We start from the raw sequence: 72,089 nt of genomic DNA on the forward strand, positions 1-72,089 counted from the left end.
AGAAATTTTATTACTCTCCACATAAGCAAAATTCTTCTCATTCGGAATAGTGGGAGTATCATAAGAGACTCGAATACTATAAATTGTTTCCACATTGAAAGAATAAAGTTCTGAGAAAGGGTAATCATAATCACGACAAGTTTTATAAATATAATCATCACTACTTTTTATAGCATATGTATCATCACAATAATTATCATAAGTAGCAACTTTGTTCTCATCATAATCAATTGAAACCTCTTCCAAGATAGTGGAATCATTACTAAATAAAGTCATGACCTCTCTAAATCCACTTTCATAATTATCACAATAAGATTCAACACCCTCCAAAATAGTGGGATCATTACTTCCTAAAGTTGACACTCTTCCAAACCCACTTTCATCAATATAATCATCATAAGTAGGAGGCATGCTATCATCATAATAAATTTGCATATCAAAACTTGGGAGACTAAAAATATCATCTTCATTAAACATAGCATCCCCAAGCTTGGGACAAACATTAATTTCAGCAAATATATTCTCAAACATGTCATTCTCATCAAACATAGCATCCCCAAGCTTGGGCCTTTTCATATCATAAGCATAATCACTCTCATCATTAATAGTATGGATAGCACCAATAGTATAGCAATTATCATCATCATAATAAGTAATAGGAGCAACATCATTAGGAAGGGATACCTTTTCACCTTTGCTTCTCCGTCTTTTCTTTTTCTTCTTCACATCATGTGTGGGTTTAACCCTCTTTTTTGAGCTCCTTATTGATGAGATTAGTTGAATAGAAGGCTCCTCCTCGTTACCTGATTCATCATAAGAAATAATAGGAGGATATTGGGAAGTCTCTTCCCTTTCATTAGTATTATCTTCATCTTCTATTTGTTTTCTTGTCTCTATGTAATTGGCAATATAAGGATTTTCAATGCAATTCACCGCACAATACATAAAAATTTCTTCTAGATCAAAATCAAGAACTTTATCAAGGACAAATTCTGGAAGATCCTTAGTTATACGTTTCATTCTTCATAACCCAAAAGCAAACTAAGTTCATTATGATGTGTAAGGGAAATCAAGTCATCACAATTTTTGGACACGATACGATCATGAAACAATTTGCATTGGGTATTGAAATGATCACGTTCATTGCAAAGTTCACAAGGACGGCAAAGAAAGTTTAAATTTTCAGCACAAACATCTAGCCTTTCTTGCAACCATTTAGTTTCCAAATACTTATGCCTCTTGCAAAATCTATTTTCCCTAATTGGTGTGTACTTGCAAGCTCTATGCACTCCACAAAAATTGACATGCTTATAAGAGACATTTTCATCATGACTAGTACAATCATCATTAGTACTATGGATATTCAAAGAGTTCATACTAACAACATTGCAATCATGCTCATCATTCAGAGATTTAGTGCCAAACATTCTAATGCATTCTTCCTCTAGCAATTGAGCACAATTATCGGAATCCTTATTCTCATGAAAGATATTAAAAAGATGAAGCATATGAGGCACCCTCAATTCCATTTTTTAGTTTTCTTTTATAAACTTAAGTAGTGATAAACCAAGAAACTAAGTGTCAAAAAAAACTAAAAGATTCGATTGCAGGATCTAAAGATATACCTTCAAGCACTCACCTCCCCGGCAACGGCGCCAGAAACTGCTTGATGTCTACTGCACAACCTTCTTCTTTTAGACGTTGTTGGGCCTCCAAGTGCAGAGGTTTGTAGGACAGTAGCAAATTTCCCTCAAGTGGATGACCTAAGGTTTATCAATCCGTGGGAGGCATAGGATGAAGATGGTCCCTCTCAAGCAACCCTACAACCAAATAACAAAGAGTCTCTTGTGTCCCCAACACACCCAATACAATGGTAAATTGTATAGGTGCACTAGTTCGGCGAAGAGATGGTGAACAAGTGCAATATGGATGGTAGATATAGGTTTTTGTAATCTGAAAATATAAAAACAGCAAGGTAGCAAGCGATAAAAGTGAGCGTAAACGGTATTGCAATGCTAGGAAACAAGGCCTAGGGTTCATACTTTCACTAGTGCAAGTTCTCTCAACAATAATAACATAACTGGATCATATAACTATCCCTCAACATGCAACAAAGAGTCACTCCAAAGTCACTAATAGCAGAGAACAAACGAAGAGATTATTGTAGGGTACGAAACCACCTCAAAGTTATCCTTTCTGATCGATCTATTCAAGAGTCCGTAGTAAAATAACACGAAGCTCTTCTTTCTGTTCGATCTATCATAGAGTTCGTACTAGAATAACACCTTAAGATACAAATCAACCAAGACCCTAATGTCAGCTAGATACTCCAATGTCACCTCAAGTATCCGTGGGTATGATTATACGATATGCATCACACAATCTCAGATTCATCTATTCAAACCAACACAAAGTACTTCAAAGAGTGCCCCACTGATTCTACCGGAGAGTCAAGACGAAAACGTGTGCCAACCCCTATGCATAAGTTCACGAGGTCACCTAACCCGCAAGTTGATCACCAAAACATACATCAAGTGAATCACGTGATATCCCATTATCACCACAGATAAGCACATGCAAGACATACATCAAGTGTTCTCAAATCCTTAAAGACTCAATCCGATAAGATAACTTCAAAGGGAAAACTCAATCCATTACAAGAGAGTAGAGGGGGAGAAACATCATAAGATCCAACTATAATAGTAAAGCTTACGATACATCAAGATCGTACCACCTCAAGAACACGAGAGAGAGAGAGATCAAACACATAGCTACTGGTACATACCCTCAGCCCGGAGGGTGAACTACTCCCTCCTCGTCATGGAGAGCGCCGGGATGATGAAGATGGCGACCGGCGAGGGATTCCCCCTCCGGCAGGGTGCCGGAACAGGGTCCCGATTGGTTATTGGTGGCTACAGAGGCTTGCGGCGGCGGAACTCCCGATCTATTCTGTTCTCCGATGTTTTTAGGGTATATGGACATATATAGGCGAAAGAAGTCGGTCAGGGGAGCCACAAGGGGCCCACGAGGGTGGGGGGCGCGCCCAGGGGGTAGGGAGCGCCTCCCTGCCTCGTGGCTTCCTCGAAGCTTCCCTGACGTCTACTCCAAGTCTCCCGGATTGCTTCCGTTCCAAAAATAACTCTCCCAAAGGTTTCGTTCCGTTTGGACTCCGTTTGATATTCCTTTTCTTCAAAACACTGAAATAGGCAAGAAAACAACAATTTGGGTTGGGCCTCCGGTTAATAGGTTAGTCCCAAAAATAATATAAAAGTGTTTAGTAAAGCCCATAAACATCCAAAACGGGTAATATAATAGCATGGAGCAATCAAAAATTATAGATATGTTGGAGACGTATCAGATCCCGCCGAGGGTCGCCGTCTTCTGGTCCTCATCTGATCTCACATGTTTATGATCTTCACGAAGATCTGCATGCCAGAACAGAGGCACCTCCTGAGCCTTGGTCCTAACGTGGATAGTTGGTGGTGTTGGAACATGTGGGCTCGAGGGTGGCTTGCTCTGCTGGCGTCGGGCAAGTTGCCCCGGCAAGGCTCTTGCCGGGGCTGCGGAGGCTGCGGAGGCAAGGATCTTGCCGAGGGAGTCCACCTCGCCCTCTTGCTCTCCTGCATTTCTGGTCTTGGTGTTGCCTTGGTTGTCTTGTGCTTCGACTTTTCTCCGGCTTCCCTCCTCTGCCCTGCTAAGTGTGGCCGCGGCGCGCGGCTCTAACTGCCCGTGCACAAGTAAAGGGGTCAAAAGGAGAGCCCCTCTTTTGTACACCGACAACGGCGGCACGGATCGTTGATCCACCACCACATCATCCAGATCCTCCTCAGAGAGGCCCAACTCCTTCATCATAGCCGCCAGATTGTCCGGATCACCTGATCCCGAAGCTTTTGTCGCCATCTGCTTGTTCCCTTGCCCGAAAGTGGAGATCTACCGGGCTTTGTGACCTAACCCTAACCAAAAACCCACCGCCGCTAGTTCGTCGCCCGAAGTGGGGGAGCGAGACTAGAGCGTCACACCCGTCGGAAGACAGAGAGGACTCGGCGAGCAGGGGTAGGGGAAGAGTTCTCTACGCACGGCGAAGATCGCCGTCGAGAGGATAGGAAACCCTAACGAGAGGGAACTTCTCGCCACTCACCAATTTCTCTACATACGCGGTTTGACAGGTGATATATATGGAACATATTAGTTGTGTCTTGTGTGTATCTACACGAATAAAACTGTTCATGCTAAGAACCAACCGGTGTGTGGATAGGGTAGTCGTACCCCAAGCACAGCCCACCAGGGATCAAGTCCTTGGCTTGGCGCTTTGGTGTTTCGTTTGCGGATTATTTTTTCATTAAAAGGCAATGTTACCTTTAATAGTGAGGCGTACATGATGACTGCTTTAGTTTTAAAGCTCCGCAACTCCGTCCCAGCCATTGGTAGGTGGTGTGAGTGTGTACATATGTGTTGTAATCTGTTTTTCTAAAATATGAAAATAAAAATGTTCAAAAAACCATTGTGAGACAAAGGGCGCGACACAATGGCACTGAGGGTTAAGTCTATATTCACATACATTTCTTCTGCATGGTTTGGAAAAGAAAAATGTTCGGGCTCCATCAATGATGAGTCTTCTTCACTAATTCATCACGTTGCCTCCCATAAAATTGCAAGTGGACAAATTGTCTAATTTCAACCAAAGTAAGACATGTTCAATGGCTTCTTTGTTTTCCTCCGGGCACTTCTTTTTCTTTTTAAATAAGTTTAAAAATATATCTTTTTTCCATATCTCAGTCACATATATTGCTCAAATAGATATAATTAAGGAACAATAATCTTGCACAAAAGCTCTGCATCCAAGAAATACATATACCGCCATTGTATTTCCTTCTACTCGATGAAGAGGCAGAGCTTTGCATATATTTCATCCATGAAGAATGAAGGGGCTATACATATATGGTGCAGATGCTGGACCTCTGAGTCTGTTGCGTGTGCAATTTATTGTGTGATGCTCATGCACGTTTTCCATGACTTGATCATTAAGTTTCCCGATGCAAAAATATACTCCTCTGTCCCATAATATAAGAACGTTTTTAACACTACACTAATGTCAAAAATGTTTTTATATTATGAGACGGAGGGAGTAAATGTTATAAATGTCGTTTGTGCCGCACGGTCTTTGCATGTAAATGTTGTTTTTGCAAAAATGGGCAAGCAGCAGCCAGCGTAAATCTGCTCACTGAGGCCGAAAGGAGCACCGCTGGCAAGTATGCATGGTGTACCAGATACCAAGATGACAGGAATTTCAGCAGGTCTATTGATTTTCTGCCTATTGACTAGTGAGCGCATACGGGCGTTGAAAGTCCACCAGAGGTGTGGTTTGTTCACTGGCATAGCTTTTTTTTAGGGCAAAGCATAGCTTTATTACTTAACGATGCCGGGGTAAATCACCCGAGGCACATACAGCCACATGGGTTGGAACATCAGACTCAAACTCCACATAGTGGTTCGCTGGGTACATACGGCCAACAATGGCCAGTTCATGTGCAACTGAGTTTGCACTCCGGCGACACACCGCAACGACAAATCTAGAGGACCACATCTTCAGTTGAAACTTGGTGTCCTCAATGATGGCTGCATACGGCGATGAGTCAACCCTCCGGAGATCCAGTGCCTCGGCCAACAGCTGTGAGTCTGTTTCAAATTCAGGTTGAACTACTCCCAGGTCCGCGGCGAGTGCAACAGCATTTGACATAGCAATCACTTCAGCTACAAAAGGATCCCCAGCATTCTCCTGTCTGCCCGCTCGAGCAGCGACTAGAACACCTTCAGAGGTGCGAGCGACAACACCCCAACTCACATAGTTTTCACCGGGGATGAACGACCCATCCAGGTTGAATTTAAGTACTCCTTCGGCTGGTGGTTTCCACTTCTCAGCAGAAACAGTTTTAGTCTTCGGAAGGTAGGCTTGCATATATTCCAGGACGGAGCTACGTGCTCGGCGAGCCACAACAGCAGGTGCTAGCGGATTCTCTCCCTTCCTAAGCTTATTTCTGTTGCTCCACCACATCCACCAGAAGGTGAACACATGCATACGTTTTCCTTCCTCCAGACCCCAAAGATACTCTAGCATAGCATGCTCGTTCGTGATGCGTTCTAGGTCCATTCTCTGTTGCTCCAGAGCTAACTCTCTCCAAACCTCCTTTACCTTTATACATTTGACAAACAGATGAGCACCATCTTCATCAGATTTGCCACAGAAGAAGCATTTTGTACTTCCCACCTTGAGTCCCCTCCATTGCATATTAGTCAATAGCGCAAGTGAGTTGTGCTTAATTCTCCAGACAAACATCTGAACATTCCTGGGACACGGCAACTTCCAAATCCTCTTCCATGAATTGTCATCACCGCTGTTTAGATTGCCTACCGCATGAGAACTTGTGCCCACACCGCCAGTCGTGCTTACTTTCTGCAGCTCAACATGCAGTTTATACGCACTTTTCACCGTGTGTTCTCCTTTGGGCTCGAACTGCCAAGCGATAAAATCCTGAATTCCATCCCTTAGAGGCATCTGCAGGATATGACGCACATCATCTGGCCAAAAGGTATCCCTCACTAGCCTTTCATCCCACTGTCCGGTTGCCGGATCAATAAGCTCATGCACGTATTGGAGAATATTATTCCCGCGAGGGGTTATCACTGTCCGCGACCAAGGCCTTGGAATCCAAGGGTCCGTCCAGATTTTGACAGAAGCTCCATCTCCAATGCGCCAAATATAGCCCTCCCTAACAAGATCCAGCCCCTTCAACATGCTCCGCCAGGCATAGGAAACACCATCCTTAGCTTCTGCTTCCAGCAAGTGGCAGTGAGGAAAGTATCGAGCCTTGAGAACTCGACCACACAGGGTGTTTGGGTTTTGTATTAGCCTCCAAGCTTGCCGCGACGACATGGCCATATTGAAGTTGTACATGTCTCGGAAGCCAAGTCCCCCTTTGGCTTTTGGTTTGATTAATTTCTCCCAGCTAAGCCAGTGAACTGTATTCTCCTTATCTTGTTGACTCCACCAGTAGGTTCCGATAAGTGAACTTAGTTCCTGACAGAAAGTTTTGGTAAGATCAAAACAAGACATGGCAAAGGTGGGTATCGCTTGGGCTACTGTCGTCACTAATGTTTCCTTGCCAACTTTAGCAATGAGTTTCTCTTTCCATCCATACACACGCCCAGCCATAGCTCCTTTGAGATATCCAAAGGCTTTCTTTCTGGATTTACCCACGTGCACCGGAAGGCCCAGGTACTTATCATTCCATGATTCGCTATGGATCTGGAGAGCAGCTTTCACTCCATTTCTTGCATCCACCGAAGTGTTTGGACTAAACATGACCGCAGATTTTTCCAAGTTGATGCACTGACCCGAGCAATTCTCATATAGGTCCAAGATCTCTCTTAACGCTGTGGCCTCCTCTTGGTTTGCTTTCAGCAGCATAACTGAGTCGTCTGCAAACAGCAGATGTGAGATAGCCGGTGCATTCTGACAGATCTTCACCCCACTGATAATTCCATTCCTCTCCGCATCATGCAACAATGCTGACAAACCTTCCGCGCAGATAACAAAGAGATACGGGGACAGAGGGTCACCCTGCCGCAAGCCTCGTGAAGGGGTAAATTGGTCGGTTAGTTCCCCGTTAACCCTGACTTGATATCTAACTGAAGTAACACACTTCATGATGAGTGCGATCCATGCTGTACCAAACCCAAGCCTCTCAAGCATGGCCTGCAAGAAACTCCATTCGACGCGGTCATAGGCTTTACTCATGTCGGCCTTGACGGCCGCAACTCCCTCTTTTCCTTTCCTCTTATTCAACAAGAAGTGTGACAACTCATAAGCGATCAGAACATTATCAGTGATTAGCCTTCCAGGTACAAATGCACTTTGGTTTTCGGAAATAAGCTCCGGAATGATGAGTTTGAGACGGTTCGCTACTACCTTTGATACGAGCTTGTACAAAACATTGCACAGAGAGATTGGACGAAGATCCTTTATTCTGGTTGGGCTCTTAACTTTGGGTATCAACACAACCTGAGTGTCATTCCACCCTGCAGGTATATCACCCCCATTCAACACAGCCAAAACCTCCTCCACGATATGATCACCCATAAAATGCCAATTCTTCTTGTAGACGATGGACGACATCCCGTCCGGCCCTGGTGCCTTCAAATCTCCTATGTGGTCGAGAGCGGCTTTGATCTCTTCTCTTGTGAATTCTGCATTCAGAACCGCTAGCATGGGACTAGTGACCCGCGGCTCCACTTTGTTTAACAGCTCGGGCACGCGATCGCCTGCACTTGTGGTAAAGAGTTCCTGGAAAAAAGAACGCACATAGTTAGTTAGCTCCGGCCCCTCCTTCACCTTCGATCCGTCCTCCTTCTTCAGCATTTTCACCCTATTACGTTTCTTCTTGGCCGCCACCATAGCCATAAAGTAACGAGTACTCCTATTGCCTTCTTCAACCACGTAATGTGGGATCTCTGCTTTGCCTTTGTATTCTTCTTCTCATCTAGGTCACGCACTACCCCTCTGAGCTTCGTCTCTTCTCTCACCTTCTGCTCTGAAATTGGTGCTCGCATACACCTTTCGAGCTCTGTGCGTGCTTTCCTCAACCTCCCTTCTAACTCCCCAACAACATCCTTATGCAATTTACGAATCCTTCCTGCCACCCTCTTCATAGCTTCTGCTACTCCTCCCTCCCATTCCAACCAGCTTTCCTCCCACGCACCTTGTATCTCCTCACTGCAACCCTCTTCTTGCAACCACCACGCTTCAAACCGAAACCCCCTGTCGCCCCTTCCGATCGCCGTACTGTCACCTGAAGTATTAACAATTATTGGTCTGTGATCTGAGTGTCGAGGGTTTCCGTTGACCACCTCAAAGTCCGGGAATGTTTCGCACCACTTGGCATTGGCAGTTGCACGATCAAGTCTCTCACAAATATATGTATCCATCTCCTGACTGTGATTCCTCCAGGTGAACTTATCCCCCGTAAAGCCGATATCACACAGCCCACAACTTTCCAAACTCGCTCTAAAGCTGTCCAAGCAAGCTTGGGGCCGAGGAACACCTCCCAACTTCTCATCGTTAGATAGAATTTCGTTGAAATCACCTAAGCATATCCATGGCCTCCCATGCTGATGCTGCTGCCCTAGCAGTTTTATTGTACGCCATGTCTCCTTCTTCCGATCTGCAGCCGACTCTCCATACACCCCTGTCATCCTCCAGATCATCCCATTCTCCTCCTTCACATCAACGTCTATATGCCTCCTACCATACGAGCGTAGGGACAGGTCCAAACCTCTTCTCCAGAATAATGCAATCCCCCTACTCCTCCCAACTGAGTCCCAAGCAAGCATCTGGGTCAGACCCAGCGACCACCTGAATCTGTCTAACTCTTGATGTGTCATTCTCGTTTCAGAAATAAAAAGTACATCGGGCTCCTCCACTCTCCCCATGTCGAGGAGGCTTTGAACTGCCGGGCCATTCCCAAGCCCCCGGCAGTTCCAGCTGACTAGTTTCATTGCTCCTGGCGGGGCTGCTCCTGCAGCCCGGCCGATGTAGTTGCATTGTTGGTCTGCACACCCTTCAACACCTCCTGAACTTCTCCTACGTCCTCAATTACCCCAGTCCTACCCTTCTTAGCTTCCTTCTCTTCATCAGTGGTTAGCTCGCTTCTCTTCTGACCCAGGATCTTCTCACGCTGTATAACTGGGTGTGGATCCCCATGTGTCCTCTCCACCCTCTTATACTTCTTGCCATTAGGGTTTTTGCCATTGATCCTACTCACTGATCCACCCTCCTTGGTATGTTTATCCTTATGCACCTGGGCAACCAAAACTTCCCCCGCCACTGCAGTACCTAGCTTCTCTCCTCTTTCCCCGTCCATTCTCCCTTCTGAACCACTAGCGTCTATACCCTTTTCTTCACCCCCCTTCTCAGGCTCTAAACCAGTGCCGAGCAACAGCCTCCTAGGATTACCTGAGCGATCCTGCGGTTGTTTGTTTTTAGCTGGGCTTGTAACTTCTTCTCCCTTTTCCGTACCTCCTGAACTTGCACCACTTAAACGAGCGCCCTCCTTCCTCCATGACAATCCGTCGCTACCACTTCCCGTCCTCCCGCTTGATCGACTATACCCGTAGTTCCTCCTACCCTCATAGTCCCTGCTTCCTCTCCTCCACACACCATCATCTCCCGCCCCTCTTCGACTTCCCATATCCGCCTTAAGCCATCTCCCAAACTGTTGGGCCTCCCCTTTCTTAAGCTTGATCTCACAGTCCTTCGCAGTGTGTCCGAGTCTTCCACACGTATAACAAAAGTCCAGAAGGAATTCATACTCGAACCTGCACCACCCATTCTCCTCTTCTTCCTCTGTCATCCTCATCTCCTTTCTTTGTTTCTGCTCGTCCTCGTACTCAAGTGTAAAACCCCTCATGATAGGTTTATCGATCCTCATCCTTATTTTAATCCTCATGAACTTCCCGATCGCATTGCCATCCACCCCCGTACCAGCTTCTACAAACTGGCCAATGATGTTGCCAATGTCCTCCGCTGAATCCACGTTCATCATACCTAACGGAAGGTTATACACCCTGACCCAAACTGGTATGTTGTTGAATTCATAGTCATCCAGCCTCTTGCAAGGGGTCAAACTCCTCCACCACCACAAGGTCATTATCAAACATCCATGGCCCGTTCTCAATAGCCTTCCGCTTCCCTGATTCTTGTAAGAACGTGAAGACAAAACGGTTTTCCCCCACCTCCTTACAATCTATTCCCTTGATCGGACACCAAACTTTCCCAAGAGACAGCGAGATGGCATCTGGGTGCGCCAATCTCTCCGAGAAGATCTTGCCAACCGCCTGTGCACCTACACCCTTCCCCTTCTCCTTTGCCGCGCCCCTGATCTTGACTCCTTTCTTCTCCTCCTCCGACAGCTTCAACCCCCTCATCATCCCAGCCACTCCCTCCATGACTCCTTCCCCCCACACACACCCCCTGCCCTCCTCTTAGATTCAGGTGTTTTACGACCACGCACCCTAGGGAAGCGCGCAGAAGGACTACGGTGGAAGGGACTCGGATGTGGATGAAGGAACGCGACCACGATGGAGACAGAAAGAACTAGGCGGCGGCTGATCACGGCGAACCCTAGGCGGAGAGGACCCGATCGCGATCGCCTTGGCAATCGCCTCCGGAAATCTCGGACAGGACCCCAACCGTCACCCTACGGGACGGACCTTCACTGGCATAGCTTTACTAAACATGTCCGTGGAAAATCGACTTGTGTTTATAGAATTATAGTGCACAAAGGTGCCGAAGAGTGGAACTTTCCCACAACTAAACATCGATCCACATTTAAAATATATGAACAGGTAAAATAGCTTTGTACCATATTGTGCTACCAAACAGAGGTTTCTATCCCTTGCACCTATCCTAGTCCAAGAAAGTTGGGCGCAACTAGTTATTCACGATCCATGACAACGCAATCTAGTGGAGTTATAGAGAAAACTAGCTTAAAATGCTCATTGATGACTACATTAATCCTTATTAGCCCCTTGGCCTCCCTGCAAGGAATCACAAGGCCTTCAAATCTGAAACCCTGTAGAGGTCTTAGCGTGAACATCGACAGTAGGCAATGGGCTCAAGGGGACTGTGTGAACTAGACATGTCTGTATGGGAGGCAGCAGGCTCTAGAGGACTGTGTGAACTACACATATTTGTATGGGAGACAACGTGGTCAAGAGGAGCAGTGTGACCGCCGGTGAGAACCGGTGCAGCAAAATGGCGATGCAGTGCCATTGGAGAAGAGTGAAGAGCTCATCTTCATCCTTTCCCGATGGACGCCAACACCCATCACCGCAAGGTTCCTCCACCCTGAGATCACCTGATTAGATCCTCCCATGATGGAATGTCTAGCTGAGTTAACAGGTGTAACTCTGTTTTTGTAGCTTCTCCCAATGCATAAAATACATGGATGCTCTACCTAGATCTTTGTTTCCCTCTAATATTCCAGCTACTAAATATGAGTCTGCATCTAACACATCTCTCAAAATGAAACGATAATATGAAGCTACTTGCATACATGGAACAGTGGTAATAGGACTCTACAAACATATAGCACTGTTTTCACCTTCCTGTTAGCTTCATGCATGTGATGTATCCATGCAAAAACTATGTGGTGGCCATTCAGGAGTTGTGAGTGACATGCTTTTGCTATGCCCGTAGTATTTGCTCAACAATCAAGCATGATGTAGCCATGATGCATGTACATTATGTAATGTAATCCTCGTTGCACTGCTGTCATGCTATTTTTTTCGAAAAGGGGGGACTCCCCGGCCTCAGCATCAGAACGATGCATACGGCCAACTTATTAAATAAATAAATAGGTTCAACAAGGTCTTAAAGTCTCAAAACGAAAATAAAGAAGAGCTCACAAAGAGCCGAAAAGGCGAAAAACAAACTAGCCACAAAAAGCCACAACCGGCTGGCATAAGAGAGATAGGTAAACTAATTGCCTATCCTATTACATGAGCGCCATCCAAACCGGTTGAAGATATCCCGTGCTACCATCTCCCAGCGGATAGATCCAGTAACCAAACGCTCCCTGGCCTCTGTCGGAGTGAGTAGCGACCACATACGGATCAACGCAGTGGCTCGGAAAATAACCTGCAAAAAATGAATATTTGTTGTTCTGTTAAAAACCAAATCATTTCTGTAGTTCCAGACTGCCCACAATAAAGCACAAACTCCTACGCGAATATGTGTCGCTGTTTCGGGCTCTATCCCGTTAAGCCACGTTCTAAATAACGTGTTGACAGAACTCGATGGAGTAATATTAAATGCAATATGGATTGTCCGTCATAGAACTTTGGCTAACGGGCAGTCAAGAAAAAGGTGTTTGATAGTTTCGTCCCGATCACAGAAGCTAACACCTAGTAGGTCCTGTCCAAGTACGCTTTACCAAATTGTCCTTAGTTAAAATTACTTGTTTATGGACAAACCACATAAACACTTTGATTTTCAAAGGAATTTTGACAGCCCAAACATGTTTGGAACTAGGAATTGAGCTTGAATTGATAACATCAACATACATTGATTTAACTGTAAACTCTTCAGACCTAGTAAGTTTCCAGCGTAATTTATCGGGCTGTTGAGATAGCTGAACCTCCATCAGTCTACCTACTAGATGGAGCCATTCTTCCCAACGATTGCCAACTAGCGTCCTTCTGAATTGAATATTAAGGGGAGTGGATTGAAGTACCGTTGCAACGAACGCCTCACGTCGTTGAACAATACGATACAGAGACGAGTATTGAATGGCAAGGGGGGTCTCTCCGAGCCAAGTATCCTCCCAGAATCGCGTGCTAGCGCCGTTGCCAATAATAAACTTTGTCCTATTAAACAAGGTTAATTTGACTTTCATAAGACCTTTCCAAAAGGGTGAGTCAGTCGGCCTTGCTGCCACCTGGGACAAAGTTTTGGAGTGAAGATACTTGCTACGAAGGATCTGCGCCCAAGTGGCATCAGTCTCTACCGATAACTTCCACAGCCACTTGCTGAGAAGACATCTGTTCTTGACCTCAAGATTCTCAACACCAAGGCCCCCTTGGTCTTTCGGTCGACAGATGATATCCCATTTGGCGAGTCGGTATTTTCTTTTTAGATCATCGCTCTGCCAGAAGAAACGTGATCGATAGAAGTCCAGTCTTTTCCTAACTCCAACTGGGACTTCGAAGAACGATAAAAGAAACATAGGCATACTCGTGAGAACCGAGTTTATCAGAATCAATCGGCCTCCGTATGACATGAGCTTGCCCTTCCAGCAACTCAGTTTCTTTTCAAAACGGTCCTCGATGCACTTCCATTCTCTGTTTGTCAGCTTACGATGGTGAATTGGTATACCTAAGTACGTGAAAGGTAAAGTCCCCAATTCGCACCCAAACAATTGCCTATATGCCTCTTGTTCGTTATTGGCTCTACCAAAGCAGAACAATTCGCTTTTGTGAAAGTTAATCTTTAACCCGGTCAATTGTTCAAATAAGCATAACACCAGCTTCATATTTCTCGCTTTGGCCAAGTCATGCTCCATAAAGATGATCGTATCATCGGCGTACTGTAGGATAGACACACCTCCATCAACTAGATGAGGTACCAAGCCACCCACCTGACCAGCCTCCTTAGTCATTCCTATCAGAATTGCCAACACATCAACTACAATGTTGAACAAGATAGGAGACATCGGATCCCCTTGTCTCAAGCCCTTATGTGTCTGGAAATAATGACCTACGTCGTCATTCACTTTAATTCCAACACTCCCTTTTTGCGTGAACGATTCTACCTGGCGTCGCCAGGCTTCATCAAAACCTTTCATACGCAAGGCTTGTTGAAGGAATGACCATTTGACTTTATCGTACGCTTTCTCGAAATCCACCTTAAAAACAACTCCATCTAATTTTTTCGTGTGGATTTCGTAGAGCGTTTCATGAAGGACCACCACCCCTTCTAGGATGTTTCTGTCCGGCATGAAAGCAGTTTGGGAATGCTGCACCACAGAATGCGCAATCTGTGTGAGCCTATTAGTCCCAACCTTGGTGAAAATTTTGAAACTACTACTGTCATGCTATGCAGGACCAGAATCCACAAAGAGAACAAACCCCATGATTGTATAACATCAAGAATCAGCTATAATATTTGTTATTAACTGAATTTAGACTAGGCATAAATTCTTTTTTGAAATAAAAGGGAATCTCCTAAAATAGAAGATTTTTACTTCTTGACTCTCATAAATTGCAAGTACTACTGCAAGTACGCATGCACAAGCAACTGACCTCTCATACAGTTTCCATGTTACAAATATATTGTATTGCCACAAAGTCATTACAAGCCAAAGTATAAAAAAGAACAATGTAATGGACACCAGTAGCATTGTATTGCCACGGGCCGCACTGGTTTAATTCTTACTGCTTACCTAGTTTGAACAGTGCCACCAGCCATAATCTTCACACGAGTCTCCTAGGCAATAGGTGTGCCGACCTCAAAGAAGAATGTTGACAATCTGAGAGGCTCTTCTGAATCAAATTCAAACCATATTGCTGCAGCATCAATTCTGTGCTAATAATCATTTTCATTTACCATCCCCAGGAGCACCCTTCATCTTGAGAGGGTCAGATGCTATTCTCCACAAACTAATTAACAGTGTATCATTGTGGATAACTGCAATCCCCAGCAGTAAACAGAAAATACATTCAGGGAGACCAAGAGGAGACAAGAAACTGGCCAAGCAGATTAGTCACCTGAAAAGGCAAACAAAATGCAGTGTTGTTGCATAGCTTCCCTCTGATAAGAAAACTTTGGATAAATGTAAATCGGAAATAGCTTTTTTTTTTCATCTCATATTTTCAGTCAGAAAAGAAAAAACTGACAGCAGCAAGTTTCAACGAGCAACACTATGTTCATCTCAAGAAGTTTAAAATATGGTCCAGCCTGTTCTGAATCATTTCAATTAGGAATTACATAGCATTTAGTAATTGACATAAAGCCATAAAAGTACTCCAGGACTCATTCTGATCAACCAAGCAAAAACAATAACCGCTAGTACCAACTACCAACTTTGCTCTCATAATTAACTGCTTTAAGAATATGATTCTCATGAAAATTTTATAATATTTAACATTAGGCATACCTTCCGTCTGGAATCAGGCAAAGACTGATCAGTCATGCTATCGTCAACCATGACATCCTCATTGATGTTTATAGCATCCCTTTGTGATACCCTCGCTGGATTTCTTTCATAAACAATAATCTCTTCATATGCCTTCTGTAAGATATCTTTTGCTGCTTTGTACACTCTCTCTGATCCAGATCCTTTCTCAGCACATCCGATGACATCAGCACATAGAACATCGTAACGGCTTGTAATGGACTGACAAGCATCATCTTGATGGTTATCACAGTTGTATTCTAATAAACCACCGTCTCTGGCCTTCCTTGTCCAACGCTTCAAAAGGTAATCAGGTGGAAGTAAATGTGGATCAACTATTATGAATACTCCTAGAATATGACGGCATAAAATACCTGAGAACTCAAAGTATTTGCAACTACATTTTGCCATCTTATTGGAAGCATTGTAGGTCACACAGAATGTATCTGATGAATTTTCATCTTTCATGATGTTATACTCACTTATGCAGCCATCTTTAGTTTTCTGAATAATATATGCCAAAGACTCTGTAAATTCTTCCTGAAATCTACTAAAGACTGCTTTGGTGTAGGTACGTGCTGCCTGTTTTTCCATGGGTGATGCAGTCTTTGTTGTCACCAAATTTAAAGAAGTGTCCATATCTGCTTTTGCTTCTTCCTCATAATGGTTTTCTATGCTCAAATCAAATTGGGTTAGAAAAACTTCCAGTGTCACCTTCGTACTGAAATACTTCTTGTAGAAATCATTCATGGTTTCTAACTTCTGCGCTTTAGATATTTCGGCACAGAATGTATCCATCAGGTACAAAGGAACCCATTTTTGGCGGATATTGTACATTGCTTGAAGCCATGTATTATTTCTTAAATCATAAGTATCAATGATTGACATCCACGCTGTTTCAAATGTGTTGATTGTTTCAGACTCAATAACACAGCTTTCTAACTCATCTATTAAAGTAGGATGTTCTGAGTATGTATGAGCTAACTTCTGTTTGGTTCTACTCAAAATGTGCCACTTGCAGAAGCGGTGACAGGTATGCGGAAAAACCCTTCCAATTGCAGCTTTCATGGCCCGATTTTGGTCGGTAACTAGTGAACATGGTGCCTTCCCACTCATTGCTGCCAGCCATGTTTCAAATAGCCAAACAAATGAGCATTCAGTATCTTCCATAAGCAATGCACATCCAAATATAACACGCTGAAGATGATGATTGACTCCTGAAAAGGTAACAAAGGGCATCATATACTTGTTCTTCTTGTATGTTGTGTCAAATGTAACAGCATCCCCAAAATGCTGATAAGCAAGTTTAGCTCTAGCATCGGCCCAGAAAACATTCATTAGACAGCTATTCTTGTCGACCTGTATGGCATGGAAGAAAGCAGGGTCATTGGCTTGCATGTTCTTCAAATAATCAAGAAGACCTTGAGCGTCTCCGCCTTCCCCAAGAATATTCTGCCTCAGAAAGGGCACTTCGTCTGAGCCCATCATAGTGATCTTATTGGAGACATCAAGCAAACCTCTGTCACGAAGATACCCAACTCTGCTACAGGTGCCAAGGTTATGATTATGAGCTGTTTCAAGCTTGGAAACAACCCAATGGTTTGATTCTCTGACCACCTCCATCATAGCATTGCAACCTTCCCGCATAGACATCCTCTCACGCTTCTTTGTAGCCTCATCTGATGATGGATTCTTCTTTCTGTACATGCCTTCCCTTGAGCAAACAAACCTCCTCATGACGACAACCTCCTCTGTACCTTTCGAACGGCGAGACCTACCAACACGGAAGGGAAATCCAAGGTGCCTGGCATACTCATTGTAGAAAGTCTTTGCTGCTTCATCAGATTCAAATGTCATGCCTAGCAATGGCTCTTTAGGATCCTCTGGAGGTACAAAATCTTTCATGGCATCCTGCTCAGCAATACCACCAACCGAAGCAGCTACTCCTGCTTCTATGACTGGATCTCCGAGAATCAGATTGTCATTCTGGACAGACCGAGCATTGGTGTCCAAGGACATGAGGCAATCAACATAATCCGCAATCAGCTCATCCCCTTCACCCCTTGCAGCTTCCATCAGTGCATATCAAGTTCTGCACACATCAATCACAGAATGATATGTATCATCACTTGCACATGGGGGCAGAGCTAGGATTTTAAGCCAAGGTATGCCGATTAACAAAAAAGAATCCACTGCAGTTTAAAATATAGTAGTTCAAAATAACAGCAACTGAAGTACAGATTGTTCTTTATAACGATAGTATCTTGAATAGTTTAGTTCAATTACAAAAATTAAGAACAAAATTACATTTCACTCTATGATGATGTCGGACATTTTCCACACCAAAAATTTGCACATTAGCCACAAATCAATTCATTACTAGACGGAACAGAGCGCTCTGCTGCGCCCAGCTATAGCCACGTCCTCCACATGCGATTTTAGGGAGGCTGGCGTGTGCGTATTTCTGTATCCTATCTTTTTTTGTTGGGGGATGGTCAATGTGAGTCGCACACCGGTATGGAATGGAGGACTATTCATATATCAACAAGCATCCTCCCACAAACCCACTGTTCAGCCCGAAGACCCACCCAGCAGCCACAGCGAGGCTCTAAGCTTACAAAATCTCAGTGGCATTGGCTCACTATAAAGGGAAGAAAAGGTGTCGAAAAATTAACTCTCTTGCCCACATAATGTACCAACAGTAATGACATCAATGATAGTGGATTGCACAATTTGAGTGCAGTACCACCAACACAATGCTCTAACAAATATATTCAAGTACATTCACAATAGTGAGGCAAATGAAGTTGATCTTGTAAGCACAAAATGGTGTCTGCTGGGAGGAGGCAAACTTGCATTAACAAATCTGAAATTCAAACAGGCTATAACTGATTTGCTCAAATCTTACCATAACAAATCTGAACACCATACAGGTTATAACTGATTTGCTCAAATCTTAACCTATTCAGACAACATGTTTGCTCTGTGTAGCAGTCAGACTGCCAATCACACCTATTGTCATGCCCACGGCCTGCAGTCAAGAAAGCTCTTAAACTCATAGTAGTTGCTCGAAGCAAAGTCGCGATCCTTATCTCTTAGGTAGTTCACTGCCAAAACAAAGTAGTATATACAGGAAAGCAAAAGGCTAAGAGGGACATGCAAAAGCTTGTAACAGCAGAAGAAACCATACTGAAATATTGTAGTGCACAACCATTTTATAAGAAACAATCGAGCCTAGTAACCAAACCACCATCATAAATTGTTTAAGTGAATAAAAGGCATAAGTTTTATGTGGATAAAGATTAACTCTTTTGTTGGAACAACCACCAGTCGAAAGATTCACAGGGGAACCGAAAAACTAATAACAGAAGCTGGGAAACAAAATGTATACCTGAGCAGAATTGGATGTGTATCATTCTTCACTAATGCCTCATACCTCATTAAGCTTCTCACAATTACCAAGACTACCTGCACAGGTGGACAGAAACAAACAGTAAAAGCTAGCACCACACTAAAAATCAGTCATAGCAAAGCATTCTGAAGCACAACAATTGGCAGCTCATATGCATCTGCTAAATAGCTTACTAACATGAATTCTTCACTGTATGCGCCACTTACATCTATACAACCTATCATTCATTATTCAGCCTATGCACCACTTCATTGCATAGAGGCAAAGGAATGCCTGTGCAGGTGATAATGTGTACGGTAAAGCATGCCACATCGAGTACTGAAGGTAAAAGGTATTTTTGGTTGCCATAACTGAAAATGTGAGAGTAAAGTGTATTATGGAAAAGCCTACACAAATTAACCAGGCGAACTCTAAAACTGGAAGCAAATTAAAATCGTGAAATTAGGCATCAACTATTTATCAAATGTACAACATTGTAGGAAATCAAGAAAGGAAAATCAGGAATTATTATCTCTGTTGGCCATGACAAGAGAAGAGTTGCAGTATGGGGAATTACATTAGTCAAAGGGATGAACAAACCTAGGAAAAGAGGCCGTCAAGGTCACGGGGGCTGAGCCAGGGCAGCAGAAAGGGCTGTCGAGGTCGCGTTCGCGGCGCCTTCGTCGTCCTTGTAGCAGAGGGAGGGGGACGTGCAGCGGTGCAGGCAGGCGGTGCGGGGGCGAGCAGAGCAGAGGAGGGCGAGCGGGGATTACTGTGCTGGGGAGCAGGCGGAGGTCGACAGCAAGCAGCGGCGGCGGGGAGTGGCGGAGCGGCGCACCTACGGAACAGGCAGCAGGCAAAATAACCGTTTTTTAGGGGTTTTAGAACAAAAATCAGTGCTCCAATAACTACGCTATATAAATTCGGAAAAACTAACGCCCACACGTATGGGCGTTTGCACATCGCCCACACGTCTCCATCACCACTCATTTTGCCATGTATGAACAGATGACATCAACAGAAATCTTTTTGGTTTTTGGCTTAAAAATGTTTTATCTCTTAATTAAAAAATTGAATTAAAAATCCATTTTCACCATTAAATCCGTCTCGACGCGATCTTTAAAACTAGACCCCATGTTGATATGTTTCGACGATTTTTTTTAAAGTTGCCATGATGTTTACACTATAGTTGTCATAGTGCTTAAACTAAAGTTGCCATGTAGCAGTTTTAGTTTGTAGAGCATGGCAATTTTAGTTTTTTTATGATGGCAATTCCAGTACTTTGACCATAAAAATATATTTTTTTTGAACCATAGCAATTTTAAGTGCATGTATCATGGCAATTTTACTTTATGGTGCATAGCACGTCTAGTTTCTTAATTCTCCGTTTTATAATATGTCAAAATTACTTTTAAATGTAGAAGAAAATAGTTGAAACATATCATGGCAATTTCAGTGTAAATATCATGGCAATTCATGTGCAATAGACATGACAACTTTTAAAAAAAATCATCGAAATATATTGATATGAGATCTAGTTTCGAAGATCTCGTCGCGAGGGATTTAATAGTGAAAACGGATTTTCAATCGGATTTTTCATTTAAAAGATAAAACATTTTGTAAACTGAAAACCCAAAAAGATTCCCACATGCATGCATGCGGTGACATGTCGTAGTCTGTGTGTTATAGAGCGTGTGGGCAGGTTTGGCTCCCACCACACGTGTGGGCGTTAGCGTTGTCCTATAACAGAGGGAGTACGTACATAAAAGGGAATGTATCTAGTGCGTGTGGGCAGGTTTAGCTCCCACCACCATACTTGTTATCAAAATGGATAAAAAGGAATGTATCTAGATTATTTTCAGATAGAGGGAGTACGTACATAACGTGATTGCCCAATGCTAAATGTTCCCGCATGTGACCACCGCCAACCAGTGAACCGTCATGGACGACACGTCCTACACGATCACCAACCCCGTTGTCGTCACGCTGCAGAACCTCCTCCGATGGTTCCCACTGTCGTCGTCGTGGCCGCCTCCAAGCCCCTTCTCTTCCAAATTATCATGGGAAATATACGGGAAGAGAAGGGTATATTTTCCATGATAATTTGAAAGAAATGAGATCTTACTGCACGTAAGAGCATCTTCAGCGAACCCTCTTCCCCAGTTTCTCAAGTGAACAGTCTGAATAAAAAATGCCATACAGCTGGACCCATTTTCAGCTCATATGTCCGGGTTGTCCAACACCATCATTTCCAGCACATACGTGTGACGTATTTGGGTCCATGTAGATGCACTCGACATGTTGTGCCGGCCCGGGACTAGCCCACCCTGACCACACAAAACCCCACCATGGACCAAATCCTAGCCACTTCACTCTATCCGCTCCACCCCACTCATCTTCTCCCCTTTTTCGATCATCTCTGCCATGGTGAGCACCAGATCGGAGTCCGTTCGTCTCGCATTCCACCGCTCTCGGGTCGAGACCCAAGCTCGATTGTCGGACCCGTTGATTACCTTGATCTGGTTTCGGATAGAGATAGTACCTACTTTTTCCTTCAAAGGCTCCCTTTGGTATCGAACCCACGGGGGGAATTGCTAATTGAGCGATGGTTCTGGAAAGCTTTTGCCTTTGCTAAAAGTTCTAGTTTCCCGAACCGAAATCACACAGTTTTAGAGAAAAACAATAAATGGAAATAGGTCACGGCTCAAAGCCTTAACTTGCAGCCATATACTTGCACGTGGGATTTCAACTAAATATTCAACATGGTCAACACCGCTATTGTGTGTTGTCAACATGTATATGTAGGGGATGCGTCCTAATAACGTCATGATCCATCAGCAACCTGCATCGTGATTCTATTGTCCAACCAATGTCCTTATCGTCATGCAAGGTTACCTCGATTACGAAGGATTTCTTCGGACCAACGCATTGGGGCATTTAATGACTGCACTTCACGTTTCCCCGGGGAATTTCTTTCAGCCATGGTACTTATCCTTATTATCACCGGCTTTCAGCATAGCCTTACATTCATCCTTGCACTTTACCTCCTCCTTGATTGATCCTTGGGATCCTGGGTACCCGCGGGGCCTTAGAAAGATAAAGAGACAAGAGACAAATATGTTGTGATACACACAAATATGTTTGGTCTTAAAGCCAATACCAACAATCCTGCACAAATACATGGGGTTGCAAGGCTACTGTAGGGGATATCTAGCGACATATGTCAGGGGGTGGCTTATCATGGATGGGGACAAAAGTACGTCGCCGGGCTCTAGAAGCAGGAGTGAGCGAGACCGCATACGCCTGCGAATCTTACCCAGGTTCGGGGCTCTCCATGGAGATAACACCTCTAGTCCTGCTCTGCGGGGTCTCCGCATGATGACTATGGTCAATAGAGTAGCTACAAGATTGCTCCTTGAGCTGTTCGGCTAGAGGAGGAAGAAGGCAAGGCTAGCTCTGCTCCTCTCTCCATATGTGTGTGTATGATCTCTAGGGTTCTGAACCCCTTGAATGGGGAAGCCTGGGGGGTTTATATAGGCCTACCCCCCAGGGGTACAATGGTAATCCGGCCGGGTGTAGGACCCGACCGTCAGTGTCTCTAGGCTACGGCTTCTCCGCCGGCTGCTGGGGCCCGCCGCTTGGTGGGTCCCGCCGGCTGCCGTGATCTCGGCTGACAGGTAGGGCCCGCCGCTTGCGGGTCCTGTTGACTGCTTTATATTGTTGTCTCGCCTCTGATGACGGAGGCTTTGTCGGGGGAAGCGTGGCTACTGTCCCGCCGCCTGGTGGGCGCTCACTGTAGCCACACCCCATCTCATCTGATTAATGGCGCGCAGACTCCGAGGGGGAGAAGGGTCGCCTGCTAGGAGTCGGCCTGCCCTTGTTGCCGTCTGCTTGGGGTTCGCCGCCTTCTGGTGGCTCGCGGACAGGTAGGGCCCGCCGCCTGCGGGCCATACCGACCGCCCGTCATGGGAACGTGGCTCCCTCTGACGTAAGTGATGTCACGAGCTGCGTGGCAACAGTGCCGCGCCGGGTGAGGGGTGTCCGCTTGGTACACCGCACTGTGGCCACGATCCGCCCTGGATTCGGGGGTGGCAGGTCGCACTGTAGCCACGCCCCGTCCTGTCGTGGTTATGTGGGTGCAAACTTTGAGGGGACGAGGGGCCGCCTGCTAGGAGTCGGTCCCCTCGTGGCCGCCTTCTATGGTCTCGCCGTCTTCCAGCAGCCGGCCTCTTAGACCAGCCGGCCCAAGAAGCCAGTCGTTCTTCCGGGAGGTGTGAGGGGCGCAGGTAGCCCCGATGTCTTGAAATACCATGGGGGGCTGATGAGGCTACCCGTGGTCGTTTACTCTGACAGTAGTCCCCGAAGCTGGTGGGGCGCCGTGGCTGAAAATCGAGGTGCCTTGGCAGCTTCCTACTCTGAGTGATCTGGTAATCTTGCTTCATCCGTCTTCTGAAGATGCCGACTGTTAGGAGCCGGCCATGGCCAGGCCGGCCGCCTAGTGAATTCGAATCGTCGTGGTGGAGGCCGGGTGGCGCGCCAGTCGGGTGACGGGCTTGTCGCCCGTTGCTCGTTCGCCACGCGGCGCCAGCAGACCAGGCCGGCCTGGCAGCCCATGCGCGCGACGGGATGTCGCCGCAGGCCTGAGCCCACCACTAAAGGGCCTCGGCACGCGCGCGGATCCGCTGCGGCTGAGGCGGGCGGTTGCGCTTCCCAAGCACGTTAACTTCACGCCGTTATGGCGCGGAAGGTGCGGGGTCGTGGGGGAAGTGGGCGCAGTTAATCCCGCCCCCCATGTCTCGCCCCCTCGGCTCCGCCGCCGGGGGTCTATAAGTAGGGGAGGAAGGGGCGGCAGAACGCACGCGCGCCCTCCTCGCCCTTCCTCTTCTTCTTCCTTTGCTCCTCGCTGCTCCACGCGACCCCGCCGCTCGCTACCGAACGTCAAGGCAGCCCGTCGCCGCTCATCCTCGCCGTCCCGCCGCGCCCTCGACCTCACCGCGCCGCCGCGCCATAGAGCCATCACGACCATGGTGAGGGACGGTCGTTCCGGCGATTGGGACGCCTCCAATGTCCAAGACGAGGACGTCGCCTTTCTCTGTGTGACGCGGAGGCTGCCCGGCGAGGAGTGCATGGGGGTGCGGATTCCGCTGGAGCGGGAGATCTCACCGGCGCCGGAGCCAGACGAGTACGTGGTCTCCCATAGCCACTTTCTTCGCGGCTTCGGCTTGCCGGCTAGTGGCTTCTTCCGCGCCTTCCTCAACAACTACGACTTGCAGCCGCATCGCCTGACGCCCAACACTGTGGTACTTCTCTCCGCCTTCCTTACTTTCTGCGAAGGCTATCTCGGAATTTTGCCCTTGCTCGAGCTATGGGGGCGCTTCTTCTACCTCAAGCTTAGCACCGCGGCCAAGGGCGAGGCAGCTCAGTGTGGCGCTTGCGTCGTCGTGCGGCACACTGGCGGCGGACCCTGGTTTCCGGCCATGGTGGTGCTGGAGTCTGCCAAGTTATGGCAGAAAATGTATTTCTACGTCCGCAACTTGGATCCGACTCGCAACTTCGTCAACCTACCGGGTTTCGTGACCGGCCCGCCTGCTGAGCCACGGAGCAACTGGGGCCAGCAGCCGGCAAGGCCGCTGCCGGCTGGTGTCACATGCGTCCTCAGCCGTCTGGAGGTGATGACGGAGGTGGAGGGCCTTCGACCGGCAGACCTGGTGGCCGTCTTCATCCAGCGCCGGGTGCTGCCGCTCCAATTTCGGCCCCACCTGATATGCGACATGGGCGGCCGCCGGGATCTTAGCCAGACATCGACCAAGGAGATGTCGGCGGACGAGGTCGCCCACCGTGTCAACTTCATCTCCGGCAGCCAGCTCGAAGTGCAAAGCTGGAGCTTCGGCAAGGAGCCCTACAGCCGGGCCAACCCACCGCCTGGGGTTAGCACTCGGCCTTCTTCTTGTTCTTTTTGTTTTTGCGACGACCTTCATCAAGTCTAATCGTCCGGGTGTTGCGTAGCGCGCCATCAGGCCCGATCACCGATGGGTGCCGGACCGGGAGGTCAGCGACATAGGCGACCCCGAGTTAGGGGCGGCCGCGTTAGAGGAGGACGACGCTACTGGAGGAGGCGGCGGCCGTGCAGGCGGAGCTGCAGGAGGCAGCATGGCAGGGGATGTCCGGGGGTGGCCGGACGACGACGAAAGCGGCGGCGAGCCACACCGTGCCGTGGGTGCCGCGGCGCCGACATCTGGAGCAGCCGGCTCCTCAAAGCGTCGAGCTGACGCAGGGGCGTCCGGCACCTGGCTGAGCAAGAAGGCCAAGCAGTCGGCTGCCGCGACCAAGCGGCAAGAGGCCCTGAAGGCAGCCGCCTTCAAGAAGATCCCGAAGCCGCTCCCGACAGTGTCTGCGTAAGCAACTCGGTTTTCCCTGCGTTTTGATCTGGTGTCTGCTTCTTCTTTTCTTGCAAATTTCTTCTTACTTCCTTTTTCTTCGGCGCGTAGAGCTTCGCTTTCCTTGTCGCAAGCCCAGTCCGGCTCGGTGATTGGGGCGGCAAACGGCTCCGCAGACCCCCACCACGTGGACCCGCTCGCCGCCCTTCAGGAGGCAACGGAGAGGAACATGCGGCAGGCGCGAGAGGAGCGGGAGGCCGCGGCCCGGGAGAAGGCGTAGGCGGCCGAGGCGGCACGAGCGGAGGCCGACGCAGCGGCCAAGCCGCAAGCCGATGCGGCGGCCAATGAGCAGGCGGACGCGGTGAAAGTGCAACTATCCCTGGGTGATTTTGGTAATGATTAACAACATATAGCTCATTGAGCTAATACTATTTCAAGATAAATATTTCAGGAAAGCTCAATGATTGGCATGGATTAGAAAGTGGACCCCTCAAAATGCTAAGGACAAAAGATTGGCTCAAGTTCAAAGTCCAAGACTCTACATTTTATTTTTAGTGACCCAAAATCACATTGAGTCCATAGGAAAGCCAATACTATCAAAAGGGGGTGAGGTGTTGCTTAATGAGTTACTTGCTCAAAATGCTTAGTGATATGCTCCAAAAACCCTCAACTACTTTCTCATATCCACATATGTCCCAAAACCAAAAGTCAAACTTGGCCCCACCGAAACTTTCTATCCGGCGCCACCGAGTTCTCTTGACATAGCCACTGCCACAAACCCTAGTCACTTCGGTCTCACCGATAGGGATCTCGGTCTCACCGAGATGGGATTGCAAACTCTCGGTTTCCCTTCGTAACGTTTCGGTCTAACCGAGATGAGAGATCGGTCCCACCGAGTCTGCAATGCAAACTCTCTGTTTCCCTTTCGTAACGCTTCGGTCCCACCGAGTTTGCCTGACCAACTCTCTGTTTGCTTATTACCAAAATCGGTCCCACCGAGTTTGAGTAATCGGTCCAACCGAGATTACGTTATGCCCTAACCCTAATGAAATCGGTCCCACCGAGTTGACATGTCAGTCCCACCAAAATACCTAACGGTCACATTATGAACCAAATCGGTCCGACCGAGTTTTCTAATTCGGTCCCACCGAGTTTGGTGACTTGTGTGTAATGGTTAGATTTTGTGTGGAGGCTATATATACCCCTCCACCCACTCTTCATTCGTGGAGAGAGCCATCAGAACATGCCTACACTTCCAACATACATTTTCTGAGAGAGAACCACCTACACTTGTGTTGAGGTCAAGATATTCCATTCCAACCACATAAATCTTGATCTCTAGCCTTCCCAAGTTGCTTTCCACTCAAATCTTCTTTCTACCAAATCCAATCCTATGAGAGAGAGCTGAGTGTTGGGGAGACTATCATTTGAAGCACAAGAGCAAGGAGTTCATCATCAACACACCATCTATTACCTTTTGGAGAGTGGTGTCTCCTAGATTGGCTTGGTGTCACTTGGGAGCCTCCGTCAAGATTGTGGAGTTGAACCAAGGAGTTTGTACGGGCAAGGAGATCGCCTACTTCGTGAAGATCTACCCTAGTGAGGCAAGTCCTTCGTGGGCGATGGCCATGGTGGGATAGACAAGGTTGCTTCTTCGTGGACCCTTCGTGGGTGGAGCCCTCCGTGGACTCGCGCAACCGTTACCCTTCGTGGGTTGAAGTCTCCATCAACGTGGATGTACGATAGCACCACCTATCGGAACCACGGATAAAAAATCTCTATGTCTACATTGCGTTTGCTCCCTCCAAACTCCTCCCTTTACCTTCATATGCAATTGTTTCACATTCCGCTGCTATACTCTTGGAATTGCATGTGTAGGTTGATTACTTGATTTGTGCTAAGTTACTAAAATCTGCCAAGACTTAAAATTGGGAAAAGGCTAGATTTTTATTTGGTCAAGTAGTCTAATCACCCCCCTCTAGACATACTTTCGATCCTACAATTGGTATCAGAGCTTTGGTCTCCATTTGCTTTGATTTCCATAGCTTTTGGTGATCATAGCCTTGGTTTCACAACCTAGGAGAGTATGGCGTCTAGCGAGGGAAATTACCACCGTAGAGGTCCTTACTTTGATGGTACTAATTTTGCTAGTTGGAAGCATAAGATGAAAATGCATATTCTTGGACATAACCCCGCCGTTTGGGCTATTATGTGTATTGTCTTGCAAGGTGAATTCTTTGATGGGAGAGAACCGAACCGTGAAGCTACCGCAGAAGAGTTGAAGATGCTACAATACAACGCTCAAGCTTGTGATATTCTCTTCAACGGATTGTGCCCCAAAGAATTCAAAAAAACCAGCCGTCTTGAGAATGCAAAGGAAATTTGGGATACTTTGATTGATATGCACGAAGATACCGACTCCGTTAAGGAATACAAATTGGATGTGCTTCAAAGTCAACTTGACAAGTTCAAAATGAAGGATGGTGAAGGTGTCGCTGAAATGTACTCTAGGCTTGCTCTCATCACAAATGAGATTGCCGGCTTAGGAAGTGAAGAGATGGCCGATAGATTCATCATCAAGAAGATCCTAAGAGCCTTGGATGGAAAATATGATACCGTGTGCACATTGATCCAAATGATGCCCAACTACAAAGATCTCAAGCCAACGGAAGTCATTGGAAGAATTGTTGCTCATGAGATGTCACGTAAGGATAAGGAAGAGCTTCACAATAAGTCAAGTGGTGCTTACAAAGCCTCATGTGATGCTCCCACATCATCAAGTGAGAAACAAACCTTCAATGAAGAATTGAGCCTAATGGTGAAGAACTTCAACAAGTTCTACAAGAGTAGAAGCAAGGAAAGAAGTTCCAAGTCAAGGTCCTACAATGACAAAAGATCTTCTAGTCGTGAACGAAATTGCTATAACTGTGGAAGACCCGGACACTACTCCAATGAGTGTACTGCTCCCTACAAAAGAAGAGAAGATTCTCCCAAGAGAAGAAGTAGAAGAGAAGAATAACCACCAAGAGAGAGAAGGAGTAGAGATGATCGATATGAACGAAGACCCTCTCGGAGAAGCAAGGATTCGGAGAGGAAGGATAAATCATCAAGGAGCTACACAAAAAGAAGACATCAAGCTCATGTTGGTTAATGGGTATCCGGCTCCGACTTCGACCATCACTCCGAAAGAAGTTATCGCTCCGACTCCAAATATACTCAAGATGAAGGTGTTGTCGGTCTAGCACTTGTGTCAACCAACTCCTATGACATATTTGACTCACCAAATGAAGGAATTGGAAGATGCTTCATGGCTAAGGGTCCAAAGGTAACACACCCCGAGTATGTCGATTTTAATAGTGATGAAGATGATTTGCTAGGAGATGATGATTTACTTGTTGACAAGTCTAGTTATGAGAACTATGATGAACTTGCTATTAATCATGATGATCAAGATAAAACGAATGAAGATGATAAGAAGAAGATTGAGCATCTAACTAAAGAACTAAACACTCTTAAGTTAGCTCATGAAACTACCTTGGAAGATCACCGAGAACTTTTAAAGACTCATGAGAAGCTACGCTTTGAAAAGCTCAACCTTGAGCAAGAGCATGAGTTCTTAAAGGCAATCAATGATGATCTTCGCAAGAAAAGTTCTTCTTACATTGCCAAGCGTTTACTATTGTCTATTTACATGCCACAAGTTAAATCTAGCAATAAGAACAAGAAAGATTCTTCTTCTAGTAGTAACAACAATCATACTAAATTCAATGTTGTTGCTTCTAGTAGTTCTCTTGATTCCACTAACGACTCTCTTAGCCAAGTTACACTTGAGCAAGAAAATAGCTTATTGAAGGAAATTATAGAGAAAGGTGTTTACAAGAGCCTTGCCGGGAGTAAGCAATTTGAGGAAATTGTACGCAAGCAAGGAAGACATCGGAAGAATCAAGGTGTTGGTTTTGAACGAAAGTTCAATGCCAATGGAGTTGAGTGGGAAGAAGATCAATATCCCAAGACGAAGTTCGTTCCTCAACAAGAGAAGTATGATCCTACTTCTTTCCAAGGAACACAAGCTCAAGATGATCTTCCACCACAAGACCACAAGCTAAAAGGCAAGGACAAGCTTCAAGAGGAAATTGATGCATTTGAAGAACTCCTAAAGCCTTGGTCAAGTGGGTTCCCAAGACTACATCAAGTTCCACTTCATCAAGTACGACTACAACTCCAAGGATTCCCATCAAGATGGTGTGGATCCCTAAGAAGAAGAACTAGAGAGTTCTTGAGGGTGACTCCGCCGACATACTTCACTCTTATCATTTTGGCAAGGACAAGTGCAAACAAATTTCACATCTTGCACTAGTTCAAGGAGTCACAAACCCTCTTGTTGGAAAGACAAGGGACAAGGTAACCTAATACATTCATGGACATCATCTCATGTGAATATCACTCTATGTCTATGGATATCCTTGTTTGTTCCTTGTGGGACTAACCCGTTTAGGTACTGAAAGTGCAACTCACTCCAAAGGATTGCTCCGAATGATCTACAGCAACATTGAGCATCTACATCTTCAACACCTACATGAAGTCATCATCGACAAAACCCATGGTTAGTTCATCCCTCTTAGGGGGATATCACATCTAGGGGGAGCTTTACTCTAATCAATTGAGCTAAAGCAACTCTAATGATGTGAACACAACAATGCTTTATGTAAAAGTGGCAACCCCACTTGTGCTTAAACGATGAGTATGACCTATGGTCAAATGTTCTCATTTGACTCCTAAGTCAATATACTCATATATATAGATGACCTAGTCATCGCCAAATTGCTTGATAGATGCTAGAGTGATTGTGCATGCTTTGTCACATATTTCATTTTTCATTTTATTGTGTGAGCATGTTGGATGCATATTTTACTCATTCGAGGACATCCATTTGTTGTTTTGTTTGTTTGGTTTTTCTTTTGCCAAATGGATGGACAAGAATGCCTAAGAACTCCCTCTAGCTATCTATGCTTTTCTCGTCTCAAACTCTATTCATGCTACATCACAAAGTTTGATCAAGTCAGATTCGAACCACTCTGTGTGAGGAGCACTCGGAGTCCCCGATTCGTCATAGACTTAAACTTCCAAAACCTCTTTATGCATTTTGGTCTGACCGAGAAATCCATTTCAGTCAAACCGAGTTCACTAAGTTGATCTAGGTTTTCATCTCGGTGCAACCGATTTGAACACTTCGGTCACACCGAGTTGCAGCAACCGCTTGCGATTCTGCAATCTTGGTGCCACCGAGTTGTTCCGCTCGGTCACACCGACAGGGTCGGGATATAAATACCCACGGGTGAGACTTTGGAAATTTCTTCAAATTCTCTCAGCCTGCGCGTATCCTGCTCTGCCTCCTCGGGTCTCCGGATCGTCTCCTCGCCGCCAACGACCTCCCGCCGTTGGATTCTGCCGCCGTCGACGGAATCTGCTCCGCCGTCGCCGCCGTAGCGAACACTCGCCGTTCTAGGGTAAGTGTTCGACCCCTTGTGCTGTCTTTTTCACTCCGATTCCTAGCACAAGGACAATGCCATGTTTCTTGCCACGAATGAGATTAATCTATCCAGCTAAAACTTCCTTAGGTCTAGATTGATTCGAAAATTTTAGGGTTAGCTCTCTACAGAACTCATCTCGGACCGACCGAAATGTAGAAATCGGTCTCACCGATTCGGCTTAGGCCATTGCACATGCGCTTTTCGGTCTGACTGAAACGTGCAAATCGGTGTGACCGAGTTTAGGATTCTGTGAAACCCTAGCAATCTCGGTGCCACCAAACTGTGACTCGGCCCAACCGAGTTCACTAGTTTAGGTTCCAAGTGTTGCTTCGGTATCACCAAGTTTGTCAATTCGGTAGCTCCGAGATCACTTCTGTAGAGAACTAAAACTAAGATTTTTGACTCAATTTGTTTTGCAAAACCTCTGTACTTTGTGATGCTCATCTACTCTACCTCTGTTTCCAGAGTAGGATCCGCGGCTCAAATTAAAGCCATGAAACAAGTAGCTGGCAAATCAAAATTGGAACTAGCGCAATTCACAGAGTTACAAGCCTTTGCACAATTCGCCTCTGCTCTCGATAAAACAAGTCAGAATCAATTGGCAAGGGGTCGACGATTAAAGGAATTGCTTAAACAATCCCAGGCAAATCCTCTCCCAGTGGAAGAGCAGATAGATCTACAACCTATTCACAGGGTCTACTGACAGTTTGCCTGCAAGATGTCTGATCAAAGTGACAGTCAGAACAGGTCAGAGGAACATGTGCAGATGAGTGAAGGCTCAGATCCCTCCAGCACTTCTGATGATGGCAGCAGGAGCACTCCAAGCAACTTGCCAAAGGCAGCCACCAGATCTAGGAAGAAGAGAACCTCAGAATCAGAGGATGAGGACTATGTGGGCACTGAGGAGGAAGTAAGCTCCAAGAAGAAGGTGCTAAAGAAGGAGTATGGCACAGTTGCTGCAACAAAGCCAGGTCTAAACAAGAAGGCACCTGCCAGGAGGCAATGGAGTTCACTCTTGAACCTAAAGAAGGAGGTGAAGGCAAGAAGAGGAAAGAAAGGGTCAAGAAGACCATTGCCAGAGTTATTGGGAAGTCCTCAATGGTAAGATCAGATGATGAAGAGGAAGAGGATGCTGCACCAGCACCCAAAGCTCAGAAGCTTATGGGAGATGCTATAAAGGCAGGGGCTGCTCCATCAAAGCCCAAGTCTGCTCCCAAAGCTCAAGCTCAGAAGCCCCCAAAACCCAAGAGGAACACCAGAAGTATTCCAGCTGAGGAAAAGAACAAGGCCCTGATAACCCACAAGTATAGGGGATCAATTGTAGCCTCTTTCGATAAGTAAGAGTGTCGAACCCAACGAGGAGCTAAAGGTAGAACAAATATTCCCTCAAGTTCTATCGACCACCGATACAACTCTACACACGCTTAACGTTCGCTTTACCTAGAACAAGTATGAAACTAGAAGTACTTTGTAGGTGTTTTTGGATAGGTTGCAAAAATATAAAGAGAGCGTAAATAAAAGCTAGGGGCTGTTTAGATGAAGACACAACTAAGTTAATTTTAGGAGAGAGCTTTTTGTCACGAGAAAGTTATTTGTCCCTAGGCAATCGATAACTAGACCGATAATCATTATTGCAAATTTATTTGAGGGAGAGGCATAAGCTAACATACTTTCTCTACTTGGATCATATGCACTTATGATTGGAACTCTAGCAAGCATCGCAACTACTAAAGATCATTAAGGTAAAACCCAACCATAGCATTAAAGCATCAAGTCCCCTTTATCCCATACGCAAACAACCTACTTACTCGGGTCTGTGCTTCTGTCACTCACGCCACCCACCATAAGCAAATCATGAACATATTGCAAACCCTACAGCGGGAATCCCTCACGCTTGCGCGGCATGCAGAGCACCATAGGACAGCACTAGTAATAAAACATGCAACTCAAACCAATCTTGACTATCAAATAGCCCATAGGACAAAATGGATCTACTCAAACATCATAGGATAGCCATACATCATTGGGAAATAATATATAGCATTGAGCACCATGTTTAAGTAGAGATTACAACGGGTAAGAGAGAGGTTACACCGCTGCATAGAGGGGGGAAGAGTTGGTGATGATGGCGGTGAAGTTGTTGGTGAAGATTGCGGTGATGATGATGGCCACGACAGCGTTCCGGCGCCACCGGAAGAGAAGGGGAGAGGGGGCCCCTTCGTCTTCTTCTTCCTTGACCTCCTCCCTAGATGGGAGAAGGGTTTCCCCTCTGGTCCTTGGCCTCCATGGCGTGGGAGGGGCGAAAGCCCCTCCGATATTGGATCTGTCTCTCTGTTTCTCTCTATTACTGCGTTCTGGTATTCTGCCCTTTCACCGTTTCGTATATATATGGAGATCCGTAACTCCGATTCGACGGAAATCTTCGCCGTGATTTTTTCCTAAAAATTAGCTTTCTTGCAGCCGAAGAAGGGCATCAACCGCCTTACGGGGGGGCCACGAGGGGGGCATGCGTGACCCCCTGCCTCGTGCCCCCCGGGCACCATCTCGCGTGGATTTTTCTTCCCATATTCTCCGAATGTTCCAAAAATAATCTCCGTCCATTTTTATCCCGTTTGGACTCTGTTTGATATGGATATTCCGCGAAACAAAAACATGCAACAAACAGGAACTGGCACTGGGCACTAGATCAATATGTTAGTCCCAAAAATAGTATAAAAAGTTGCCAAAAAGTATATGAATGTTGCATAATATTGGCATGGGACAATCAAAAATTATAGATACGACGGAGACGTATCAGCATCCCCAAGCTTAGTTCCTGCTCGTCCTCGAGTAGGTAAATAATAAAAAAGATAATTTTTGATGTGGAATGTTACCTAGCATAATCTTCATCATGTATCTAATCATGGCATGAATATTAAGATACGAGTGATTCAAAGCAATAGTCTATCATTTGACATAAAATTAATACTTCAAGCCTACTAATAAAGCAATCATGTCTTTTCAAAATAACATGGCCAAAGAAAGTTATCCCTACAAAATCATATAGTCTGGCTATGCTCCATCTTCACCACACAAAATATTTGAAATCATGCACAACCCCGATGACAAGCCAAGCAATTGTTTCATACTTTTGACGTTCTCAAACCTTTTCAACTTTCACGCAATACATGAGCGTGTGCCATGGACATAGCACTATAGGTGGAATATAATGGTGGTTGTGGAGAAGACAAAAAGGAGACAATAGTCTCACATCAACTAGGCGTATCAACGGGCTACAGAGATGCCCATCAATAGATATCAATGTGAGTGAGTAGGGATTGCCATGCAACGGATACACTAAGAGCTATAAGTGTATGAAAGCTCAGACTGAAAACTAAGTGGGTGTGCATCCAACTTGCTTACTCATGAAGACCTCGGGCGTTTGAGGAAGCCCATCATCGGAATATACAAGCCAAGTTCTATAATGAAAATTCCCACTAGTATATGAAAGTGATAACTCAAGAGACTCTCTATATGAAGAACATGGTGCTACTCTGAAGCACAAGTGTGGTAAAAGGATAGTAACATTGCCCCTTCTCTCTTTTTCTCTCTTTTTTCATTTTTTTGGGCCTTCTCTTTTTTTTTGCCTTTCTCTTTTTTTTTGTCCGGAGTCTCATCCCGACTTATGGGGGAATCATAGTCTCCATCATCCTTTCCTCACTGGGGCAATGCTCTAATAATGATGATCATCACACTTTTATTTACTTACAACTCAATATTACAACTCGATGTCTAGAACAAAGATATGACTCTATATGAATGCCTCTGGCAGTGTACCAAGATGTGCAATGATCTAGCATAGCAAAGATATAAAAAAACGTACAAGCCATGAAAATATCATGCTAGCTGTCTTACGATCATGCTAAGCAATATGACAATGAATGCTCGAGTCATGTATATGATGATGATGGAAGTTGTATGGCAATATATCTCGGAATGGCTATGGAAATGCCATGATAGGTAGGTATGGTGGCTGTTTTGAGGAAGATATAAGGAGGCTTATGTGTGATAGAGTGTATCGTATCACGGGGTTTGGATGCACCGGCGAAGTTTGCACCAACTCTCGAGGTGAGAAAGGGCAATGCACGGTACCGAAGAGGCTAGCAATGATGGAAGGGTGAGAGTGCGTATAATCCATGGACTCAACATTAGTCATAAAGAACTCACATACTTATTGCAAAAATCTATTAGTCATCAAAACAAAGTACTACGCGCATGCTCCTAGGGGGATAGATTGGTAGGAAAATACCATCGCTCGTCCCCGACCGCCACTCATAAGGAAGACAATAAATAAATAAATCATGCTCCGACTTCATCACATAACGGTTCACCATACGTGCATGCTACGGAAATCACAAACTTCAACACAAGTATTTCTACAATCCACAACTACCCACTAGCATGACTCTAATATCACCATCTTTATATCGCAAAACTATTGCAAGGAATCAAACATATCATATTCAGTGATCTAGAAGTTTTATGTAGGATTTTATGACTAACCATGTGAATGACCAATTCCTGTCAACTCTCTAAATAGATATAAGTGAAGCAAAAAAGTTTAATTCTTTCTACAAAAGATATGCCCAGGCTCTAACAAATATAAGTGAAGCAAAAGAGCATTCTACAAATGGCGGTTTTCTATGTAAAGAGAAACAGGCAATCCAAACTTCAAATGATATAAGTGAAGCACATGAAGCATTCTATAAAGCCATACTCAAAAGATATAAGTGAAGTGCAAAGAGCATTCTATAAATAAACCAAGGACTATCTCATACCAGCATGGTGCATAAAAGAAAAATGAAAACTAAATGCAAAAGACGCTCCAAGATTGCACATATCGCATGAACGAAACGAATCCGAAAACATACCGATACTTGTTGAAGAAAGATGGGATGCCTTCCGGGGCATCCCCAAGCTTAGACGCTTGAGTCTCCTTGAATATTTACTTGGGGTGCCTTGGGCATCCCCAAGCTTGAGCTCTTGCCTCTCCTTCTTCTCCTCACATCGAGACCTTCTCGATCATCGAAAACTTCATCCACACAAAACTTCAACAGAAAACTCGGTAAGATCCGTTAGTATATTAAAGGAAATCACTACTCTAAGTAATGTTGCAAACCAATTCATATTTTGTTTTTGCATTACATCTACTTTAATATAACTTTTCCATGGCTTAATCCACTGATATAAATCGATAGTTTCATCAAAACAGGCAAACTATGCATCAAAAACAGAATCTGTCTAAAACAGAACAGTCTGTAATAATCTGAACATTCACCATACTTCTGATACTTGAAAAATTCTGCAAAAATAAAAAATTTGTATAGAAATACAGTGCAAAAAGAATCAGAACCATTTGACATTCTAGTAAAAAATGTAAAATCGCGCACTACAGCCAAAGTTTCTGTCCTGCACCGTACAAACCAACAAGCATTGTAAACATCCTAAAGGCAAACCTTGGCACATTATTTTTATAATACAATGGAATTGTACAAGGGGATAATTATTTTTGTTGAAAAGTTTCTGTAATCAAGATTCACAAAGTTTCCGTGAGCATGAACAAAGTTCAAGGCTAGCTCCCACTTCAACAATGCTTGTCTTTCTCACTTTCGCTTTTCTTTTTGAAAAAGTTTTGGGTTCCCCTCTTTATTTTTGTTGTTTTTAAACTATATAAAAGCACTTAACAGAAATAAATGACTCTATAAAACTTCCGGGTTGTCTCCCTGGCAGCGCTTTCTTTAAAGCCATTAAGCTAGGCATATAGTGCTCAAGTAGTGAATCCACCCGGATCCCAAGGTATATCAAAGCCAATTTTAATTAGCAATGATTTGGCATTTAGTAGTGAGCACAAGGCAACATATATCATGCAACAACGAAGTCTAACTCTCTTCCTATGCATCGACATGTCATAAAAGAACAATTCATGCACATAAAGTAAAGGCCAATGCATAGTATAAGTAGTTTCTTGCAATTTTTTCGTGCTGGAAACATGGAGAGGCGGAGATGTAGTTCCTCTCTCATAATAATTGCAAGTAGGAGCAGCAAGCACATGTATATTATATTCACCAAAATCATCATGTGTAATAGTAAAACGCAACCCATCAATATAATCCTTAATAAGTGCAAACTTCTCCGATATAGTGTAGTCGGGAGAATTCAAAAAGATAATAGGACTATCATGCGTGGGTGCAATAGCAACAATTTCATGTTTAACATAAGGAACTATAGCAAGTTCATCTCCATAAGCATAATTCATATTGGCATCTTGGCCACAAGCATAGCAAGCATCATCAAAAAGGGATATTTCAAGAGAATCAATGGGATCATAACAATCATCATAGCAATCATCCTTCGGCAAGCACGAAGGGAAATTAAACGATGTATGAGTTGAAGAGTTACTCTCATTAGAAGGTGGGCACGGGTAGCTAATCCGCTCTTCCTCCTTTTGTTCTTCGCTCTCCTCCTCATCTTTTTCATCCAATGAGCTCACAGTTTCATCAATTTCTTCTTCCATAGACTCCTGCAAAATATTAGTCTCTTCTTGGATAGCGGAGTAGTCCTCAATATATGGTTCAACATAGGCATTATAAGCATAATTATCATAGCAATATTTAAGTATGGCAAAATTTCCAGATTTGTAAAGAGTAGCATCATACTTTTCAATCAAAGAAGCAATTTCATAAGCACCCTTAAAAGCAACAAATGCTTCAATTTGTTGAACATCATAGTATTATAAACACCCTTAGCATGCGAAGATACGATTCCATTATCACTAAACAAACATTGGTAGGGAAGGTGTTTCTTAGGGTCTTCAGAACAACAAGTAATATCATATATTTCTCATAAATTCCAAGCATAGCATTGCAAACGATGAATTTGATCCAGTAAACGTTTCCCCTTTTCAGATATACGGTGTCGCACATAACAAGCATGCTCATCTAAGGATTTGCCCTCAACTAAGCTAGTTGGGGTTTCAGCACGAGCACATAGGGATCGAAGATGATCCAAGTAATAAGCTTCAGGAGTGTGATAGATTTTGAGTGGTTCTTCAACCATTGGTTCAGTAGGTACAACTAATTTTTTTTGGTATTTTGTGTTTCCTACCCATAACTAAAGATAGAAAAAGACTAAGAACAGCAAATAAAAATTACTTAGTGATAAAGTAAACAAGCACACACGAGAATATTCACCCCACGCTATGACTCCCCAGCAACGGCGCCAGAAAAAGGTCTTGATAACCCACAAGCATAGGGGATCAATTGTAGCCTCTTTTGATAAGTAAGAGTGTCGAACCCAATGAGGAGCTAAAGGTAGAACAAATATTCCCTCAAGTTCTATCGACCACCGATACAACTCTACGCACGCTTAACGTTCGCTTTACCTAGAACAAGTATGAAACTAGAAGTACTTTGTAGGTGTTTTTGGATAGGTTGCAAGAATATAAAGAGAGCGTAAATAAAAGCTAGGGGCTGTTTAGATGAAGACACAACTAAGTTAATTTTAGTAGAGAGCTTTTTGTCACGAGAAAGTTATTTGTCCCTAGGCAATCGATAACTAGACCGGTAATCATTATTGCAGTTTTATTTGAGGGAGAGGCATAAGCTAACATACTTTGTCTACTTGGATCATATGCACTTATGATTGGAACTCTAGCAAGCATCCGCAACTACTAAAGATCATTAAGGTAAAACCCAACCATAGCATTAAAGCATCAAGTCCCCTTTATCCCATACACAAACAACCTACTTACTCGGGTCTGTGCTTCTGTCACTCACGCCACCCACCATAAGAAAATCATGAACATATTGCAAACCCTACAGCGGGAATCCCTCACGCTTGCGCGACACGGAGAGCACCATAGGACAGCACCAATAATAAAACATGCAACTCAAACCAATCTTGACAATCAAATATCCCATAGGACAAAACAGATCTACTCAAACATCATAGGATAGCCATACATCATTGGGAAATAATATATAGCGTTGAGCACCATGTTTAAGTAGAGATTACAGCGCGTAAGAGAGAGGTTACACCGCTGCATAGAGGGGGGAAGAGTTGGTGATGATGGCGGTGAAGTTGTTGGTGAAGATTGCGGTGATGATGATGGCCACGGCAGCGTTCCGGCGCCACCGGAAGAGAAGGGGAGAGGGGGCCCCTTCGTCTTCTTCTTCCTTCACATCCTCCCTAGATGGGAGAAGGGTTTCCCCTCTGGTCCTTGGCCTCCATGGCGTGGGAGGGGCGAAAGCCCCTTCGAGATTGGATCCGTCTCTCTGTTTCTCTCTGTTTCTGCGTTCTGGTATTCTGCCCTTTCACCGTTTTGTATATATATGGAGATCCATAACTCCGATTGGACTGAAATCTTCGCCGTGATTTTTTTCCTAAAAATTAGCTTTCTTGCGGCCAAAGAAGGGCATCAACCGCCTTACAGGGAGCCCACGAGGGGGGCGGGCGCGCCCCCTGCCTCGTGCCCCCCTTGGGCACCATCTCGCGTGGATTTTTCTTCCCATATTCTCCGAATATTCCAAAAATAATCTCTGTCCGTTTTTATCCCGTTTGGACTCCGTTTGATATGGATATTCTGCGAAACAAAAATAGGCAACAAACAGGAACTGGCACTGGGCATTGGATCAATATGTTAGTCCCAAAAATAGTATAAAAAGTTGCCAAAAAGTATATGAAAGTTGCATAATATTGGCATGGAACAATCAAAAATTATAGATACGACGGAGACGTATCAGGCCCCAGTGCCTGATGCTGAAGAAGAAGAAGAAGATGACTCACTTGTTTTGAGGAAGTTGAAACCAAATATCCCTGACCATAATGATGCACATCTTGTTGCAGAAGATATGAGGATCAGGAAGGATGCAGGATTGAGATTGTGGAGACAATCAGATCCTTATGCTGTGAGGAGGAAAACAACAGTTGATTATAGGTTCCACACAAAGGAACAACAAGATTTCTATGAGACTATCCTGCTTGACAAGAAGCCCATAGTGTGTGACATGAGATGGGTAGATTGGGAGTACATGAAGGAAAATGAAGATCCCTATCCAAGAGTTTATGACAGCTTCAAGGCTTGTGGAGTAGATAAGTTTGTTGGACAGAAGCTCACCAAATGGAATGATGAGCTGATCATGCATTTTTACTCCACTGCCCATTTCTATCTAGATGGGAGGATAGTATGGATGTCTGAGGGTACAAGGTACCAGTCCACAGTTGAGGAATGGGCTAATCTGATAAATGCCCCAGAAGAAAATGAGGATGACTTGGATTTATATGCTAACAAGAAGAAAGACCACAACACAATGGCAAACATGTACAAGGAGATCCCAGATAAGGCTTTGGAAACTCATAAGCTTGGATCAGTACATTACCTGTTGTCTGGTCTGCCTACCATCAACTGGATCCTTAGGCACACATTGCTACCCAAGTCAGGTGATCACAAGATGATAAGAGGACATGCTATCAATTTGCTACATTTGTTTGATGTGCCTCAGAAGTTCAAGGTCATGAGTTTGATTGTAGAGACAATCAAAAGGACAGCTGCTGACCAGAAGAGAAGCTGTGGGTATGCTCCACACATTCAGGAGCTCATCAACTCCAAGATGGGCATAGGTACATACTTGTTGGACAAGGAGCACCTTCCTCTGCATCCTGACTTTGAAGACAATACTGTTGTGATGAATGAGGAAGACCCCACATCTGTGCAAGCACATGAGAAGAGAGAGAAGGCAAGGGCAGAGAAAGCTGCAAAGATGCCAACTGTTGAAGATGCATCTCAAGTGTTCTTGAAGAGCAAGCAAGATCAGCTTGGATATCTGATCCAATCCACCTGGAGGTTTGAGAAGGGCTTGGCCACCCTGACTCAAAACCAGGAGAGCTTAGAGTGGATCATTGAGCAGAAATTCTATGATCTTGATGTCAAGGTAACTGAGATTCAGTCAGTGGTTGAGCAATTTCAGGAGGAAGTGGAGGAGAAGAAGGGCAAGTCTACTATAGAAGCTTCTACTAGAGTGCCCATAAGCCAGAGGTCTGCTGCAGTGCCTATCCCAGACACTAGAGCTACTACATCTGCACCAGCAGCCACAGCCTCAGTGCCACCAGCTCCAGCAGCCACTCCACCAGCTCCAGCTACATCGACAGAAGCTTTCGTCCTTCGAGTCATCTCTACACCACCTCATGAAGGCCAAGCTTGAGAGACGCATAACACTATGCATATTTTTGACTTTTTGGTACTTGTTGCCAAAGGGGGAGAAATATGTATAGATCATAGTCTTCGAGAGAGAGAGAGAGAGTGTGTGTTGTTTTGTCTCTCTTTGCATTTTACTTGTTTGAACTTTATTGTGTGCTTGCTTGCTACATTATGTCTTTTGTGAGATACTTGGATGATCATGTGATTGATCATTTTCTACCTTAATGCTTGTTTGGATGATACTATCTTTTATATCTTATATATGATCATTCACTTTGCTTGGTGATGAGTGCATGTTTTCAATCATTATCATTTTGAGCGCTCCACCAAGATGTATGTGACATGGAAGAGTGACCCATGATCCTAACACATTGTGCATTTGCAGTCCAAAGAAAATTTTAAATAATGCACAAATTTAGGGGGAGCTCTTGCTTATCACATACTTCTCAAAGCGACAATGTATTTCAATCTTATTATCATTTGTCGAAGCTTTGATCTAGATGTTGTCATCAATTACCAAAAAGGGGGAGATTGAAAGTGCAACTATCCCTGGTTGGTTTTGGTAATGATTAACAACATATAGCTCATTGAGCTAATACTATTTCAAGATAAATATTTCAGGAAAGCTCAATGATTGGCATGGAATGGATTATAAAGTGGACCCCTCAAAATGCTAAGGACAAAAGATTGGCTCAAGTTCAAAGTCTAAGACTCTACATTTTATTTTTAGTGATCCAAGATCACATTGAGTCCATAGGAAAAGCCAATACTATCAAAAGGGGGTGAGGTGTTTCTTAATGAGTTACTTGCTAAAAATGCTTAGTGATATGCTCCAAAAACCCTCAACTACTTTCTCATATCCACATATGTCCCAAAACCAAAAGTCAAACACGGCCCCACCAAAACTTTCTATCTGACGCCACCGAGTTCTCTTGACATAGCCACTGCCACAAACCCTAGTCACTTCGGTCTCACCGATAGGGATCTCGGTCTCACCGAGATGGGATTGCAAACTCTCTGTTTCCCTTCGTAACGTTTTGGTCTAACCGAGATGAGCGATCGGTCCCACCGAGTCTGCAATGCAAACTCTCTGTTTCCCTTTCGTAACGCTTTGGTCCCACCGAGACGAGCGAATTGGTCCCACCGAGTTTGCCTGACCAACTCTCTGTTTGCTTATTACCAAAATCGGTCCCACCGAGTTTGAGTAATCGGTCCAACCGAGATTACGTTATGCCCTAACCCTAGTGATATCGGTCCCACCGAGTTGACATGTCGGTCCCACCGAAATACCTAACGGTCACATTATGAACCAAATTGGTCCGACCGAGTTTTCTAATTCGGTCCCACCAAGTTTGGTTACTTGTGTGTAATGGTTAGATTTTGTGTGGAGGCTATATATACCCCTCCACCCACTCTTCATTCATGGAGAGAGCCATCAGAACATGCCTCCACTTCCAACATACATTTTATGAGAGAGAACCACCTACACTTGTGTTGAGGTCAAGATATTCCATTCCAGCCACATAAATCTTGATCTCTAGCCTTCCCAAGTTGCTTTCCACTCAAATCTTCTTTCTACCAAATCCAATCCTGTGAGAGAGAGCTGAGTGTTGGGGAGACTATCATTTGAAGCACAAGATCAAGGAGTTCATCATCAACACACCATCTATTACCTTTTGGAGAGTGGTGTCTCCTAGATTGGCTAGGTGTCACTTGGGAGCCTCCGTCAAGATTGTGGAGTTGAACCAAGGAGTTTGTACGGACAAGGAGATCGCCTACTTCGTGAAGATCTACCCTAGTGAGGCAAGTCCTTTGTGGGCGATGGCCATGGTGGGATAGACAAGGTTGCTTCTTCGTGGACCCTTCATGGGTGGAGCCCTCCGTGGACTCGCGCAACCGTTACCCTTCGTGGGTTGAAGTCTCCTTCAAAGTGGATATACAATAGCACCACCTATCGGAACCACGGATAAAAAATCTCCATGTCTACATTGCGTTTGCTCCCTCCAAACTCCTCCCTTTACCTTCATATGCAATTGTTTTACATTCCGATGCTATACTCTTAGAATTGCATGTGTAGGTTGATTACTTGATTTGTGCTAAGTTGCTAAAGTCTGCCAAGACTTAAAATTGGGAAAAGGCTAGATTTTTATTTGGTAAAGTTGTCTAATCACCCCCCTCTAGACATACTTTCGATCCTACACGCGGCCGCCAAGGCGCAAGAGGAGGAGGCGTCCCGCAGCCAGGCTCCAGAGTCCACCGGCCCGCAGCACGCGGAGCCGCTGGTGCCGGAGGGCCAGGCGCCGACTGGAGGGGCCGGTGTTGACCAACCGGCCCTGGAGAGGGGAGGGGGAGGCCCCGCTGTCTTGGTGGCAGAGGTGCCTCCGCCCACGCCGACTGCCGACGCGCAGGGCAGCCGGCCTGAAGCACCGCCGGTGCCGCCATCTGGCGGCGAGTTGGTGGTGGGTCCGACTCCCACGGTCCGCGTTCCCGCGTGCCAGCGGCCGGCGAGGGCGATCTCGGCGCCAAGGTCAATGGAGATTGGGGCCGCTAGCTCGTCGGTGCCCGACACCGAGGCCACCAGCGCCGCCCCACCAGATTGGAAGTCTGGGGGCGGCACAGGTGTCTTGAACGTGGCCGTGCAGGATGTCTTGGCCCGGTTCAACACCCAAGGCTCCACCCTCCAGCAATCCATGCAGGAGTTCTTGGCAACGCGGGCGGCCATTCGGGTACGTTACTTGTTTCTTGTTTTTTAATTCTTGAAATCTTCCGTGGGGGCGCGCCAGCGCACCCACTGGGTGTAGCCCCCGAGTTCCGGGCCGGCTGCTGAGCAGGCGGCTCGGAACTTCAAGGTAAGTTCCGAGTGCTGACTTGTTTTTTCTTCTGTTGTCTTCGTTGCAGGACTACCACAACCTCCGCGTGGTCGCCTACAACTCCCAGAACCAGGAGCTGGCCAAGCGGACCACCGACTTGAATCAGAGCTGGAGTGAGCATTCCGTCTTCTTTCTCGCGGGGGCACATCAACGCACCTGCTGGGTGTAGCCCCCGAGATCCAGGCCGACTGCTGAGCAGTCAGGCCGGATCTCCCGGCAACTACTTGTCTTTGGTTGGTGTTGATGTTTTCTTTCTTGTCTTTGTAGAGGCCGCTACAGATCTGCAGAAGCGCCTGGGCGAGGTCCAAACCCAGCTTCACGCCAAGGAACAGGAGCGCAGCCAGGCCGCCCAGGAATGCGACCGCCTGACAAAGGAGCTGGTGGACCAGGCGGAGTAGCACAAGGCGGAGCTCCAGAAGATGAAGGAGAGCGAAGGCCTCCTCAAGGCCGAGTTCGGGACTCAATGCTCGAACTGGGCCAAGAAGGAGAAATTCCTGTCTGACGGCTACGGCGAGATCAAGGATATGATCGATGGTAAGTTACTTCTTCTTTTTGAACAACCACCGACTGCTGGAGGAGCCGGCTTCCGGCTTCTAATTTTCAATCTTCTTCTTGCGCAGAATTCCCGGTCATTCCGTCGCCATCAGCCAGGCCATTGAGGCGCGACGCGAGGTGCCAAGGAGGGCAGGCGTGGACATTGCGCTGAACGCGCCCCGAAATCTCGGCGAGCAGCTTCTAGCCGTCAAGACGTGCCTGCAGCCGGCTCATCGGATGCTCCACCGCCTGCAGCGCACCGGGTCTCAAGTGCTGGCCGCCCTCTGGCCAGACGCCCAGATCCCGCGCACCCCCAGTCAGACTGCCGACTGGCTGGAGATAGCAGTCGGGTGCTTCGACGCCTGGAAGGGCGCCGCGGCACGGTCGGGTGCTCAGACGGCCTTGGAGTTCGCCAAGGCTTGGTATCTGGGGCTGGATCTGGCCCAGCTGGCCACCTTCCGGCAGGGGGCCGGACCGGAGCTGGCGGCGGTGAGCCGCGTGCTCACCCAACGCGCAACGGCAGTCATCGAGTACGCCAACACCACCGTCTTCATCCCCCACCTGGACGAGGAAGGCTCTGAGGTGCCGCCCAACTGGTTCGGGCTGAACCTGGAGGATGGGGAGGACTCGGCGGAGGAGATCGCTTCCAGCGACGAGGGTGAGGACGAAGAGGACGAGGACGGCGAAGACACCGCATCGGACAACGGATCGAACAACCGGCCTCAGCCTGACCAAGCCTCGACCAGCGAGCCTGATACGTCTCCAATGTATCTATAATTTTTTATTGTTCCATGCTATTTTATTATCAATCTTGGATGTTTTATAATCATTTTATATCATTTTTTGGTACTAACCTATTGACATAGTGCCAAGTGCCAGTTGCTGTTTTTCCATGTTTTTTACATCGCAGGAAATCGATATCAGACGGAGTCCAAATGCCACGAAACTCCACGATGATTTTTTATGGGCTAGAAGGAACACAACGGGCCCTGGTTGCACCTGGGGGGAGTCCCGAGGAGGGGGCAACCCACCAGGGCGCGCTTGGGCCTCCTGGCGCGCCCTGGTGGGTTGTGCCCACCTCGTGTGCCCCCCCAGACCGCCTCTTTGCTCTATAAATAACCCAAAAATCCAGAAAACCTAGGGGAGTCGACGAAATATTCATCCAGCTGCCACAGAGTCCAGAACCACCAGATCCAATCTAGACACCATCTCGGATGGGGTTCACCACCTCCATTGGTGCCTCTTCGATGATGCATGAGTAGTTCTTTGTAGACCTTCGGGTCCGTAGTTAGTAGCTAGATGGCTTTCTCTCTCTCTCGCTGAATTCTCAATACAATGGTCTCTTGGAGATCCATATGATGTAACTCTTTTTGCGGTGTGTTTGTTGGGATCTGATGAACTTCAAGTTTATGATCAGTTATATCTTTTTATACCCATGAACGTTATTTGAGTTTCTTTGATCTCTTATAGCCTCGTATTTCTTCTCTGATATTTGGGTTTTTTTTGGCCAACTTGATCTATTTCTGTTGCAATGGTAAGAGGTGCCCGGTAGTGGGTTCGATCTTATGGTGCTTGATCCCAGTGACAGAATGGGAAACGACACGTATGTATCGTTGCTACTAAGGATAAAAAGACGGGATCTATATCTACGCAATAGATAAACGGATCTTGTCTACATCTTGTCATCGTTCTTATTGCATTACTCTGTTTTTCCATGAACTTAATACACTAGATGCATGCTGGATAGCGGTTGATGTGTGGAGTAATAGTAGTAGATGCAGGCAGGAGACGGTCTACTAATCTTGGACGTGATGCCTATGTAATGATCATTGCCTGGATATCGTCATAATTATTTGAAGTTCTATCAATTGCCCAACAGTAATTTATTTACCCACCATTTGCTATTTTTCTCGAGAAAAGCCACTAGTGAAACCTACGGCTCCCGGGTCTTCTTTCTCATATATTTGCTTGCGATCTACTTTTCCTTTGCATTTTTATTCAGATCTATTAAACCAAAAATACAAAAATACTTTGCTGCACTTTATTTTATTTGTGATCTATTATTTCAATCTATTACAAATCTCTGGCATCGTTACCCGAAAGGGATTGACAACCCCTTTAACACGCCGGGTTGCGAGGTGTTGTTATTTGTGTGCAGGTGTTGTTTACGTTGTATTGCTTGGTTCTCCTACTGGTTCGATAACCTTGGTTTCATCACTAAGGGAAATACCTACCGTCGTTGTGCTGCATCATCCCTTCCTCTTTGGGGAAATACCGACATAGTCCTAGCAGACAGGAGCTTTTCTGGCACTATAGTCACAGAGCAATCAAAAGGAATTTCTATCGCCGTTGCTGGGGAGGATCTTCAACATAACCAGGTTCCTAATCACAAATCTCATATCCTCGCAATTTTACATTATTTTCCATTTGCCAAACGTTTTCCTCTCCCCTACTTCACAAAAATATGCCGTTTTATTCGCCCCTCTTTTCCGTTCGCCTTTTTCTCGTCAGATCTCATGTTTGCTTGTGTTGCCATGTGCCCTCTATTTGCTTGCATCTTTGTTTGCTAAAAAGTTATTGTTATGGATCCTCATCCACTTGCTAATCTTTTTAAGAGATCCAATTATCATGAACCAATTGCTAGTGATTTGAGTGCACTAGATTATCTCTATGAAGTTTTTCTTGGGATTCGTGAATCTGAAAATTGTGATGAAGAAATTTGTAAAGTGATTCATGATAGCTCCTTGAATGAAAAGCATGATTGCAATGATTTTACTATAAATTCTATTAATGTCAATTGTGCTAATAATATGCAAAACCCCAAGATTGGGGGTGCTAGTTTTGCTATGTCCTTTGTTGCAATGATCATGATTGGGGTGATTCTTCTTATGATCTTGAAAATTTATTTAAGCCTCATGATGACTATGTTATTTGCAATAATTTTGAAAGTGGGTTTGGAAGAGTGTCAACTTTAGGTAAAAATAATCCCATATATTTGGAGAGTGTTCAATCTTATGAACTTTTTGATGAAAGTGGGTTTGGAGAGGTCATGACTTTAGTTGATGTTAATCCCACTATCTTGGAAGATCATAAAACTTTTATGCATGTGGATCGTGAAGAGAAAATGTTATATGATAGCTATATTATTGAATTTGATTATGATCCTACATATAATTATTATGAGAGAGGAAAATATGGTTGTAGAAATTTTCATGTTATTAAATTCCCTCTCGTTATGTTGAGATTGTCAATGTTTTATTCCTCTCCTTTGCGTATGCTAGATATTTCTTGTCTTGACAATTTGTTTTTCTATAAAATTCCTATGCATAGGAAGTATGTTAGACTTAAATGTGTTTGTCACATGTTTCATGATGCTCTCTTTGTGTTTCAGTTATTATCTTTCGTGTGAGCATCGTTAAAATCTTATGCCTAGCTAGGGGCATAAAACTATAGCGCTTGTTGGGAGGCAACCCAATGAATAAATTTTATTTTTGCTTTTTAACTTTTTGTTTTTGTGTGTTTGCACAATTATGCTACTGGTATGATTGTGTTTGTTGTGTTTTAATTAGTGTTTGTGCCAAGTAAAACCTTTAGGATCTTCTTGGGTGATAGTTGTTTGATCTTGCTGAAAAAGACAGAAACCTTGTGCTCACAAAAATAATTTTCATAAATCACAGAAAAGAGATTTTGCCCTGATTATTTTTTCAGAAGATTAATAAACAAATTAAATGGTCTTCCTAATTTGGTAGAATTTTTGGAGTTCCAAAGTATTCGCAAAAGTCAGATTACTATAGACTATTCTGTTTTGACAGATTCTGTTTTCTTTGTGTTGTGTGCTTATTTTGATGGCTCTATGGTTTTCTTTGATGAGTTTTTGCCATAGAAAAGTTGGAATACAGTAGATATAATACAAAAAAATGAATTGGTTTGATACAGCACTTATAGTAGTGGTTTGCTTTCTTTTACTAACGGATCTCACAAAGGTTTTGTTGAGTTTTGTGTGATTGAAGTTTTCAAGTTTTGGGTTATCTTACGATGGATGAAAGAAGGATAGAAGAGCCTAAGCTTGGGGATGCCCCGGCATCCCAAGCTATTATCCAAGAATGAGCAACCAACTAAGCTTGGGGATGCCCCCGAGTGGCATCCCCTCTTTCTGCTAACGACCATTGGTTTTTACTCGAGACTATATTTTTATTCATCACATGATATGTGTTTTGCTTGGAGCGTCTTGTATGATATGAGTCTTTGCTTATTTTATTTTGTGTTTTAAGTCATCAATCCTTGCTAGTCACACCTATTTGAGAGAGCCAAAATTATCTCATGACTTGCTAGAATTGCTCTCTGTGCTTCACTTAAATCTTTTATGAGCTAGGACTTGCTCTAGTGCTTCACTTATATCTTTTTGAGCACGGCGTGCTTAGTATTTTTGAAGAAATGCTCCCTTGCTTCACTTAGATTTGTTTAGTTAGTTAAATTTTGAAGAAATTCTCTCTTGCTTCACTTAAATTATTTTGAGAGAAAGAAAAAAGATTATGCTCATGATCTTCACTTATATTTGTTTGAGCCTATGAAAAGCAACACATGAAAATTAGTCCCAAAGTGATAGATATCCAAGAAGGATAAAGAAAAAATGTCATGAAGATCATTGGACAAAATAAACTTGATTCTTAGTAATAGTTTTGAGATATGATGATGTGATATGTGAGTTATGTTGATGAGTAATTATGCTCTAGTAAGAATATTGGTGTTAAGGTTTGTGATTCCCTATGCATGCACGAAAGTCAATAATCATGCAATGAAAATTATATCCTACTTGTGGTGCATTATTCGGTTTTAATTATTCTTAATGCTTGCTTATGAGATTATTTGTTTCTTGGTTGGTCGCTTCTCAATCTTTTTGCTAGCCTTCATTTTGCAGTGAGTATGATCTCTACTTGTGCATTCAAATCCTTTAAACCAGTTTTGCCACATGAGTCCACTATATCTACCTATATGCGGTATTCTTCTGCCGTTCTAAGCAAAATTTGCATGTGCCATCTCTAATTTTCAAAATAAACTTCTCTTTTGTGTGTTTGTTTCGCTCGCAGAACGGTAACGGGTGGCTAATATTTTCCATGCTGGATGTGTTATTCTCACGATGAGTGTTTACTCACTTGTCATTGCACGAGAGTAAGGCAAAGGTTTTAGGAATTCCTAGTCCCGAAAATGCAAAAATGAATTTACTTTATGTTGTAAAATAATAAATTCCTTGGGAAGTGTTGGTATGGAAGGCACCCGTGGATACGGTTAGCCATGGAAAGTGAAAGTGTGGTGGAAAAAGGAATAAACTTTATTTTCTGTTTGGGAGCCGCCTATGGCATATCTAGCATGGAAAGTGTTCATAGCTCTACGTCATTTTCGTTGGTGGGATGGATACACCTCCCAAAATGTTTTCATCTCTATTTTTTCGCTTTGAGCTCTGGCACCTCTACAAATCCCTACTTCCCTCTACGAAGGGTCCTTCTTTTACTTTGTGCAATTTTTATTTTGAATTTGAGTCTCCATCCTCTCTTATAAAAGCACCAACCTGTTGGAAATATGCCCTAGAGGCAATAATAAAATGGTTATTATTATATTTCCTTGTTCATGATAATTGTCTATTGTTCATGCTATAATTGTGTTATCCGGAAATCATAATACATGTGTGAATACATAGACCACAACATGTCCCTAGTGAGCCTCTAGTTGACTAGCTCGTTGATCAATAGATGGTTACGGTTTCCTAACCATGGACATAGGATGTCATTGATAACGGGATCACATCATTAGGATAATGATGTGATGAACAAGACCCAATCCTAAGCATAGCACAAGATCGTGTAGTTCGTCTGCTAAAGCTTTTCTAATGTCAAGTATCTTTTCCTTAGACCATGAGATTGTGCAACTCCCGGATACTGTAAGGGTACTTTGGGTGTGCCAAACGTCACAACGTAATTGGGTGGCTATAAAGGTACACTACGGGTATCCCCGAAAGTATCTGTTGGGTTGGCACGAATCGAGACTGGGATTTGTCACTCCGTATGACGGAGAGGTATCTCTGGGCCCACTCGGTAAGACATCATCGTAATGAGCTCAATGTGACTAAGGGGTTTGGTCATGGGATGATGTGTTACGGAACGAGTAAAGAGGCTTGCCGTAAAGAGATTGAACAAGGTATCGGTATACCGACGATCGAATCTCGGGCAAGTGCTATACCGGTAGACAAAGGGAATCGTATACGGGATTGATTGAATCCTTGACATCGTGCTTCATCCGATGAGATCATCGTGGAACATGTGGGAGCCAACATGGGTATCCAGATCCCGCTATTGGTTATTGGCCGGAGAGATGTCTCGGTCATGTCTGCATAGTTCCCGAACCCGTAGGGTCTACACACTTAAGGTTCGGTGACGCTAGAGTTGTAATGGGAATTGTATGTGGTTACCGAAAGTTGTTCGGAGTCCCGGATGATCCACGTCACGAGGAGTTCCGGAATGGTCCGGAGGTGAAGATTTATATATGGGAAGTCCAGTTTCAGTCACCGGAAAGGTTTCGGGGTTTATCGGTATTGTACCGGGACCACCGAAGGGGTTCCGGGGGTCCACCGGGAGGGTCCACCTGCCCCGAAGGACCTAATGGGCTGTAGTTGGGTGGGAACCGGCCCCTTAGTGGGCTGGCGCGCCCCCAAGGCCCAAGGTCCTAGGGTTGGAAACCCTAGGGGGCCGCTGCCCCCCCCCGGGGGCGGGCGCCCCCCTAGTTGGAAACCCTAAGGGGGCCGCTGCCCCCTCGAGGGGCCGCCGCCCCCCTCTAGATGGATCTAGGGGGCCGGCCCCCTCTCCCCTTCCCCCTATAAATAGTGGGGGGTGGGAGGGGAGCCGCACCCCTTCTCCTGGCGCAGCCCTCCCCCCTTCCTACACCTCCTCCTCCGTAGCACTTAGCGAAGCTCTGCCGGAGAACCACGAGGTCCACCGCCACCACGCCGTCGTGCTGCCATAGCTCTACCTCAACTTCTCCTCCCCCCTTGCTGGATCAAGAAGGAGGAGACGTCCCCGGGCTGTACGTGTGTTGAACGCGGAGGCGCCGTCGTTCGGCGCTTAGATCGGATTCAACCGCGATCTGAATCGCTACGAGTACGACTCCTTCATCCGCGTTCTTGCAACGCTTCCGCATCGCGATCTTCAAGGGTATGAAGATGCACTCCCCTCTCTCTCTCGTTGCTAGTCTCTCCATAGATTGATCTTGGTGATGCGTAGAATTTTTTTAATTTCTGCAACGATCCCCAACACAACTAAGAGGCAATATGATCGTACTTAAGTATTGGGTGTAGCTAATATTCGAGTGTGTTTCATGAATGGATCAATGTTTGAGCATGATGGGCTAAGGATAACTTATTTTAGCGTTGATATTTGGAAAGACATGGTTGCTTGTTGATATGCTTGAGTATCTAAATTATTATGTCAAAACTAGACTATTCCTTTGAATCACATAAAAGTCCAAATGCCCATGCTATAAAGAAAAGAATATGATATGACTTCATAAAAAACACTCCACATCAAAAATTCTGTTTTTATCACGTATATACTTGAGGACGAGCATGAGTTAAGCTTGGGGATGCTGATACGTCTCCAACGTATCTATAATTTGTGATTGTTCCATGCTGTTTTATTATCAATCTTGGATGTTTTATAATCATTTTATAGTCATTTTATATCATTTTTTGGTACTAACCTATTGACATAGTGCCAAGTGCCAGTTCTGTTTTTCCATGTTTTTTACATCGCAAGAAATCAATATCAGACGTAGTCCAAATGCCACAAAACTCCACGGTGTTTTTTATGGGCCAGAAGGAACACAACGGGCCCTAGTTGCACCTGGGGGGAGTCTCGAGCAGGGGACAACCCACCAGGGCGCGCCAGGAGGCCTAGGCGCGCCCTGGTGGGTTGTGCCCACCTCGGGTGCCCCCCGGACCGCCTCTTTGCTCTATAAATACCCCAAAAATGCAGAAACCCTAGGGGAGTCGATGAAATATTCATACAGCCGCCGCAGAGTCCAGAACCACCAGATCCAATCTAGACACCGTCTCGGATGGGGTTCACCACCTCCATTGGTGCCTCTCCGATGATGCGTGAGTAGTTCTTTGTAGACCTTCGGGTCTGTAGTTAGTAGCTAGATGGCTTTATCTTTCTCACTGAATTCTCAATACAATGGTCTCTTGGAGATCCATATGATGTAACTCTTTTTGCGGTGTGTTTGTTGGGATCTGATGAACTTCGAGTTTATGTTTAGTTATATATTTTTATATCAATGAAAGTTATTTGAGTTTCTTTGATCTCTTATATGCATGATCTCTTATAGCCTCGTATTTCTTCTCTGATATTTGGGTTTTTTTTGGCCAACTTGATCTATTTCTGTTGCAATGGTAAGAGGTGCCCGGTAGTGGGTTCGATCTTATGGTGCTTGATCCCAGTGACAGAATGGGAAACGACACGTATGTATCGTTGCTACTAAGGATAAAAAGACGGGATCTATATCTACGCAATAGATAAACGGATCTTGTCTACATCTTGTCATCGTTCTTATTGCATTACTCTGTTTTTCCATGAACTTAATACACTAGATGCATGCTGGATAGCGGTTGATGTGTGGAGTAATAGTAGTAGATGCAGGCAGGAGACGGTCTACTAATCTTGGACGTGATGCCTATGTAATGATCATTGCCTGGATATCGTCATAATTATTTGAAGTTCTATCAATTGCCCAACAGTAATTTATTTACCCACCATTTGCTATTTTTCTCGAGAAAAGCCACTAGTGAAACCTACGGCTCCCGGGTCTTCTTTCTCATATATTTGCTTGCGATCTACTTTTCCTTTGCATTTTTATTCAGATCTATTAAACCAAAAATACAAAAATACTTTGTTGCACTTTATTTTATTTGCGATCTATTATCTTAATCTATTACAAATCTCTGGCATCGTTACCCGAAAGGGATTGACAACCCCTTTAACACATCGGGTTGCGAGGTGTTGTTATTTGTGTGCAGGTGATGTTTATGTTGTGTTGCTTGGTTCTCCTACTGGTTTGATAACCTTGGTTTCATCACTGAGGGAAATACCTACCGTCGCTGTTCTGCATCATCCCTTCCTCTTTGGGGAAATACCGACGTAGTCCTAGCAGACAGGAGCTTTTCTGGCGCTATAGTCAGAGAGCAATCAGAGCCAAGGGACGCCGCGCCGACTGCTGCCGACGCCGACCAAGCCAAGACCCACCAGTCGGGTGCTCCACCATCCGTCGCCGCTGCCTCCGCCAACTCGTCGGATCCGCCTGCTGCTCCTCTGGCCTAGGCGGCCACTTTATCTTTCCTATTTTTTCGTCTTGTAATCTTTTGAACAAGCAAGTTAAATTCGCACAGTTCCACCCACTGGGGGTGTACGTTCAAACTCTGTTGAATGCTGGCCAAGAGCCTTTTGTTATGTAAATTAATTTATTCTCGCACAAGTTTGTGCTCTGCCGGGTTCTAACTTGGTTGTGCCTTTCTGTTCTTCTTGGGTTTTTCCTTTTCCGCCTTCCTTTGGTTGCCGCCCTGCCAGCCGGACAGCCGCTCTGCGGTCTGTGGCTGGGTCAGGGAGTTGGCCGTTTAGGATAAACAAGTACTTTGGCCGCCTAGAACATAGCTAGTCAAGCGAGAAGCTGGCCGACCAGCTTCTCAGTAGCCGGACGGTGAGGCGAGGAGCCGGCTTGGCCTATGCTGATGTTTTTTCCTTAGTCATTTTTCGTGTGGACACTGTTTCCTGCCTTTAGCTCTTGCCAGCCGGACAGTCATTCTGCGAGCTGCGGCTTAAGGCAAGAGAGGGCTTAGACGTCGGCACACTACTTGTCCGACTATAGGTGGCATCAACATAGGACAAGGCGGCGAGCCCCCGGGCCGACTGGTCGGACCCGGTGCTGGGCGAAGGAATGGAATAATACATTCACAGGCATAGTCTTATCATATAGATAAAAAGGGTAGCCCCCGAGTGCTCCTCGAGGGACCCGATGTCTTTGCTCTTAATAACAAAGGTAGCGTGGTACATACTGCATTAACTGTAAAATCTTCGGAGGAGATTTGCGTTCCATGGGCGCTCTGTTTCCTTGCCGGAATCGTCCCTCTTGCATCCCCCGGGCTTCTGCGCGTCGATGAAATAGTAGGAGTCATTGCCCAAGGCTTTGCTGATGATGAACGGCCCTTCCCAAGGGGACGAGAGCTTGTGCTGGCCGGCTGTTCGGTGGATCAGCCAGAACACAAGGTCCCCCTCTTGGAAGGATCGTGGCCTGACCTCCCGGCTGTGGTAGCGGCGTAGGCCCTGCTGGTAGATGGCGGACCGGCTGAGTGCTAACAGCCGACCCTCTTCCAGCAGGTCGACGTTGTCTTCTCACGCCTCCTTCGCCTCCGACTCCGTGTACATGGTGACACGAGGCGAGTCGAACTCAATGTCAGTTGGGATGACGACCTCGGCCCCGTACACGAGGAAGAAGGGAGTGAAGCCGGTTGCTTTGTTTGGCGTGGTCCGGAGACTCTAGAGGACGGCCGGCAGCTCTTCGATCCAGCAGCCGGCCGAGCGCTCCAGCGGCTCGACCAGTCGGGGCTTGATGCCGGACAAGATGAGGCCGTTTGCTCGCTCGACTTGGTCGTTTGACTGCGGATGGGCAACGGACGCTAAGTCTAGTCGGATGCCCTGCGTCGCACAGAAATGGACCAAGGCGCCTTTGGCAAAGTTTGTGCCGTTGTCGGTGATGATGCTGTGCGGTACACCGTACCAGACGGTGATATCTGCGATGAAGGTCACAACAGTCGGACCATTCAGCTTTTTGATTGGCTTTGCTTCAATCCACTTGGTGAATTTGTCCACGTCGACCAGCAGATGGGTCATGCCGCCGCGTGCTGTCTTGAATGGGCCCACCATGTCCAGCCCCCAGACGGCAAAAGGCCAAGTGAGGGGGATGGTCTTGAGTGCAGAAACCGACAAATGTTGCTTGGAGCTGCATCGTTGGCACCCTTTGCACTTCTTGACCAAATCCTTGGCGTCGTCCAAAGCAGTCGGCCAGAAGAATCCATGGCGAAAAGTGAGGTCTACTATGCAACTTTATTCTTGTAGACTCGTGTTGGGCCTCCAAGCGCAGAGTTCTGTAGGACAGTAGCAATTTTCCCTCAAGTGGATGACCTAAGGTTTATCGATCCGTGGGAGGTGTAGGATGAAGATGGTATTTCTCGAACAACCCTGCAACCAATTACAAGAAATCTCTCGTGTCCCAACACACCCAATACAATGGCAAATTGTATAGGTGCACTAGTTCAGCGAAGAGATGGTGATAAAAGTGTAATATTGATGGTAGAAATATATTTTTATAATCTGAATAAATAAAAACAGCAAGGTAGCAAATAGTAAACGGGCACAAAACGGTATTGCAATGCTTGAAAATGAGGCATAGGGTCCGTACTTTCACTAGTGCAACCTCTCAACAATGCTAACATAGTTGGATCATATGATTATCCCTCAAAGTGCAATAGAGAATCACTCCCGAGTTCCTATTAGCGGAGAACAAAAGATAGAAATTGTTTGTAGGGTACGAAACCACCTCAAAGCTATTCTTTCCATTCGATCTATCCTAGAGTTCGTACTAAAATAACGCGAGCTATTCTTTCCGATCGATCTAATCAAGAGTTCGTACTAGAATATCACCAAAGAAAATTCATATTCATAATACTCAATCCACACAAAGAACTACAAAGAGACCCCAAAGTTTCTATCGGAGAAAAGATAATAAAAACGTGCATCAACCCCTATGCATAGATTACCCCAATATCGTCGCGGGAATCCGCGAGTTGAATGCCAAGACACATATCAAGTGAATCAATATGATACCCCAATTGTCACCTCAAGTATTCATACCGCAAGACATACATCATGTGTTCCCATCTCTGAATATTCAATCCGACAAGACAAAACTTCAAAGGGTAAAGACTCAATTCATCACAGCAAGAGTATAGAGGGGAGAAACATCATATGATCCGACTATATTAACAAAGCCCATGATACAGATCACGAGAGAGAGAGATATTAAACACATAGCTACTGGTACAAACCCTCAGCCCCGAGGGTGGACTACTCCCTCCTCATCGTGGCGGCCGCCGGGATGATGAAGATGGCCACCGGAGATGATTCCCCCTTCGGCAAGGTGCCGGAACAGGGTCTAGATTGGTTTTCGGTGGCTACAGAGGCCTGCGGCGGTAGAACTTCTGATCTAGGTTAACCCCGAAGGGTTTCGGAATATTTGGGAATTTATAGTGCAAAGAGGGGGTGCGGGAGGCCACCGAGGTGGGCACAACCCACCTGGGTGCGCCAGGGGGGGCCTGGCGCGCCCTGGTGGGTTGTGCCCCCCTCGAGGCACCCCCCAGGCGCTGCTCTGGCCCAAAGGATGTCTTCTGGCCCAAACAAAATCACCGTGGAGTTTCGTTGCGTTTGGACTCCGTTTGGTATTGATTTCCTGCGATGTAAAAAACAAGCAAAAAACAACAACTGGCACTGGGCACTGGGTGAATAGATTAGTCCCAAAAAATGATATAAAGTTGCTATAAAATGATTGTAAAACATCCAAGAATGATAATAAAACAGCATGAATACTTCATAAATTATAGATATTTTGGAGACGTATCAGCATCCCCAAGCTTAATTCCTACTCGTCCTCGAGTAGGTAAATGATAAAAGAAATAATTTATGAAGTGTGAATGCTAGCAAAGTGCACAAGTTTGATCAATGACAATTTCACTCACTTTTCCTAGCATCATAATAGCAATTCTTTCTTATAAAACTTCTCATGTTATAGTAGCAACCAATTCACATGTTAAGGTTCAAACAATGAGCTCTCTTGAAACTCAACAACCTATGTTCTTAGTCACCAAGCAATTGCAATTCAACTTATTCAACAGAGTTTAAGTAAGAGCTGCACATACTCAACCATCATATAGTCTTGTATGATTGCTAGATAGCGGCTTATTGTTTTGCCTCCCAACATATTCACCTCAAGGGTGATGTCAACAATAATAACTCATGCTACCCATATTCAACTGGACATATGTTCCTAGATCTTTCCTCACCACCTGATGCTTGCCAATAGAGAAAAATAAAAAGGAGTGGAGAGAATAACTTTGACTCTTTGCATAAAAATAAATACTGAAAAGTAAAAGATAGGCCCTTCGCAGAGGGAAGCAGAGGTTGCCATGTGCTTATTTGTTTGTATGCTCAACCCCTTAGTGCAAAAGAACGTCACGTTATATTGCCCCTTATGATAGCAACCTTTATTATGCAGTCCATCACTTTTATTGCTTTGCCATCATAAGTTCGTACAACGCTCAGTTTTCTCTTACACTAAATGATCTAACACTTTTAGAAGCAATTTTTATTGCCTTATTGCACCGATGAAAACTTACTTGAAGGATCTTGCTCAATCCCTAGGTAGGTATGGTGGACTCTTGAAGATAAGATTTGGGTTTAAGGGTTTTTGGATGCACAAGTAGTTTCTCTACTTGGTGCGGAATTTTTGGCTAGCAAAGATGGGGGGGAAGCACCACATGTTGAAGGATCTAAGACAATATGACTTCTATGTGAATGTGAACAAACATAAACCATTACCTTGTCTTCCTTGTCCAACGTCAACAATTTTGGCATATAATATTTTGATGGGGGCTCACAATCACAAAATATTTCCATGATAGTGTATTTGCATGTGAAAGTTCTCTTCCTTATACTAATTATTCGTGAATTGCTTGTATGACCAATATTGTGATTGTCAAGCCTCAAAAGATTTCACGTTGTAAACCCAATGTGAAGCTACCACTAGGCATGATATGATTTCAACTTCATAACATTCAATTTACTCAACAATTTACTCATAGGATATAAGTGAAGCACTAGAGCAATTTCAAAGAAAAGAGCTTCGTTGACAGGATGTGAATGCCGCTTACTTAGCCTCCTTGGCAACTATTTGAGGACTCTATTTTATTTAAAAACTTTCATATCTAAGTATTTTATTAAAACAGCAAGTAAAACAAAAATACAATGATATTCTAAGAATAGTTAAACTCATGTGAAGAAGCAAAAACTTAGGCTCAACCGATACTAACCGATAATTGTTGAAGAAGAAAGGTGGGATGCCTACCGGGGCATCCCCAAGCTTAGATGCTTGAGACTTCTTGAAATATTATCTTGGGGTGCCTTGGGCATCCCCAAGCTTGAGCTTTTGTGTCTCCTTAAGTCCTTTTATTTCACAGTTTTCCTAAATCTCAAAAGCTTCATCCACACAAGACTCAACAAGAACTCGTGAGATAAGGTAGTATAAACCAATGCAAAAGCCTTATCATTCTCTACTGTAGAAAATCACTAAAATTATTATTCAACAATGCATACTAAATTCCTCTGCATATTTAATACTCCTATCCTCAAATAGATTCATTAAACAAGCAAGCATATGCAAACAATGCAAACATAACAGCAATCTGCCAAAACAGTACAATCTGTAAAGAATGCAAGAGTATAAATACTTCCCTAACTCCAAACATTACGAGGTTCTACCCCACTGTAGAAAATTTATCAGAGATTATTTTGCAAAAAGTTTCAACATTTTATTACATTCTGACTTTTCTAGGGAATTTTTGCAAAAGCGGTAAACTTTCTGTTTTCAAACAGCAACATGTAAACTTCTAAAATAAGCATAGTAAAGACTATCAATGTCACTTTTATTGAAATAAAAGATGCAAAAAATTGTAAATAACAGCAAGAAAATCCTAAAAAAATAAAATGATGCTCCAAGCAAAACACATAGCATGTGACGAATGAAAACATAGCTCCAAGTGAGGTTACCGATAATGTTGGAGACGAAAGAGGGGATGCCTTCCGGGGCATCCCCAAGCTTAGTTGCTTGGATATTCCTTGAATATTATCTTGGTGTGCCTTGGGCATCCCCAAGCTTAGGGTCTTGTCACTCCTTATTCTCCTCATATCGATATCTCACCCAAAACTTGAAAACTTCAATCACACAAAACTTAACGGATCTTCGTGAGATAGGTTAGTATGATAAAGAGCAAACCATTTCACTTTTGGTACTGTCAAAGACAAGATTCATAAATGTTTCCACACAATGCCTACTGGAGAATATCATTTCCATAATTTATATTGAGCAATGTAAGCCATAGAAACTAGAAAGCAAGCAAACTATGCATTGAAAATGGAATCTGTCAAAAACAGAACAGTCTGTAGTAATCTGTACTCAAACCATACTTCTGCTACTCAAAAAATTATGAACACGTGAGCAATTTGTATATTAAACTTCTGCAAAAATAATCAACTCAAAAGCACTCTTCTTTGAAAAAATAGACTTATTTTCGTGAGCGCAAAAGTTTCTATTTTTCAGAAGGGTCAAATCAACTATCACCCAACATGATCCCAAAGGCTTTACTTGGTACTTTATTGAAACAAAAGCAATAAAACATAATCTATATAGTAGCATAATCATGTGAACAGACAAAAACAGTAGGTAAAAGTGTTGGGTTGTCTCCCAACAAGCATTTTTCTTTAATGTCTTTTAGCTAGGCATGATGATTTCAATGATGCTCGCATAAAAGATAAGAATTGAAACATAAAGAGAGCATCATGAATCATAAGTTACTCTCTCATAATAATTTTCAGTAGCATCATGAATAGATTCATCAATATAACCATCACATAAAGGATTCTTTTCATGATCCACAAGCATAGAAAATTTATTACTCTCTACATAAGCAATTTTATTCTCATTCATAATAGTGGGAGTATCATAGGAAACTCGAATACTATAAATTGTTCCCACATTAAAAGAGCAATGTTCAGTAAAAGGATATTCAAAATTATGACAATAATTATCACTACTTTTTATAACATAAGTATCATCACAATAATCATCATAAGTAGCAACTTTGTTCCCATCATAGATAAGAGGCATGCAACCATCATAGAAAGTTTGATCATCCAAAGTAGGGGGACTAAAAAGATCATCTTCATTAAACATAGCCTCCCCAAGCTTGGGACAAACATTAATTGCAGCAAATAAATTCTCAAACATGTCATTCTCATAAAACATAGCATCCCCAAGCTTGTGGCTTGGCATATCATAAGCATAACCACTCTCATCATTAATAGTATGAATATCACCAGTGGTATAACAATTGCTATCATCATAATTTCCCAAGTTGGTGCCAAAAAGATTTCCAAGATTATAAGAAGTATCATTATCCTCCCAATCATAATCATCACAACAAGCAATAGGCATAACAAAATCATCATCAAGTGCATCATCTTCCACAATTATTGTTGATTCATTTTCATGAGGCACAACAATATTAGGAGCAACATTATTTGGGAGAGATACCTTTTTATCTCTATTCTTTATTTTTTTCTTCTTCTTCACCACATCATGTGTGGGTTTAATTAATCTTCTCAAGCTTCTTATTGATGAGATTGGTTGGATAGGAAGCTTCTCCTCGTTACCCGATTCATCATAATAAACACTAGGAGGGTATTGGGAAATATTTTCCCTTTCATTAGTACTCTCTTCATATTCTATTTGTTATCTTGACTTTAGATAGTTGGCAATATAAGGATTCTCAATGCAATTTACCACACAAAACATATAAATTTCCTCTAGATCAAAATCAAGAAACCTCTTGGGATTTGGAAAACCCTTAGTTATACGTTTCATTTCTTCATACCCCAAAAGAAGACTAAGCTCTTTATGATGCTCAAGGGTAATCAAGTTATCACAATTTTTGGACACAATTTGATCATGAAAGAATTTGCATTGGTGATTTAAATGACCATGTTCATTGCAAAGTTCACAAGGATGGCGAAAAAATCACATCTTTCAGCACAATCATCTAGCCTCTCTTGCAAATTTTTCGTTTCTAAATATTTATGCTTCTTACAAAATCTATCTTCCCTTTTTGGTGTGCAATTGCACTCCGAATTCACTCTGCAAAAAGTAACATGCTGATAAGAAACATTTTTGTCAAGACTTGTGCAATAATCATTAGCATTTTGGATATTCAAAGAATTCACACTAACAACATTGCAATCATGCTCATCATTCAAATATTTTGTGCCAAGCATTTTATTGACTTCTTCTTCTAACAATTGGGCACAATTTTCCGAACCATCATTTTCATGAAAGATATTATAAAGATGATCAATAATATGATGCAACCTTAATTCCATTTTTTGTAGTTTTCTTTTATAAACCAAACTAGTGATAAAACAAGAAACTAAAAGATTCAATTGCAAGATCTAAAGATATACCTTCAAGCACTCACCTCCCCGGCAACGGCGCCAGAAAAGAGCTTGATGTCGACTACACAACTTTATTCTTGTAGACTCGTGTTGGGCCTCCAAGCGAAGTGTTTTGTAGGACAGTAGCAATTTTCCCTCAAGTGGATGACCTAAGGTTTATCAATCCGCGGGAGGTGTAGGATGAAGATGGTCTCTCTCGAACAACCCTGCAACCAATTACAAGAAATCTCTTGTGTCCCCAACGCACCCAATACAATGGCAAATTGTATAGGTGCACTAGTTCGGCAAAGAGATGGTGATAAAAGTGTAATATTGATGGTGGAAATATATTTTTATAACTGAATAGACAAAAACAACAAGGTAGCAAATAGTAAACGGGCACAAAAATGGTATTGCAATGCTTGAAAATGAGGCCTAGGGTCCGTACTTTCACTAGTGCAACCTATCAACAATGCTAACATAGTTGGATCATATGATTATCCCTCAAAGTGCAATAAAGAATCACTCCCGAGTTCCTATTAGCGGAGAACAAAAGATAGAAATTGTTTGTAGGGTACGAAACCACCTCAAAGCTAGTCTTTCCGTTCGATCTATCCTAGAGTTCGTACTAAAGTAACGCGAGCTATTCTTTTCGATCGATCTAATCAAGAGTTCGTACTAGAATATCACCAAAGAAATTTCATATTCATAATACTCAATCCACACAAAGAACTACAAAGAGACCCCAAAGTTTCTATCGGAGAAAAGATAATAAAAACATGCATCAACCCCTATGCATAGATTACCCCAATATCACCGCGAGAATTCGCGAGTTGAATGCCAAGACACATATCAAGTGAATATGATACCCCAATTTTCACCTCAAGTATTCATACCGCAAGACATACATCATGTGTTCTCATCTCTGAATATTCAATCCGACAAGACAAAACTTCAAAGGGTAAAGACTCAATTCATCACAGCAAGAGTATAGAGGGGAGAAACATCATATGATCCGACTATATTAACAAAGCCCATGATACAAATCATGAGAGACAGAGATTAAACACATAGCTACTGGTACAAACCCTCAGCCCCGAGGGTGGACTACTCCCTCCTCATTGTGGCGGCCGCCGGGATGATGAAGATGGCCACCGAAGATGATTCCCCCCTCCGGAAGGGTGCTGGAACGGGGTCTAGATTGGTTTTTGGTGGCTACAGAGGCCTGCGGCGGCGGAACTTCTGATCTAGGTTAACCCCGAAGGGTTTCGGAATATTTGGGAATTTATAGTGCAAAGAGGGGGTGCGGGAGGCCACCAAGGTGGGCACAACCCACCTGGGCGCGCCAGGGGGGCTTGGCGCGCCCTGGTGGGTTGTGCCCCCCCCCCCAGGGCACACCCAGATGCTGCTCTGGCCCAAAGGATGTCTCCTGGCCCATAAAAAATCATCGTGGAGTTTCGTTGAGTTTGGACTCCGTTTGGTATTGATTTCCTGCGATGTAAAAAACAAGCAAAAATAGCAACTGGCACTAGGTACTGGGTCAATAGGTTAGTCCCAAAAAATTATATAAAGTTGCTATAAAATGATTGTAAAACATCCAAGAATGATAATAAAATAGCATGAATACTTCATAAATTATAGATACGTTGGAGACGTATCAGAAAGCTTTGGCGACAAGGGATCTGGAGGCGGCATGGTGGCCGCACTCGCCTTGGTGGATGTCTGTGAGGATTGCCTTGCCTTTCTCTAGCTCTACGCAGCGCTGGAAGACGCCAGTCACGCTGCGCCTGACAAGCTCTCTATTCACTATTGTGTATGCTGCTGCCCGACGTTGCACCTGCTAGGCCAAGATCTCGTCGGCTGGTAGCTCTCCGCTCACCAGGAAGTTGAGGATGGGCTGCGCCCATGATGGTGCTTCAACCACTTTCATCAAGGCCACTGGTACCAGGGCGGTTGGGTTGGGAGGCGGCGGGTTGGAGTTGGCCGCCGCTTGCTGCGTTGTTGAAGCCCCCGGGCCGGCTGCTGCAGTCCCCGGGCCGGGTGCGACTGCTGCAGTCCCCGAGCCACCTGCCGAAGTCCCCGGGACGGTTGCTTTAGCCCCCGGGCCGGGTGCGACTGCTGCAGTCCCCGAGCCACCTGCCGAAGTCCCTGTGCCGACTTCTGCGGTCCCCAAGCAGGATCCGACTGTTCCGGGGACAGCCGGCACGAAGATGGACTCTGATTGCGGCGAAGGCTTGATGGACGGCTTGCAAAGGCACTTGAGGGAGACGCCGGCTGGTATGGCTTGCCGGGCAGAGCCAATCCGTGCCAGGGCATCAGCTTGCTCGTTGTCGGCCCGTGGCACGTGAAGGAACTCGCACCCGTTAAAGTATCCGCTAATCTGCTGGACGAGAAAGCGGTAGCTCGCCATGTTTGCATCCTTGGCGTCCCAGTCGCCAGATGACTGCTGGACCGCCAAGTCTGAGTCGCCGTAACACATCACTCGGCGGATGCCAATCTCTTTAGCTAGTCGGAGCCCGTGGACGAGTGCCTCGTACTCGGTCACATTGCTGGAGGCGGCAAAGTGAATTTGCAGTGTGTATCTGAGCTTGTCACCTTTGGGAGAGGTGAGGACGATGCCAGCTCCCAGACCGGTGCGCATCTTCAACCCATCAAAGTGCATCCGCCATTGGGTGGAATCCGGTGTTGGCGGCACGTACTCGGTCTCGGCCTAGTCGACGAGGAAGTCGGCCAGCACTTGGGACTTGATGGCGGTGTGGGGCTGGTAAAGGATGGTGTGGGGAGCCAGCTTGATGGCCCACTTTACCACCCGGCCTGATGCATCTCTGTTGGCTATGATCTCGGCAAGTGGGGCGGTGCAGACGACCGTGATGGAGTGCTCTTGGAAGTACTGCTTGAGCTTCTTGGCGGCAAAGTACACGCCATAACACATCTTCTGGTAGTGGGGGTAATTCTGCTTGGAGGTGACAACACCTAGCTCAAGTAGTAGACGGGCCTCTGGACCGGCTGCGCCCTGCCGTCTTCTGGGCGCTCGACCATGATGACGGTGCTGACCACCCGGCTGGTGGCGGTGATGTAGAGGAGCATGGGCTCTTTAGCAGCCGGAGCCGCCAGGACAGGCAGCGTGGTCAGCATCTTCTTGAGGTGGAGGAAGGCTTCGTCTGCCTTGTTGTTCCACTCGAAGTGAGTGGTTTTCTTCATTAGCTAGTACAGGGGAAGAGCCTTCTCGCCCAGTCGACTGATGAAACGGCTGAGGGACGCCAAGCACCCGGTGAACTTCTGGACGTCTCGCAGCCGGGTGGGTCTCTCCATCCGCTCAATGGCCTTGATCTTCACAGGGTTGCACTCAATGCCGCGTTCAGAAACAAGGAAACCAAGGAGCTGGCCGGCTGGGACTCCGAATACACACTTCTCTGGGTTGAGCTTGATTTGAAAACAGCACAGATTATCAAAGGTCTCCTTGAGATCCTCCAGGAGGGTGCCGCACTTCTCCATCTTCACCACAATATCGTCTACATAGACGTGGGCATTTCTACCGAGTTGCTTGAGGAGGCACTTCTGCATGCAACGCTGAAACGTGGCACCGGCATTTCTCAAGCCGAATGTCATGGTCAGGTAGTAGAAAGCTCCGAATGGTGTGATGAAGGCGATCTTCAGCCGATCGGCCAGGTTTAGCTTGATCTGGTGGTAGACAGAATAGGAATCAAGGAAGGACAGTAGCTCGCATCCGGCTGTGGAGTCAATCACTTGATCTATCCGAGGCAGAGCAAACGGATCTTTAGGGCAAGCTTTGTTGAGGCTGGTGTAGTCGATACACATGCGCCACTTGTTCTTCTTCAGTACAAGGACTGGGTTGGCAAGCCACTCTGGGTAAAACTCTTCCATGATGAAGCCGGCTGCCAGAAGCCGGGCTATCTCTTCACCAACAATTCTCCTCTACTCTTCTGACAGGCGGCAGAGGGGTTGCTTGACTGGTTTTGCATCTGATCTGACATGTAGCTTGTGCTCGGCGAAATCCATCGAAACACCCGGCATGTCTTTGGGAGACCATGCAAAGATGTCCCGATTCTCATGGAGGAAATCGACGAGCTCGCTTTCCTATTTGCTATCGAGGTTGGTCCCCATGATAGCGTGCCTCTCCGGGTGCTCCGGGTCCAAGGGTATCTTCTTGGTCTCTTTGGCCGGCTTGAAGGAGCCCTGGGTCTCCGACTCCTTGGGGTCTGGCGACAGGTCCGGCTGCTTGCTGGCCATGGCCACAACTCGGTCAAGGAGTCGCTTCTCAACAGCGATGACGAGGGACTCGGCCAGCCAACTGCTGGCAGCAGCACATGCGGTCGACTTCTTGTAGTCTCCGGCTATGATGATGATGCCCTTGGTACCCGACATCTTCATCTTGAGGTAGGCGTAGTGCGGCACCGCCATAAACTTGGCCAGAGGAGGCCGGCCCAGGAACGCGTGGTAGGGGCTCTCCAGGTCGACCACCTCGAACCAGATGGGCTCGTGGCGGAAGTGATCTTTGTCTCCGAAGAGGACGTCTATCTTGATCTTTTCGATTGGAGAGCAGGAAAGGCCTGGTACAATGCCGTGGAAGACGGTCCGACTGGGCTAGAGTTGCTTCTCCTTGATGCACAGCTTCTCTAAGGTGTCGCGGTAGAGGATGTTGATGTTGCTACCGCCGTCTATCAGGACTCGGGAGAAGCGACAAGCTCGCCTCTCTGTTGAAAAGGTGGTATCCAACACCATGGCGTAGGAACCCGGAGAAGGCATCACCTCCGGGTGGTCGGCGCGGCTCCAGCTGATGGGCCTCTCGGACCAGTGCATGAACTCTAGGACTTCAGAGGCGACAACATTCACCTCATGGTGCTGCTGACGCCGGCTGTGCCTGTCATCGGCCACGCTGGTGAAGATGACGTAGGCTCCATGCTCTTTGGGGAATTCATTGTTGGGGAACGTAGTATTTCAAAAAAAAATCCAGCAATCACGCAAGATCTATCTAGGAGATGCATAGGTGGTGTTTGGTTCCCTAGTCCTAGGACTTTTTCTAGTCCCTAGGACTTTTTGAAAAAGACTCTCAAGGAGGTGCTTCTAAGGACTTTCAGCAAAAAGTCCCAAAAAAGTCTCACCATGTTTGGTTTGCTAGGGACTTTTTCTAGTCCCAACACAAAAAAGTCCCTGGAACCAAACACCCCCATAGCAACGAGAGGGGAGAGTGTGTCCACGTACCCTTGTAGACCGAAAGCGGAAGCGTTTAGTAACACGGTTGATGTAGTCGAACTTCTTCGTGATTCAACCGATCCAAGCACCAAACGTACGGCACCTCCGTGTTCAGCACACGTTCAGCACGATGACGTCCCTTGAGCTCTTGATCCAGTTGAGGATGAGCGTGTAACACCCCAGATGTAAAACTTCCATATTTGGCAATATATCCATGTTGTTCTCCATCCAATTCCATTTGGGGTTCCATCTTTTGGTCTCATTTTGTTTTGTTATGTTGTTCTACTCATTTCATTGCCATGCTTACCTTTTAGCCATCATATGTTTGCATCATGTGCATATCAATGTTGTGTTGTGCTTATGTCAACTTGCATTTTCCATGATATGCACGCATGATATGTTGTTGCATGTTCTATGTGTGATCCATGCATCACCACCTTCATGCATCACCACCTCTCCTTCTCTTTGTTTCTTTTTGCAAGTGCCATTTTACCTTCCTCCATTAATGTTCAACTTTCCCTCAATATTCTATCACCATGTCAGTTACCTCTCTGCCAAGTTTCACCCATTTTGGAGTTGGTTTGGTTGGGGTCAAAAATGCTTCAAGTTTGAACCTAATGCAAACTTGGAATATTTTTCTTCCTCTAAAAATGTCCAAACCAATTTTATCAAATAGAGTATAATTCTAGGAGCATGTGGATATTCTTATTCCTGCCAAATTCTTCCCCTACCTCCCTGTACCTTTTCTTTTCTACAACTGTGAATTTAGATTTGCCGATTTAAGAAGAAAAGGGAAAGCCCTCCCAGTGCAGCCCACCTGGGCCTCTTCCCTCCCGAACCGGCCCAGCCAGCTTCCTGCAGCCCAGCTAGCCCGCAAGCGACAGGAGCTTCCTCCTCTGTACGGCAGAGCATCCAGCGACTCCACGTCGGCAACCTCGGTGATTTGACGGCCGGAGAGACCACTTAGCACCTACTCCCTCCGTCCGGAAATACTTGTCATCAAAATGAATAAAAGAGGATGTATGTAGATGTATTTTAGTTCTAGATACACTCCTTTTTGTCCATCTTGATGATAAGTATTTTCGGACGGAGGGAGTATATATCTTGTCCAAACCCTACCCCGGTGTCCCCTAGACCGATTCCCCCCTCCTATACCCTAGCCGCCGCCCAGGTAGGTCTCTACGCCCCCGCCGTCGCCGCGCCCACCATGACCCGAGCGAGCAGGAGCTCCATCTCGGGCTAGTCTCCAGTACGACTCCGCCCCCGCTCGGCCGCTCTGGAGAGGACCCCCGAGGTCTCCTTCGTCTTCTTCCACGACGTACGCGACGCCATGACCTCGGGATCGACCTCTTCGACCCGTCTTCTTCCTCTTCTTCACGAACAGCAAGTCCACCGGAGTTCTTCCTCTCCCCGCCGTCGATCTACTGCATCCCTGGCCGTATCTTCTTGCCATAGGTATACTAGGTATACCCAACTCACTCCCTGCTCTTTATTGTCGCCAAACTGTCCCCGTAGTAGTTGCTAGGGTCGTGCCTTCGTCGTGTTTCCGGTGTTCTGGCGAAGCCTGCATTTTTTTGTTGTAGTTGTTGTTGCTGCCGCAGCATGCCCGTGTGTCCCCGCTCTGGATCCCCTCTGTCGCGCCCGCAGCTGGCATGCCCCGCTTCGCCTGCTGCAGCTCTCCCGCGTCCGCGTCGCTCGCTGCCTCGCCGGCGCCATCGTCGCCGTGGCCGCAAGCTCGGCGAGATCCTTCTCACACGCACACCCACACATGCGCGCACAGCTCCGCATGCATGCACCGCACACGCACGCCATTCCCGCATGCCACAACCACCATGGCAGCACGGCAAGCTTGTGCATTGCCTCTTCCCACTCTCGTCCACGTACCCACGCAGCTTGCGTTCCGCGAGCTCGTGGTCGAGCGTTTGCTCGCGCACCCCCACACCCGCACTCCCTTGCACATCCCGCAAGCTCGCCGCTATACTGTAGCTGTAGTCGTTGCTGCCCTGCTCGCCTTCGTCGCTCGCCTCCAGCATCGGGCAACCATGGCCAAAGGCTCGGCCTTCTTGCTTTGGTTCAAAAGGAGCCAGGCGCCCATCTCAATTCACACACACACTCTCTAGCGCAGTGGTTGACCACGCATGCCCGCACCGGGGGGACCTGGGTTCGATCCCCGTGGGCGCGGTTTAAATGACCATTGTTTTTGCAAGCAAGTCTGAGTATGACAGGGTGGCCCCACCTGCCATACATACAGCCCCTTGTCCCTTTTCTTTTATTCTTCCAGCGAAATTTCATTTCTGGAAAGTCCTCTCTTTCCATTTCCGGCAAGTCCATTTCTGGACATTTCCTATGCGGGAAACATGCCATTTCTGTCATATTCTAGTTAGGGCAGGTTTTAACTTATTGCACTTGTGATGATTTCTCTACAGCAACCCCAACATATTATATATGTTTTTGGGGTAGAAAAATCCCACCAATCCAGTGGTGGCATTAGTTTCTGCATTTGAGCAAGTTCATGAACATGTCATTCTACATCATGTTGCTGTTTTGTCTTTTATGTGTTTATTCATACAAATATGCTATGTGGTTGTTTTGCACATGGATAGCTTCATTTTCATGTCTACTTCATGCTACAAGTTGTTCCATGCCATGACATGCCTTGTAGTGAGTTAATAAAGCTTGTAAAGATGCCATGTTGAATCTGTTTCTGCTATGTCTAGCATGTTCACAAAGTCTGTAAAACTGTTATCTTTTGCATTATTGCCATGCTGTTTTCGTCATGCTCTAGTGGTTTATAGCTTTAGCTCAGTGTTCATGTTTTGTAGAGAATCTCCTGTACATCACTGCCATGTATTTTGTTCACATGTTTGGGTGTTGTAGCATATTTATACTTTGCATCCAAGTGGTCATGTTGTTGTTTTAAGCAGTTTTGCATCATATCTTGTTTTGCTTGTCATTTGCAAACCGTGCATCCGTTTCCGGCGATCCTTATATCGATTTCGACCGAAATCAACTCATATATCCAGCGACATACTTGGTTTGCCAAGTTGATGCCTTGTCCAACCTTTTTCCCTCCGGAGTACCCATATGCATTGCACATCATATCTTGCATTCCATGCCATGTCTTGCATCATGTTGCTTGTGCATTGCACCGTGATTGATTGTTGTTCCGTTGCTTGTGTTCTTGCTTTGGGTAGAGCCGGGAGACGAGTCCGTGAACGAGGAACCTGTTGAGAACGTTTACGAGGATCAAGCTTTCGACAACTCTGAGAACTTTGCAGGCAAGATGACCATACCCTCGAAATCACTTCTATCTTTGCTTGCTAGTTCTTCGCTCTATTGCTATGCCGCGCTACCTACCACTTGCTATATCATGCCTCCCATATTGCCATTTCAAGCCTCTAACCATCCTTTCCTAGCAAACCGTTGCTTGGCTAAGTTACCGCTTTTGCTCAGCCCCTCTTATACACTAGTAGGAAAAGGGGCTTTTACCCCGGTTCATAAGGGCTGGAACCGGGACTAAAGGGTCGTTACTAATGCCCTAGCCCTTTAGTCCCGGTTCTTACACGAACCGGGACTAAAGGCCGTCCACGTGGCCGGTGCGGGGAGGCCAGGCTGGAGGGCCTTTGGTCCCGGTTGGTGCCACCAACCGGGACCAATAGGCATCCACGTGTCAGCACCTGGCAGGAGCTGAGGTTTTTGTTTTTTTTGAAAGGGGGTGGTTTAGGGGTTTTGGGGGGTTAATTTAGGTGTTTCATATATTGTGTTAGCTAGCTAATTAATAGAGAGAAGTGTCCTCTCTTATCTCTGTGCTTTGTCGACGCTACGTACTATATACGTATGGAGAGGAGTAGACACGCTAGCTAGTAATCAAATGAAGGAAACAGAAGATCGTCATGACCATATATATATGCATACAGAGAGAAGTGATATCGACCACCTCTCCTTCTCCGAGATATTGGTCGAACAACAAGTTCTCGTATATCTATCCGACACTACCGGCTACATATATACAATAATTATCTCTTACAATACAATCTCCTAATTATATTGTAGGAACACAGGGTCCACATAGTATTCTCCGTTTTCAGCGATCACGTGGTCAAGGAAGAATGCCGCCAATTCCTCTTGAATTCCTCGCATACGAGCTGGTGCTAGGAGTTCATCCCGCTTCCGAAAAATCTAATTTGAAGAAGGGGGTCAATACATATATATATGAATAAATGAAACTCAACACAAATGATGGTAATAAAATAAAATTGTGAATATTATTGCTTACGCACTTCATATTGTTCTTCAGTGTAGCCCCGCTCACAGGTATGGTAGCGGATGGACTCGCAAATGTAGTATCCACAGTAATTATTCCCGGGTTGCTGCCACAACCACTTTACAAGAAATAGAGGTCAATCAAACTGATAAGCAAGCATGCTAAATGGTATTGATCAAACTAGCGCTTGAATCACTAGGAGATGCGCGGAACATGCTACTATAGTACTTACTTTGGGTGTCTAAATTGCAGCTGGTTCGGCAGTCCCGGGGCTTTTGAGGTGAATTTTCTCCAAACCCTGCCAGACAAAGAAAACAATTACTTGATATCAGGAAATGAACAAAGTTGCTGATATGGTGGATAATGATCGATTTAACTTACTTCTGGAGCATTTGAGTCATGTTCGCATAGTCCTGGGGATCTTTTCGTCTCGAGTCTAAGACGGTTACTACTCCCGGCTCAAGCTTAATCTCTAGGAGAATATAGTGGAAGCTGCGCATGCATGCATAAGTCATCAATTACATTACCATAACCTGGACTAATAAAGGGAAACCGAATATGCAGAAGACAGTAACACTCACTTGAAGTTGTAAGG

The 72,089-nt window shown here is 45.2% G+C and overlaps 1 protein-coding gene across 3 annotated transcripts; it reads right to left on the reverse strand.

Moving 5' to 3' along the window:
* Positions 1-14,873: 14,873 nt before the first annotated feature.
* LOC123119668 (protein FAR1-RELATED SEQUENCE 5) lies at positions 14,874-18,747 on the reverse strand. Of its 3 annotated transcripts, none has more exons than XM_044539554.1 (3): positions 18,637-18,747; positions 15,711-17,857; positions 14,874-15,321 (listed from the first exon to the last, which is right to left on the reverse strand). In XM_044539554.1, the coding sequence occupies exons 2-3, from the start codon at positions 17,802-17,804 to the stop codon at positions 15,274-15,276; spliced, it is 2,142 nt and encodes a 713-aa protein (XP_044395489.1). In that variant the 5' UTR covers positions 17,805-17,857; positions 18,637-18,747; the 3' UTR covers positions 14,874-15,273. The 3 variants fall into 3 exon arrangements, with proteins under 3 accessions (XP_044395489.1, XP_044395491.1, XP_044395490.1); XM_044539556.1 differs by having other exon boundaries at positions 15,711-17,820; positions 18,637-18,739; XM_044539555.1 differs by having other exon boundaries at positions 15,711-17,920; positions 18,637-18,739.
* Positions 18,748-72,089: the final 53,342 nt, after the last annotated feature.

This window comes from Triticum aestivum, chromosome 5D, assembly GCF_018294505.1.
Source record: "Triticum aestivum cultivar Chinese Spring chromosome 5D, IWGSC CS RefSeq v2.1, whole genome shotgun sequence".
NCBI lineage: Eukaryota > Viridiplantae > Streptophyta > Magnoliopsida > Poales > Poaceae > Triticum > Triticum aestivum.

What these genes read in the sequence shown, in the direction of transcription:
- LOC123119668 (XM_044539554.1), bottom strand. Translation starts at nt 17,804, where the DNA reads ATGGAAGCTGCAAGGGGTGAAGGGGATGAGCTGATTGCGGATTATGTT. An exon ending in TGCCTGATTCCAGACGGAAG is followed by an intron (nt 15,322 to 15,710) that starts GTATGCCTAATG and finishes TTGCCTTTTCAG; the next exon opens with GTGACTAATCTGCTTGGCCA.